Source organism: Coturnix japonica, chromosome 8 (assembly GCF_001577835.2).
Source record: "Coturnix japonica isolate 7356 chromosome 8, Coturnix japonica 2.1, whole genome shotgun sequence".
Lineage (NCBI taxonomy): Eukaryota > Metazoa > Chordata > Aves > Galliformes > Phasianidae > Coturnix > Coturnix japonica.
Genome location: NC_029523.1, coordinates 14,190,258 through 14,243,610, shown reverse-complemented (window position 1 = coordinate 14,243,610; position 53,353 = coordinate 14,190,258). Strand labels below are relative to the sequence as shown.

General features: G+C 44.3%; 1 protein-coding gene across 3 annotated transcripts; it reads right to left on the bottom strand.

The window, feature by feature from the left end:
* Positions 1–451: 451 nt before the first annotated feature.
* Positions 452–50,478, bottom strand: DDAH1 (dimethylarginine dimethylaminohydrolase 1). Of its 3 annotated transcripts, none has more exons than XM_032446352.1 (6): positions 50,186–50,478; positions 16,339–16,438; positions 15,144–15,217; positions 14,427–14,546; positions 5,269–5,412; positions 452–4,833 (listed from the first exon to the last, which is right to left on the bottom strand). In XM_032446352.1, exons 1-6 carry the CDS (start codon positions 50,354–50,356, stop codon positions 4,717–4,719), a joined length of 726 nt encoding a protein of 241 aa, XP_032302243.1. In that variant the 5' UTR covers positions 50,357–50,478; the 3' UTR covers positions 452–4,716. The 3 variants fall into 3 exon arrangements, with proteins under 3 accessions (XP_032302243.1, XP_015725664.1, XP_015725665.1); XM_015870178.2 differs by lacking the exon at positions 50,186–50,478 and adding an exon at positions 49,661–50,044; XM_015870179.1 differs by lacking the exon at positions 50,186–50,478 and adding an exon at positions 29,240–29,263.
* Positions 50,479–53,353: the final 2,875 nt, after the last annotated feature.

Sequence of the window (53,353 nt, the reverse complement as noted above, 5' to 3'; positions counted from 1 at the left end):
TAGCACACAAGAAGAAATACTTGGATATAAAATGTGCAGCCATCAGCCATATTACTGTTACACAACATTAGAAATGCAGTCAACTCTCTTGACATCTTGTGCGGGTGAAAGACACAAGTGCTACACTAAGAATTTAAACATGCCACTCAACTTTTGTCATTTTAACTGTTGTAACTTGCAGCAAATACATGCATGACAGAGAAACAAACCACATTCATTACAACCACTGTATCTAGAACTCTTGGCCAATACCTCTACCTGTATGAAGTGTGAGTCTAAAATGATTTCTTAATAAGAGCCAGGTTTCCTTCTAACCCATGTAAAGTTTTTAATACTCCTGTTTATTACTGGCTTTTTCCTAGGCATGTAGCAAGCTTCCTAATAAAAAGATGGCATGAAACAGTATTAAGTTGTGCTTGCAGTTTCAGAGCAAGAGGCAAAAACTACACGGTTCACAGTACAATCGACACTTTATTCCATTGTGATGGGGGTATATAGTGTTGAAACCGCAGGAGTCAAAAAAGAGAGAAAAAAAGTGCAAATCTCTATTAGAACAAATGATGGAATGTGTTGATGTTTTTGGCACAGAAAGTGGGAAACTATGCACTGCAACAAGATTTTAAGTTTAATGAAATGCAACACTTCTGTGTTTAGTAGTCATATTTGTGCACTGCAGAACAATACAACATAAAACAGTGACTAACAATTCACATGCAGCTCTATACAAGTTACATCATACATCCAGTTAAACCTTCTCTGAAAATACATGAGGTCCAATTATACTTTGTTCACAATCACTTGACAAATACCATTCTTTAAGCGGTCTTATCTTTTCAGTTTCCTTATTGATAAAAACAAAAACAGAGAGTCTTAAATAGTAAATTATTTTCTCCAAATGGTTCCACGTGAAAGTTGGTATTTTCTGTTGAAGTAACTCGGCTCGGTCTTGATTAATATAATGTTCAAGAAGCTGAGTGAAATCAGAAACTGTTTTTTCCCATATTTTATCTCCAATTTACTGTGAACAAACAGTAAAAGCAGATTCGTTGTTCTTCATTTCACAGAATGTTTATTTTAAAAACTCAGCTTGGTGCTACCTGTCACCTCTGCACCTACAGCCTCTGGAATTGACCCAAAAATCAGAGAACAGCTTGATACAGTGGCAGTCATTTAAGACCAAAAAGGAGTGCATTAGTATGGAAACGACAGAAATGGAAGGATGTGAGATTATCGTACAAGTACAGCACACATCCACATTTTCATTGCAGAGAGAGATACTGTATTCACATTTTGAAGAGAGAAACCCACATATCACAGCTCTTCCTGCACTCACAGTAAAGATAATATCGATTACAGACCTTTAATACATATTCTAGCTCTTTCATCTGATCTAAGCTAAACTGCTTGCTCAAAATAAGAAAAACCTCTGATGAGAAAATTCAAACCCCACTGCTGAGCTATTAACTGCAAGATCTTTGCTGACCTGCTACGTCATGCAGCCTGACAGTTATCATGTCATCAAATATTTTCTGTGGGCAGCTCAGTGTCTCATCTCCTCTTTTTTTTTTTTTTTTGGTCTGGGATTTCATTTCATTATTTATATAATCAAGGATGATGACTTACATCTGACATCTGAGAAATGTCCCAGTGACAGGATGCACAGGATACCCATTAAATACGCATGTCTTGCACCAGGAATGTCCTTGCAAATAAATTCTTTGTGCGGACAACAGAAAAAGTAACAAACAGCAAGAAGAAGCATTTGGCATGATTTTAGTTCTTAGTACCATACTGCAAATGCACAAACTGAAGTGCATTAAGTGTTTTTGCTTTATTATAATGACATAATAAAGAACAATGCAAAAAGCAGAGAGGTAAGGGCAATCCCACTAACCAGCTTAGGTAACTTTTGGCATCAGACTAAGATTTAATTTAGAACTTATGTTGTGAGCCTATATGACAGAGACAAAGCACGTGTGATTTAGACCATCCAAATCCTGCCCCTAAAGTCAGAAAATTTATATACAATTTGAAATCATCACCAGAGGGAATTCAAACCCCTCAACCACTCCCCTGCTCTTTCCATATACCAAAATGCAGCCTTGAAGGCAGGGAAATCTAACTGGCAACAGGTGAAAAACCAGTCTCACCTCTCCATGCCACAGGGAAATCAAGGAAATCCACTATCTCCCATTCTGTCGCACTCAGAGACATAAGCTATGAGCAATGTCTGCCGTGTTTTGTCCTAGAGAGGAGTCCTCCTTGTCACTCCCTACATATACTGACACTCATCTTTCCAGCTCAAAGTAAAAGCAGACCCCTCCGTTTCTTCTCCCACCCGGCACCTACACAAGACGGGAACAAATTTAGGACAGTCTGTTATGGAGTGAACAACATGGAGGCAGAAAAAAACAACTGAAGTAGGAGAACTAAGGCAGCTGGAGGAAAGTTTGCTTTGTGGTTGAAAGAAAAAAGCATTCATCATGCCACAAACTAGAAACCATAGTCTGAGGAAGAGAGTCAGGAGAAAAAACACAACAGAAATTTTGAGGCATAAATGGAATGGAGACTCCACGGCCCAGTGGTGGCACAGGACAGCTCCCACTCCCGAGTAAGATGATGAAGGAAGGCAGAGGGATGGGAATGAGGTGTAACCAGGCCCAGGAGTACAGACAGGGCAGGTTGGGGGGGTTGTGCAGGCTTCATATGACAGCACCCACAGATATGAATGTTTATAAGGGTAAAGCTTGCCTTAAATCATCACAGTTAAATATTGCAGTGTTACTTTTTGGCACAAAATCTCTGCTGAATATCAAGTCATTTTAAAATGCAAGATACATTATCAAATACTTAAAAAGCACCAAGGGAAGGAGAGAAAGCTTTCCCACTGCAATGTTTACATCCTTAGAGCTTGAGCATGTGGGTCAGGTTGAAATGACGGTGTGTGGGAATGGAGCAGCCAAAAGGAAAACCTTGGGAGGATCCTCTGGGAAAGCACACAGCTATAGAACCATTTCATTTGCTCGCCCTTGTCCTCTCTCATGATGCCTCTTGTCACTGCAGCATGCAGACAATGCGACAAATATCCTGGTGGCTGCCAGGATGTTTGCTCCACATTACTGCTAAGTGAGGTGAGAGATGCACTGTGGAGTACCTACGGATATACGTACTTGTGTTTCCTCCCTTATGACTGTGTGGAAAAGCACGCAGGTTTCCAAAGAATACTGAAATACGAGCTTGGTTAGTGCTTATTTGCTGTGCTGCAGACTGACTCCCCACTCACTTCCGACTGTACCTTAGCGCCATGCCACAAGTGGTTCAGGAAAGGTGGAGGAGGTGCCTAGGAAGTTGATAACATGTTCTGACTGTTCGTCAGCCTCTGGAGAGTTCCCACTGCTGCCTCTGTTTGGGAATTTCTCCATCCGTAGTTTACAAATGATTTAACAAGAAGCATGTGAATACAATGGGGTATGCTCTGCTTCACTGTGGTGAAAAAAAGTATGACTCAGTGGGTAAACATGTTGTGGAATTTGCTACAAAAAATATATTTGTTTTAACTGAATACCACAGTAAATATTCATGCAATTAAAAATTAAGATGGTCATTGTTCCAAGGGAAACCACCCCAAGGGCAAATTACACATGCCAATCTTTCAGGAAACAATAGCTTCCCTTATTCATGAGCATAATCCAGGAATAACTGTCCTTTATCATCCTTTCCTTTTGAGTTTTGCTAGTAAGTGGCCTTCAAAAGAAGAAACAACAACAGAAAGGAGGGACAAATTTAAAAGAAAAAAAAAAAAAAAGAAAAGAAAAACAAACAAAGAATAATAATTTTTAAAGCCCACAATTTTTAAATTATTTTTTAGAGCTTCAACTTTACTGAAAGCATCTGAGTTATTCATTTTTGTGATCCAAGCATTCCCCAGGACCCGGCCTTTAAAGAAAACTCCTCTTCTCACCAAAGTGTAAGAGACAGCATTAGCAGCAAAACGTGACCTGAACTTGCAAGAGATGTCCTGTGTGGCTGCACTGTGATTTCATGTCATCCAAGTTTCCCAGGCAGATACTGCCTTTAAATGCTCCTGTCAGAGGAGGCTTTTCCCAAAGCCACTACCTTGCATCTGAAACTAACAATGCCCAGCAGCAGCTATGTGATATGGCTGAGACAGAGAGTGTAGACTACTGCCCACTGTTCCAGCTTCCCTACCACAGGAGATACCAAGTTCATGAGTCCCCTGAATTTTTTCCATCCCCACTGACACCTTGCATCACTAAAAGTGAAAAGAAAACAGGGGTGAAGGACTGAAGAAATAAAAAGCGTAGAACAAGAAAGAGAAAGAAAAAAGACAGGAGAAGGAAGCAGTGCAAAGACAACAGAGGTGCTTGAAGTGTTGAGAATTAGTTGGTCTTCTTAAAAATTTCACACAGGTAAGTTAGATTGCTAAAGTTAGGAGTTAGCTATTATAATTGTCTTCTGCCAGCCCACGGGACTAACACACTTCAGAGTTATGTGCCCCTCAATGAGAGAATACATCCACCTGAAATACCATCTGCAAGGACATAATAAAAATACACAAAGCAAAAAATTTGTAAACAAGGGTTAGTAGCACAGTGGTACAGTAGATTGTCAATAAAAACAATAAAAGTGTGGATACAGATTCGTCTACCTTGTGTGTAACATTATTGCCAGTTACAAGGGAGGGACGCTGTAAACTCATAATTCTGAAGTTTTGTTAATAAGCACAGAGCAACAGGTGAGTGCCCCATCTACTTTCTCCAGTTCTGTGTTGGCTATTGGGATCAGCATGTGGTCCTTCAGTTTTTCAAAAACCTGTTTAGGAAAGGAAAAGGCACAGAAATTATTACTGTTGACACCTCCTTCGTTTCCCTTTTCCCTGAGTATCTGGAGTAGGCACGGATTGATCAGTGGGTGCCACATTTCTCACTGTAATTCAGGCTAACTTTTACAGTGTATGTGGCCATTTGGAGATGGCTCTCAGAGGGTTGCAAACATCAACACCGCATCAAGGGAATCATTACTGCTTCCAGTTGGGCAGAAGCAGCACCAAGGGCACAGGAGATAAACAGTATCAGTGGAGACACACACAGAGCCCAGACCTCCCACCTTTTGAAAGCTTTTGCCATCTGATATTTTCCATGGCAGGATTACATTATTTCTGTAAAGCACCGAATTTCAGTTCCCAGCCACCTCCTGCTGAGGCCGGGATGCTGCCAGTCTCCTGGCTGCCCCCAGCACATCCCTCACCTTTGCGCTCTCTGGGTACTCTTCAGGGGCTCGGTGCAGCAGGACGTGCCCTTTGCTGGGTATGTTTAAGTAGATGCAGTTTGCAGCGGCATCATCAGGCACTGTCAGCTTGTCATAGCGGTGGTCGCTCATCTGTTGCATGGTCTGTTGGGAGACACAAAGTGCAACTATTGACCAAACACTGTAGTGGGACAAATAAATGCAAGAGTAGAGCATTCAAAAAAGCACTAAGTATGATTGCCAAGTCGGCCAAGAGCCATTTTGCTACTAAGCAAGTAAGGAGACCTCCTTTTATCTCTGCCTTCAAGGAAGAATCCACTAACCGTACCCAAGAACAGCAGTAGAAAACCTGTCAAATGGTTCCTGCAAGTGGCAGGATTAAGCAGGCTGCCCAATGGACAGTCAGTGGGGTCTTTTACTTAAGTAGTGCACATTGAGTATGTATCACATGAATGGACACTAGAGGTGTTCAGCCACCTTTGAAAAAAGCAGCCATCATTCAGTACTCATCAAATGAGTATGAATTAGCACAAACAGGACAAGAATGGTTCCCAACTTGGATATCAGCCCAATCTTAACTCTTTTCAAGGACCTCATTTTTGCTTTCCAAGTAGTTACTCTTTCACCAAGCACCTGTGCTGGGGAGTGAGATGACATGTCTGAGTTAATCCTCGTTCCCAAGGGGACAACACAATAACCTTGTCAGAACAGCGAAGCTGGTGGTTTTCAGCAGGTTGCTTTATAAATATAGGGCTCATACACAAATTTGGACCCTAGCTGGAATTACAGAGACAGAACAGCACATGAGAAGCCTGAGATCCCAAGTTCTGGATTAGGCTCAACTTTTTAGTAAAGATAGAAAAAGCCTGGAGACAAGAAGCCCAACTCCCCATTATATCATTCCAGGTTTATACCAGCTTCTCTGACAGAGATCTAGAATAAGCAGAAGTGAACAAAGCCCAAAGCTTTGGCTCTGCCCAAAGCCTAAGCTAACTCAACTGTTTTAGTTTCCTTCCTAGCTCTCCTGTGTTCCCACACAGATTGCAAAGATGCAAACAGAAATAAAAGCCTTTTTTTTTTCAGCTTAGAAGTACTCAAATTAACATTGTGTTAAAAATAAAACACTATTCTGTTAACAAAATTCTTCAAGGGAACTTACCCTTCTCAGCAAAACCCCACAGATTTACACCACACAGCAGACTTTGATCTGTGGCACAGTTAAATTTACCTTCAAAGTATCAGTAATTTGTACTACTACTCATTCATAAGAAATACCATATGGAACTTAATTATAACAACTACATCTAAAACATACTGTGAAGTGTTAAAGCAGTACATATATGCATACTGCTACTGTAATTCCTTTCTAGGTCTGGATGCATTGTTCATGTTGAAGTCTGAGTCATCCACATCCCATGGAGAACATGAAACTGGTAATGGAGAATGCCATGCATTCTTGAGGAAGTGTTATCATTTCTTGTTCTTTCTTTTATTATGAAACTATCCTCAGTTCCCAAGGTCGCATCTACCTCCATAAAAGGCTGATGTCCTTTACTGAGGAACAATCCTTGCATCTTTACTTCACCGGATGTGTTTTTATTACTGTACTCCATGTGTTTGACTTCCCTGTTTACGCATTTGCTTCCGTTACGTTGCTGTGATGCATTTGTTCAAGCTCTCCTTGATGCTGCAGGCATTCAGCAGCAGGTGACACGCTGGAAGAGCTGCTGCTGCTCTCCCTGGTAACAGCCTGCAGACTTGTCCCCTGCCCTCAGCCTCCCTCTCCTTCCTGACATAATCTGTTTAAATTTGTATTAAGGATTTGTTTTTATTATACCTGCACTGAAATGTATGCAGCAGCAGAAGAAAAGCCACCGCCTGGATTTTACTCAGCTACCACAAAGTTGTGCTTTCTCTAGTTCTTATTGGTGAAATAAATCCTGTACTGCAGGTTTTCTACAGAAAACAGCTCATTCATTTGAAATGTACTGACTCACTGGGTAACATTTCGATAAGAAATTACAAATGAATTCCCAAATGGAAGGGTATGGACATAAAATGCTTCAGTTAGGAACACTCACAGCAAACAGAAGTGAAGACCAAATGCAAGGCCCTAGCTGTGCTGCAGGAAATACAAACCAGCCTCAGGAAGCTGAGCAGATGATGGCAAGGGTGTGCTGGAAGGATTGCTTTCAAGACTAAAAAGCTAAAAAGTGGTGGCTGAATTAATTTAGAAATAAGCAAAGAGAAAAAATGAGCAAGAAACCAAGACACAGAATCATGGGAGCTTAAGTCCACAGCTGCAGCAGCGGGGATGGGATCTGCTTGCTACAGAATCACAGTAAGAAAGCAGAACTGGCATTCTGACAACAGAAAATTGCTCTCTCTTCCTCACCTTTTATGATGAGAAGAAAATCATACATGCAAGCTTTCATCTCTGTTTTAACAACGTCTGCATGTTGAAAGAACATTTCAAAAATCAATCTGCTGAGAGTGTGCACAGGCTATAAACCCCAGACCTGCGCCACAAAGAGTCCACGAACAAAGCAGAAATGTGCAGAAATGATGCAACCGGGCTATTTTAAAATCTCAGACACTTATATATTTCCGAGGCCAAAAGTCACGGAGCAGATACACCTGGCCAGACAGGACTCCGGGGCAGAGAAAGAGATAAAAGCAAGGCTCTTATTTTTTATCAGACACTCCTGCAAAATAGACATTTTTGGGAAATGAGCAGTTTGCAAAGCCTGTAGCCCTTGCACGGTGCATCTGCGGAAGGCTGGCTTTCTGCCCACATGCGTTGTATGACCAGCTATGTTAACATTCAGGCATTTCCCGCATGCCTAGTTTTCTGGGAATTTTCTTCAGCCTGGAGAGGGTAATTTTCATTGCACATTCTCTCAGCCCTTAGTCATGCTTTCCTTATGTTGAAGTCATTCGCATAGCCTAAAATGCCTTTCCTATAGTTTTTTTTTACAGTGTGTCCTCAGACAACTGAGGTAATGGATAAGCTAAATAATCCTAAATATGAAGCAGCATTATGCATGAAGGAAAAATGTGTATGTATTCAGAGCCTATTATCTCAGTAGAGCTGAGATGACTACATGCACTTCTGAGGCAGGCCAGGCTTCGTCACATGCTCTGCCCCCTCACTGCCATCCAGGGCCTGCTTGGGTGAAGAATGCCCTGCCTCTGCTTCTTCAGTTCCTCAAGTTTGCCTCTTCATGTCTGGAGAAGTCATGGATACCGGAGAAGAAAAATGGCATTGTCAGGCTGAAGAGGGGTGTTATGCCACTCTGCCCATGCACCATGGCTCTATGCAGACTGCATAGCTTCCCAGCACATGGTGACAACAGTGATGGCGAGTGGGCAGAGGGGCAGACCAGAGGGCAGAGCTGGAAGAGACACTGATCTGCTCACATGTCAGACCTGTGAAAGGAACACATCTGCCCTGCTAATTGTGAGCTGCCTGAGACACACAGCCTAACTGGTGGTGAAAATATGTGCTAAAGGGACACTTGCCTCACTTTGTAAAGAAAAACACAAGCAACCTAATACAGCACAGTCTATTCTATAAGTACACTTCTGAGTCTGGAATTTCCAAAAGACTCAATTCTCCAGCCTGTTTGCAAACTGAACAACACTGACACTCAATCATACAGAAGAAATTCATTACAACATCCAACCTTAATTAAAAGAGCCCATAAAGAGTTGCCTTATAAAGCAGCAGGCCATACGGTACCCAGTGAAGACCTGTGTCCTCTGGGACACCCTAAACCCTTCAGTTGTGAAGTAATGGAAAGTCAGAAGGAGCTGAAAGTATGCGGCGTCTCACAGGACCCGATACGGAGTGAGCAACTATGAGCTAAAGGAAAATGTTCAGAATCTTATACATTGACTAATTTTCCTATCTATAAGGCTGGGAGCAGCAAATGACGTCTCTGTTTCTGAATTATATTAAGGAGCAGGTTGTCAGCTGTTCTCTGTATTTCACTTTCTTTGTTGCAGCATTACACAGACGTCCACACTCATCTGCACTTCCTGCTAATTCCCTACCTGAAGTCGTCTTCTTGGGACTATTAACATTAGCAATCATTTCCACAGCAACCTTTTGTGATATCATAAATAGAGGACGATGACTTCATGTAGGGAATAAGCAGAGGTACACATGATGAATTCTTAAGAAATAAGAGACAGTGTGTTTGTGCTAACTTCTGCATTACTAGAAAAGAAAGCCCCTGTACAGACAAATGGTCAGACTTGATAACCTTTATGGTCTTTTCCGACCTGAGCAATTCTATGATTCTATGACAATGGCAAAAGCAGCTTTGGATAAGCCTTTCTGTTCTGCCCAGCGATACAGGATGCGTTGTAAGCACATGGGAAATATGATGTTTTCACCTAGTTGCCCATTCTGGAGACGCTTCTGGAATTCCATAGCTCATATGCAGGTAGCACATCCCTGTTGCAATGCAGGCTAACAGCACTCTGCTTCCTAAAGCTGGCACACTGCAGGGTCTAGGGTTAGCCAAGCCACAGTGAGAACAAAAGGCATTTAATCATTGGGAAGGGTGCAACTCTGCCAACACTCTAACAACTTCTCGCACCCAAGTCTTTAAAAGCCCTGCCGTGATCACAGTTTTGGATACAGACCAAGGACCTAGTTGCCCAAAAGAGACCTCCTTCTCCTTTATGCTTACAATGCAGTTTTGGTAGGCCTCCCTTGGCCTCTGTCAAAACAGAGGAGTTGCATTTGTAATAATGTCCTCTGGGGAATACTTCAGGAGATGAATGAACAGCACTGCCCCCAACAGGAGATACTGAAACAGGGAACATCACAGATTCTCTGATTGCTACTGAGCTACTTGTGAGGGGACAGGATGGTCTGGGCCATAGACAAGTTTCTGAGCTGAAAGTAGTGCCCATCAGCACCATCACAGTCCTCGCTCACCAGGGAAAGCAGAGGGACCTGTGCCCTGTGCCAGCCAACAGGACTATGTGAGGAACACCAACACAGCCTTTCCATTTCACAGCAGATGCTGGGTCACTGTTTTCCATGCAATCCCATAATTTGCCTTTGCTGCTGAACCCCAACCTGACTGGCTGGTTCTCACCAAGCCATGCTGGCAACACCATGCCCACTGCTCGGCCTCTCCAGCACCACAAGACTGGAGCCCAGAGATGACACTTCTGGAAAGCTCATGGCCCCATCGAGGGTACAGAACCCTCCCCAAGGCATTATCTACCCAGCAGCCATGGCAAGCACTCAGCTTCAGAATTACTGACGGGGTTAACTGGAATTAAATGCGTATAGCAGAGGGAAGCTAATGTTTCAGATGTGGAAGCAAGGCAGGCCACGGTACTTTCTGTAGTTAATTTGCCTCTCTCTTTCACCAAGTTTCCTCGAGTGCCGCTTTTCAGCTGCAGCCCAAATAAATATTCTATACTTGCCAGAGCCTGAAGAGAATTTCATGGTTAGAACATCACTTGTGATTTATTGCCTGCTCCTAGCATGTGCTCTATAATCCTAAACTCTGTGCACTCATTTTATAGCTCACTGGCAGGGCTCTCTGTTACACACACGTCACTAAACTCATGATAAACTGCACTCTGCCATACCTGAGCACCAGATGTCACTTATTCTTTTATTTTTAAGGAATTGTATAGATACACGAGTTGCAACTGCAAGAACAATCAAGAAAAACTGCTGCCTTCAGAACAAAATTCCCCTATTTTAAGTATAAATGTTAGTCTAGCCGAGCACAACAGCTCACATGTTGGCCACCAAGATACTGCAAGACAAAACCAACGTAACTACCACAGGTGCTCAAAAGCAGCTCAATTGCCTTTCTTGCTCAGTAGGATTTCCAGTGCAGAATGGCAGCCACCAAGGACAGGCTCTCAACCGCAATCTCCTACCATAGCCACACTGAGGGCCCCAGGTAGGTGACTCAGAGGGAGCCCCAGGACAGCAGGGCCACACAGGCTGGGAGAAGAGGTGGACAGGCACTGCTATCACTCCATTCACCGGCCAAAAGCCAGGCAGCAGCTGTTAATTCTCAGTATCAGCACTTTATAGAGATTGCAGTTTTATTTCCACAAGGTTGCAAGACATTGATCACTCTTTGTAATATTCTTTCATTAGAGGTAAGTGAACAAATACAAAAATCACTTGGGTCAAAAAGCAAGAACTCAACAATTGGAGAAAGCTGTTAATAGGCAGCACTGCCACTGCTAGCATTTCTGAGGGATTACTTACATGTTTTCAAACAGATTCTCTGAGATCTCCAGCTCACAGCATGTGAGCGAATGTGATCCCTAAGCACACGTGAACATGCTGCTCGGTCTCTGATGCACAGAAATACACTGAAAACTGGCATAATTGATATATTTTTTATACAACAGACTGCTAGATTATCTTGTTAGTGAGCACATCCTCTTCAAAATAAATCTGCTTTCCACTGTACCTTGATTAATGGTGGTATCTACTTGACGGCTAGTTATCAGCATCATTTCATCGGTTTATCCTAAGAATATTTTTGGCTACAGCAGCTACATTTATGCACTGCAACACGATTAGCCGAGCTGTGCAAAAAGCCTTAATCAGAATGATGAGTTCTCAGATTAGTGCTGGCTCAGGTTCAAATTGCAGCTCTGAGCAACCAGTATTGTACTTGAATTTTGCTCATGTTTATAAACACTATACAAGAGTAGGGTTGTCTGGATATCTGCAAACTCCATCAGGCTGCTGCTCATGAGGTATTTTGAGCCTGAGCCTGAATATCTGGGATAGTGCATATTTCACAGGGAAAGATGCAGGGCACTTTCCACCCCAGACTAAATCAATCTCACGGAATCAGGAACATCAGACCTTTTCAACCAAAGCCATTTGTCATAAATTCCTCAGGGCAGAGCAGAGGCTGGGAATGTACTCCCAGAGCTTCATGCAGCGATTCCTAATGAGACAGTAACTTCCACAGCACGTTCAAGTGAACAAACAGACTTGCAGCCAATTCAAGCCACGCAGGGATCCACAGGACTGTCCTCCTGTTTGAGTGGAGGCTCCCTATGCTCACATTCATTGCTCATCTGAGCAATCAGGCTGCTATCCTATTCCCTCATTGCTGTCAGGTTGCAAATCTAAGGCAGCCAGGATCACACTTTCCTCTCCTCCATAATTCAAGCAGCATCCAGCAGGGGAGATCCTGAGCAGATTTGAAACGTTGGTTTTATCTCTGCAGGGCACTAAGGCATTTTAAATCTTCAACTGTCACAGGAGAGAGAAGGAAAAACAAACAACAAGTCTCTGCTGGGCTCTGATGGAATAAATGATGCTGTTGGGAAATGTAAAGTCCTAGGATTATGCCCATGAAGAGAATTTATGAAAACTGGTAGGTAAGTTTTCAAGAATAAATCTCTGCACAGCAATAAGAATGAGAAGGTTTTCAGGCTTCCATCTTGCAGACAATTACAGATGTATTAAAGTAGTATGTATCACTAGCTTGCAGAAACCAAGGAGGTATATGTACCACAAATGCAGGATGGGTTCCAAAGCTCTTTAGGATGCAGTGATGTTAATATCAGAGCTACATGTAATTTCCACAGTAAACATTTGTGTGGCACAGATTCAGATCGGTAGCATTGGGCACCAATAGCATTACTGTTCTCTAAAACAAGTTTTTTATAATTAGAGCAACAGACATAAGCCAGGTTGTGTAAGGTGCCTTTCAACTGAGAGGACTACAGGGGGCTTTCTCACTCCAGCTAAGCAGAACTACTTCCACCCCTCCCCATGTACTGCTGACTGTCCATGCATTAGCGATGATCCTGCATCACTGAGGCTTCTGCAAAACTGAAGAACAGTGCATGTATTTTTGTTCTTATTTAGTAGCAGAGTAATCAGTATAATCATAAGCTGAAAATGCGGGACTTGCTGTCATCAACAATAAGTAAATTTTGGTTAAACCTTTAAAGGCAAGTCCTGATTAAAAAATAAAGCTCCAATGCTTTCAGATGCACTCTGACTTTCCTGCCTCACAAAGAGCACAGGATGGCAGGACCCAGTCTGTATCACAAACTCCCTCAAGCTTCATGTCAGGTAAAGCTATGGCTGCACTTTGCTGTTCTGGTACCATAGCATAAGTTTCTGCTGCAAAGCATCAGTGCCTGCAGCTGTGCTATAGGGCAGGAGCCGAGATGCTGATCTCTCAGGTTACCTACACATATAATGAGATTCATGGCCTCAGGCACCTCCGTGCCCACATCTCCAAAACTCTCTAAACATACGCAGTGAACTCAGTACAAACTACAGCAGCAATGGGTACTTCCCATGAAGCATGACATTGGTAGCATAGTGCTGACCTGCTGCACAGTGTGTTACTGGCTAGCAAGTCTGCCAGTAAAGAGACTCAGATACACAACCTCACTTCAAACTGAGTTGTTTGGAGACTCGAGTGAAGGGCAAGGCTCAAGCAGATAACTCTCCCCACCTTCTTCTGGAACCACATTGCTATGACAGCCTGATGGGATCCGACAAGAAAAAGCAAACTGAAAGGACCTTGACTATGCAGCCACCTGGTGGAGGGATGGGGAGCTCTGGCCCCGTACCCCCGTGGCTGCAGTGATGGAATTATTTTATCCCGTGAAAAATGCACACATGGGCCATTTGTACAACAGGGACCAAGCCCCCTCCCTCCTCCTTCCTCCTGCCATAGCTTTTACATCCTCTCTGGCAATTTTAAAAGTCATGTGTTCTCACAGCAACATCTGAAGTAAACACAGAACCACAGAGTGGTTTGAGCTGCAAAAGGACCATGGGCTCCACCTTCCGCTAGAGCAGGTGGCTTCAGTGTCTCCTACTGCTCTGATGACATCTTCTTCCTCCCTCCTATCAACAAATTGTCACTTTCAAATAACAGGAGCATAAATAACAGCCCACATATTCCATTTTATAAAGTAATGTACGTAGCTTGAGCTAAATTAATATCCCTGTTCTCTTACCTGACATAAACATTCTCTCTGGCTTGTACATACAAAGTACAGACCGATTTCCTCTTTCATAGATCCATACATACTTAAAATTCCAGCATCCTTGATCAGAGATTAAAAACTAACCAACCAAATTTTGCCATTTAAAGAAAATTTTTGCATGCTTTTACCTTGAGGGCTTTCTGTGCAGCTTCACTTGACCCAATAGCAATCAGGTTTGGTCCAGCCATGCTGCAAAAACTCTTCAGATGCAAAGAATCATGAACAGGGACTGTGGAGACAGCATAATCCTGTGTGGGAACAGAAAATGGGTGCTATAAATATTTTTAAGCTGTCCTATTTCCTTAATTATATTGAAACATTCCATAATTAATTGTGTTCTCTACAAATTAACAATAGCAACGTATCCCAGAGCACAGTGTCAACTGCTTATACTGCTCGTACAGACATACCCCTCTGGACCAGCTGCCTAATCTTGTGCACTGGAGTAAAGTCCAGAACACATTTCAAACAATACTATTATTGCAGCTGTGAAGCAATACGTTACAATCTGCAATTAAACGGTATGTACATAAAAACTCTCCAGGGATCAGCATTAAGAACAAAGTGCTGACAGATGAGAACATTAAGAACATGTCAATATCCCTTCAGCCTCCCACTACCCAAGTTACTTTTATGCAACAATTCCACATTTCAGATCCAGCTTCAGCATACTATGTCAGACGATGCTTAACCTTCTTCATTTTTTCATTAATTTCTACTTTCTTTAAAAAGAAATAGTAAGAAAAGCATTTACAAGTATGACAAGTGTTTTAGCCGGTACAATTTTTCACTTGGCTCAGCAGACGACAGCTTATACTTCCTGTAGCACAAATCAACCTACAAACCTTAAACGTGTCAGCCAGAATTTCTGCCCCACGTTGATTTGTCCGCTTGGAAAGGCCTACAAAAAATTCTCTGCCTAGAACGAAAAAACAAAGAATGAAACAATTACAGATTTTATTTTTTTTAGCAGCACCAGTCAAACAAACTAATTCCAAAGCCAGGCCAACTTTAGAGACAGTCTGAGGCAACCACTAATGGATAAAATTTCCTATCTTTCTCTTCTTAAGCTGAACAATAAAACTCAGTTCAGGAGTACGCAACCTGCAATCCCAAGCTAACAATGTAAAGCAATTATCTTCTTCCACACAACACATCTTGCTGGAAACACAAATAGCTTCCCCTCCTAATGCCCTGCAGTGCTCACAGAGTCAGGCAGGAAAACAGCTGGGCCAGATTAGTGCAGCTCTGATGGACCGCTCCCCCCTTCCTCCGAGGTCTCCACTGGCCTCCAGGCAGCTCTGCAGGCACTCTCAGACTCCAGGGGAAATGGGCCGGCACAGGACCTGAACCACATTAGTAAGACCTTCCTCCTTGGCCTGCCACTTCTGGGACCCTCCCTGTCCCCCTGTGACCTAAGACAAGCAGCCAGTCTGCTGTGATGCTGATCAGAATGAACAGGCACAGGTGGGAGCAAGTGTACATGCAGCTGAAGTGAGAAAATGCCTAATGGGTTTAATGACACAAAAAACACTGTCAGTATCTTCACCCTTGAAGTCAACCATGCATAAGAGCTGTCTAGTACATGACATCTGGCAGGCAACTCTGCCGCTTTCTCCATAAACTAAAAGGCACTTTTTGTTTTTGATTCACTGAACCGGTGACAACTGCCTGCATCAAGCTTCACAATTCGTGAAAATGAGTCTGTGTGAGCATAGCTGCTTGTAATAAGAAATATGAAACAACTGCAGGCAGCTGACTATTGAAAGCATGTTTCTTATTGGCACTTTACAAGCTAAAATAAAATCTGTATGCACAGTGCTGTTCTTTGTACCGTGTGTACTGCTGCTTCATTTATTCAGGCATTAGACGGGACATTGAGGGCTGCACTGAAAATTAATCTCTCTGCTACCTACGTGACATTTAGCAAACAAGTGATTTAACAAGCCATACGAACAACACTTTATTATGCAGACAACAGATAACACGCTGTCTTCTAGGCAGACAGAATATTTAAACAGCAAATTTACTACACTGTACCTGTAAATAAGACGTCTCCACCATCCAAGGTTGCATTTTCATCTACCATCTCTACCATGTTGAGGTTAAGACTTTCTAGTACTCTCTTCATGGCTTCAACCTATTCAAGAAAAAGTTTAAGAGCATGTTTCGCTTGTATCATTGAAAAACTTACAATAACCTACATGAAATATATATCTTTAATAAAAAACAAAGTTCTTTAACAAACCATGAGCAGAGCCCCTCATCCCTCACCCACCACAGCTCCCAGACCTGGATGGGGTGCCAAGCAGCTGGGGTCAAGCCATCACCTTTGCACAGAAACCACATCCAGTGGAGAGAGAGAATGAGTCCAAAATGTATGTTAACTCCAGTTCTCCTGCATAGCAACACTCTCTCTTGCATATGCCTGTCCCTTAGATCTGAGCAAGAAAGAGCACTGCCAGAGAAGCAATGTTCTCTCCTTCTTCCATACTAAGGCACAAGACACAGCTCTGTCAGCCACAGATGCAGAAACCTCTACCCTAGATCTCCCTCCAGTCAGTGAAAGAACCTGAGGTCAGTAATATTCATTTTCTTTATAGTTTTCCAGCTCTACTGAGTGCCAGTTCTCTCTGCATCCTGGAGCTACCACAACAGAGAACTTTAAGAATTTCCATTTTTAAGGGGTTCGTTGTGTGTATTTCACTTCTGTGTGCTGTCTGTGCAGTTGTTTGCTGCTTTGCAAGCTGCTGTCAGGAGTTAAGAGATGCACCAGGGACATCATCTTATCTCAGATTTAACGTGCTCTCTGGAGCTGCCTCTTTACCCCATTCACACTTCTTAGTTGCTCTAAAGGCAAAGCCCAGGACAGCCCGAGATTGAGCAGGATGAAGGCAGGTCCCTAGGCCACCTAAAGAATGCTGATGAGTTACACTGAAGGCAGAACCACGTGCTCTCTGACACCAGAAAGATTTCTTCTTCTGATAGCAGGAGACCACAAGAGAAAGCTCCCAGCAGCTGCCAAGCCAGAAGCTGCCTCAGCCCCTGCCCACTGCCTGCACGTGCCCTGTGCAGCTTCCCCAACACCTGGAGGATGCAGCAGGCATTTCAGCCTCCTGCCACAGACCACCACTGCGCTCTGACCTGTATAACAAGTGACCACATGCCTTGGCTATTCCTGGTTACCAACACAAACAAAGAGAAAAGACTGCTTCAGTCTCTCTGTAACACACTACTGTAGGTGGTTGAGGAGTACACACAGCCACGTCCATCTGTGCCAGGCCTCCAGTCATGTGTCTGAGGCACCTATAGAGAACAGCACTGCAACAATGTGAAACACTCATACTGCCCTAACAGGTGACCAGGACGCAGCCAGCAGGGCACCTCAGCAGAGGTAAGTGCTTACAGGGGGAAGGAAGCAGTGAGAGAACAGGAAGGTGGGCACAGTCAATAGGGCTGGAGCACATCCCCAGGTGGGTGCTGAACACAAAGGTGCCTGCAGCTCCCTTGGCACACAGCCTTCAGCCGCACGCTGTTAGCAGACCTCTTGGATAACCAATTGAGTAAAGCACCCGGCAGATAAGGATAATGGAAGGTAAATGCTGACTTGAGGTTTGTCATTTCAGCCATACATTTTAATTACCAGATGCCAATTACAATTTAACCACCAGGCTATGTCAGAGAAGCCTAGAATTGTTTCCTTATTTAATTTGCAGAGGTTGATGCAGCTGCAGCACAGACATTAAAGAAAGTTATCACATCTAAAAAGTTGTCCAGAATCACCGAAAATTGGTTTAATTTGCTCTGTGATTGTTCCAGGTTTTGAAGATATACATACATAGGATGCTTAAGATGATTTCTTCCAACAGTTGTGCTCATTTTAACTTCTGAAACAACATTTAAATAAAAAAAATGACTGCCATATAAGTAGTTGGATCTTTTTTCCACCATGGGTGTTAATGGATTCATGTTTATGGCTCCATGTTTTGCAGAGCTTTTAAGCAACCAGTAGAAATGCTGAGACTTAATTGGAAAGTAATGTTCACGCAGCTGGTGACACATGCTAGGAATAAATATCTTTCAATATCTGCAGCTTGAGTGAAATAAAAAAGAAGTCTCAAGTAACTATTTCTTCTCGTTTGTTTATATTTTTAATGTTTTGGGGTTGGTTTTGTTTTGTTTGTTTTTTTCTTTCTACAGGCAACACCAGGATTTTCACTCAGTAGAAGCAGTACTGAAAAAAGAAGCACAAAGAAGACTGGAGGGAAGACCTGACATTATAGAAAAGACTGCTGGGGAAAGAGAATTTGTAAATATAGAATTCTGGAAAAACAAAACCAAAACTGAACAGCCCTTCTGCCTTTGCATGCAGCTGAGTCACCTGCACAGGGAGAGCACAAACTGGCATCATCACTACCATGACATTTTTAGAGCAATACTGCAGCTTTGAGTAGGTTCTCCCATGCAGCATGTTCAAGGTAGATGTTTGCCACCAAAGACACATGACTATCTGGGAGACTGAGCATACCGCATCACTGAGTGACTGGGTTGATGGCTACTAAAGTGCACACAAGCTGCTTGAGTTTGTATCTCGTTACTGCAAAAGGGAACTGAAAGCATCGCTCCATCCTTGAGCCTTTGTGAAAGCATTCCAAAACCAGGAAGGACTGTGTCACTTTCAACACAGCTCCTACCCAAACAAAGCATTAAGATGCCATTTCTAGCTAATGAGGGACAAGTGATTGCTACCCCGCAGTTAAAAATAGGGAAGCAGGGAACAGGTTTGATCTATCCTCCTTGCATTTCATTCTCCCAAAACAAGCAATACTTGTTTTTAAGTTTTTAAGTTTTACCCTTAAGGCATGTGGATTTTATAAGGAAAGAAAGGCAGAGTCACAGAGTTAGCTTTGATTTTGAACAAACAACCACCTCTTACTTTTTTTTTTTTTCCCCCCCAGGAGAAAAGTGAAAAAGGTGGACAGACAAAGTTCTCTGTGAAACCACACTACCCAGGAGACAACAGTAAAATACATTCAGTATTTAGACATGAGCTGACTACAGACATATTAACAATGAGGAAGACTTACCATTTATTTTGTTTTTTCAAAGCAGACAAGAAGAAAAGTCACCTTCCCTTTCTCTATCTCCCTTATTTGAAAAATAAAACCCCAGGTAGTCAGAGTTGTTGCACACAAAGAAAACACTCATCTGTATCGTTTAAGATTTCTGTATCATATTATCTCAGGTCAGCTTAAGGTTTGTAACACAATATTGGGTTTTATTGTAAATGTACCCATTAGTACATCAGTTGAGTGTTAAAGCTTGTATGCTTTGTGTAGTGATATTTTTTCTAATAAGCACATTCCTGGTGTGAGACGGGATGTGTCTAATCCATAACAAAGCTGATGGAGAGACAATGGACTTCAGCCAGCTCAGTTCTGTTTCAAGGAAAGAGGACAATAACTGCATTTGACATTTATAAGAATCTAATTTCCTCGTGCTTTACAAATGGAGCTCATTACTCTCCAGACTGCTGGTTCCACCAATTATTGTAACTGATGTGCCGGGATTTTTCCTTCTCTATATTAGTATTTGATGCACGAATGAAGGCTGTTTCCTTAATTATTTACTGGTATTCTCTGCACTAACCACATTATGAGATTCATGCAACTGACAATAAGAAGGAAACGATCTTTACAAAGGACAGTGGAAATAAGGAAATGACTTTGCAAGAGAGGCCTGAACCCAGCACTGAGCTACAAAGCACGGGCTCATTCCAGCAAAAGCACCCCACCAGTAAAGCTGCCTGGTTAACACCTGGGCTGAGTGCCGGGACATAGACATGACTTTTCCAAGGCTCCAAGATGCCACTGAATGCAGGGGCACAGCTGGATCTGGGCAGAAGCTGTGCATGGTACAAACAAAGTAGTCCTACCCATCTGCCTTTGTCTCTGAACCTCTGAGTTTTCAGTGAAAGGGGGAAGATGTCTACAGATCTGTTTCAAATGAAAAGATGCAGAGAGATTGTGAGAGCTGCAGATCATCCAGTGAATCAGACATTAAATTATGTTTCTAAACCAGCAGAGTTCAGCTTTAAGTGCTAACAGCTTGATTCTCTGGAGACCACAGCCTTCACTAAAAGGCCTCACAGCCCAAGAAACACTACTGCATTGTCTCCTGAATTTTTACATTCACCACCATTTTCTCTGACATGGTAAATCACAATTATTGCATTTCAGTCTCCACTTCATTGTCTTTTAAACTATCATTTATAGCTATGCAAAGCAAATGTCAGACCCAATATATGCAGAAGTTAAATTGTGATATCTCTGAGGTGACTATTTCTGGAGCCATTAGTTCTGGGTTCATGAAGTGCCACTGTCAATATATAATGCATTTTTCAGCAAGTCTCTGAGTGAGGAATATAAATAGAGATGGACAAATCTGGGGCCAGGAAAGGATAGACTTCAGCTCTGCAAAACCAGATACCAGTGTTGGTCACGATCCAGATCTTAGCCTGTCTGCATCTGCTCGGCTGCGAGATGAGGGAAGTCTGTCTCCTGCAGATGATAAGCACTGCCATTCTGGCCTTGCAGAGGCTTCAAAGAAAACAAAGCAGTGCTGTAATAGTTTTGAGGGGTTTTGAAAAGAAAAACTGGTTGTTTTCTTGCTTTAAGTGAGATACACACCCCTGGTGTATACCGATCTCAGAAATCAGTGGGATGTGGATTATGGAAGAGTTTCCATCTCCTGCTTCCAACTTTGGCCCCTTCTCCGCTGACACCAGAAATGGTCCTGGCTCTTGGGATGTTAGCAGGGAAGCAGAGGAACAAGAAGATGCTCCAGTGCTTCTCCTCCAAGCAGTTCAAACCACAAAATCACTACATGCAGGACAAATAACATCAGCTCTGTCCCAACAAGCAGGCCCCAAAACAGACTGGTAAGGACACCCTGTACCTGCTGTTACAGCCTGTGCCAGCTAAAGAACTGCAGTTTGCTATGACAAGTGATTCAGGGATCTCCTAGAAAGTGGAGAGCAACAAAGATGATAATGGGCTTGGAGCAGCTCCCGTATGTGGAAGGGCTGAGAGACCTGGGTTATGTTCAGCCTAGAGAAGGGAAGACTGAGATCTGATCAGTTTATAAATCTCTGAAGTGCTGGAGGCAGTTGGATGAGATCAGACTGCTTTCAGTGGTGTGTAGTGATAGGACATGGAGAAATGGCCAAAAACTGGAATAGATGAAGTTCCCAGAGAGGCTGTGGAGTCTCCTTCTTTGGAGATATTCAGGACCCATCTGGACATCTACCTGTGTGACATGCTATAGGGAAGCTGCTTTAGCAGGGTACTGGACTCTGTGGTCACTAGAGGTTCCTTACAGCCCCTGCAATTCTGTGATTCCCCTTTCCACCCACCCAGGGGTTCTGTGTGGTCCCCTCCTCTTTCAGGAAGGGGGAGGGGGACGGGGCAGAGTGAAGACCTGCAGCAGCCAGCTGCTCAGCAGCATGTTATGGGATGACACAGCGTACCTGCTCCTGAAGCACCCCTATGGATTCCATTCAAATGTCACATCTCTGACAGCTCTTCAGCAGCACAGGAGGAGAGCTCCAGCCTGGCACATCTCAGGAGGTCCTTTGGCCATCTCCTCCCACAGGTGCCCCAAGTGCTGGTGCCACATCTGCTTGCGCATACTCACATGCACCAATGCATCAGGCATTTCTAATCTCATGCCCACTCTGTGGCAAAGAAACTGCAACAGGATGAGTTAAAAGCCAAAACATAAATTATATGGATATCTATCATAAGTGATATTACAGGATTTCAAATCATTATTTAAAAAACCTCAATTGGAACCTGGTTGTCTTAAGCATTTTTTCATGACAGCCATGAAAACAGATTGATATAGATACAAAATGTAAGTGAAATGACCACAAATAATCCAGCAAATTTCTACAGACATCAGATGAAACATGCTGTGGAAGAGCTCTACCCTCAATCACTGTCACTCCATTAATCTGCAGCATGTTCAATGTAGCTACATTTGTACATATAGTAAAAAACACAACTAAACTGGATGTCCTTGATGTTGTGCTTTCACAGCTAAGCAGAACTGAAGTGCATGAGAAAACCTTACATAGCTCACCAGCAGTGAAGTATGTCTGTCTCTGCCCTTTCTCTTAAAACACTTGAAAAGCAGGGGCACCATTTCCCACAAGGCAAGAGTCAGCAAGCTGCTTACTTGCTAAAAAAGGTTGAAATTTCAACCCACAGCAAGTAGAAATAATTTCAATCAGAAGTAAATTGTTAACAGAGAAAGAAGATTGCTTAAAAAGATGGAGATTTAAAGTCACTAGAAAAAAAATAATAAAAAAAGATCTAAGATCTGCTAGGCATAAAATCAGGTTAGTGGAAAAGTTTAAGCAGCATGAATGCATTGTCACTGAAAAACAGTGAAGATTTTGCTGGATAAAGATGATGACATGAAATTTAAGTCGTACACTGGCATGCTGAGAAAGTAACGTTCTAAATACTTTCTGCTTACAATTACAAAATGATCAATTGTTAAAGGTTGCACAGAGAAATATCTTCCACTCTGCCTGGACATGCACAGTGGGCCAAGAATGCACCTGGATAAGCCAAGCATTCATTATCTCCCAGACACTCAATATCCCATAATACCCACAGCGGCTGCCAGCTCCTTGTCCACTGTTGACCACATGCCATGTGCCCCATTTCACAGCTGAAAAGTATTTAAAATTCATGAAGCCTGTTGAAAGCTCGACTGTCACATTCTGCTCATTCCACAGGGTATGGGAAAGCCGAGCAGAAGGGACATTTCAGCTGGGGCTATTATGGCTCTTGAATAACCAATATTCTATTAAATTGCTAATAAACCCACTTGAAGATAAGTTGATCACAATCAAACCATACAGTAGCATTCCTTTCCTTTAACGCCGAGTTGTCAGGTTTCACTCTGTACTGTACTACTGTTTCTGTGCCGTTTGTTCACGACTTGACACCAAGCATTCACGATGCTTACTTTGTCCCAGGCCATCTAAATGCCCTATTCTAAGGAGGCTGAAAGATCTTTGGCAAGGATAATGCTCTGCTTATTTTAAGGTAGGGAGTTCTTTTTAAAGGAAAATCTACCCTAAAGAAGTAAAAAATAATTATACCTCAACCAGGACTTTTTTTTTTTTTTTTTTTTTTTATTTGGTATGTGTGTGTAACCTCTTGAAGAGGTGCTCACAGTTTGAATGCAGCAGTAAATACCACTGGGGCTTTCTGCAGAGAAGCAGCCTCTGGGGCTCCCATGCACCCTGTCAGCTTGGGTCTCGTCTGCATTTTCATTTCAGCAATTCATTTCCTCCCATCTTCACTGAATCTTAATTTTATCAAAGAAAATAAAGGACTTTCTCTTAAGACCCTCAAAGAGTGTTTATTTTGGATTAAATCAGAATTTGCTGAGATTCCTCACAGTTAATTGCCAAGATGCTGGCAAGCCCTCTACTGCCTTCCAGTCTTGCTGTGAACATATTTTTTTGCCAAGAGAACTTCAAATCTTGTAACTTTTAACACTGAAAAGAATATCCATGTCCTTCTAGGAAGAGGATTTAGAAGTTTCCATTTAGATTAAGTAATGCTGCTCTGCTGAGAAGCAGCTCCCACCCAACTCCATCCCAGCAGGGCCCAGTAGCAGTTGTTCTCATCCAGCTCTGAACACTCCTGCAATCCAAGGATTTCTGCTGCACGAATGGTAGAGGACTATCATCAGGAAGATCTGTCCTACCTCATTTGTCAGCTGGGGAGACACAGAGAACACCCAGAGGTTGCTACTAGGTCCATGCTGTCATATGCCGAGGATGGGCAGTGAGGAGAAGCAGAGTCCCAGGAGCCAGCTCAGCTGGAAGAACAGTGACCATCTTCACAGGCAAAGAACATGTTTTTATTCACCTCACATTCTCACAGTAACTGGCCTTTCACTGAGAAATATCCCTTGTTATTTTATAACAAGGCCACAGGCAGAGGTTATACTAACACAGAGCTTTCCCCCTCTCTAATACAATGTTTCATTCATGCTCTTAGAGAAGTTGAAGGCAATCTTATTTTAGCAGTACTAATGTATCTTGCAAACATGACCAGTAGTGTCTGGACAAATGTAACAACTGCAGAAAATGCAAGTTCTGACCATGTTCCTTCTCTCAACTAGTTCCAGGAACATCCTATTGACTATAAATAAAAGCAACATCTGAGTATGAATACAGAAATTGCTGATACTCAAAATGGAATCAAATCCTAGAACATACCAACCAGCCGGAGAAATCAAAATCAATATATCTCAGTACCAATAAGCAAATTGGAAGTCATCCACTGAATGAACTGGTCATCACAGTGCAAGCAGTGACACTTCAACCTGAAAACAACCTCTAGAGGTGTTATACAATACTGACAAGCTTCAACAAACTCTTCAGCTCCAGAGGAAAATCTGCAGCAAGCAAAAATGATTACCCATTTCCGGCTGCTCTTCCTTGAGCTCAGACTGACAGAGGTAGGGCCCCGTATGTGCTGCTCTTACACAGACTGCCCATTGGAGGCTTACAGTGTTTGAGAGGAAATGAGAGTAAAGCAGCAAGTGCTGAAACAAAGAGCATGTAAGAAAACCCAGTAGTCAGTACGTGCCCTCTGTAACAGCACGTTTTATGAGGTAGGAACCCTGCCCCCATGCACGACTTCCCAGGGCTCCCAAAAGCCACTGCCAGCCTCGGCCACCAGCACTCTCATCACCCACTCCCACAATTGAGGGTTAACTATGCATACAGGCAACAAAACATCCAGAATAGCAGATTTATCCATAACAGACCTCTACATACTTGTGAAAGGGAAGTTGCCGTCCAACTTTTACCTACACAGACCTGAACACAGGACCTGAAACCTGGGCAGGCAGTAGGGGATGAAAGCCTGACCCCACCAAGGTCAGAATCTCCCCAAGATGTGCCTTTGAATTTTGTGTAACAACTGAAAAAATGCCGATATCAGTGATCCTGTAAGGAAGTCAACTTCCAGGGCATGAGCAGGCACTCCTTTCCCCCCCAAACAACCTACTTTCTCACATCCTGAGGCCATATTCTTTAATAGTGCTAAATATAAATACCATGTTTAATTGAAAGTGCAAGGAAATCTTTGCTTATTTCCTTTTAATGGATTTTAAACAAAGGGAAACCATCATGCTTGCTTTAAATGTACAGAGACAGTGGCAAAAAATGAAGAAAAGCATGACAAGAGCTATGTAAAGGGTACCTTTTAAAATATTCTATTTAATAAAAGCTTTTTTAGAAATGCTTTCTATGAGACTCCTGGTCCAGTCACCTTCCTAGAGAGAGAGCAAAGCTGTCTTCTTTCACGTACATATTTCTGTTCACTTTGCAAGAGATGCAGCTTCACAGACATCCCACTGCTCAGCTTTGCAAACAGTTACTTTGGGAAAGGAAATATCTTCCTACGAGTTTTTAAATACACATCAGAAATTAGGGTTTAAGCTACAATATTACTCAGCAAGAGCTACTTTAAAAGAGGAGCAGATTCAAAAAGAACAGAGCCAAATGGTACAGGGCTAATCAAATGTGATGACCCACACTTCCTAATCATACCTCCTGTACCTGAGGCAGCAGGTGCCTGAAGCTCACCACATCCACGCTGTCATGCTTCACAGAATGGCTGTGATGCTGCTGATGAGTTGGGTGCTGGCACACCTCAGCTCTGGGGACAGGTCTCCTACTGTGTCATGAGACTGTGTGGAGCCCAGTGCCACAGCATGACTGAGGAGAGGTGGAACAGGAGGCAACAGCCAGGAGGCAACAATGCAGGAGACGGTGTCACTACTTCAGCCAGCCTGCCTGATGGCTTTTCCTTTCCTCCTGCTGCGCTACATAACCTCACCACCATGTAGAAATAAAGGGAAAAACTGAGATGTATAAAATCATAACAAAATGGAAACGATTAGCTCACCAGCTGCTATCAAACCCTCCCGAGGTGTGGCAGTAACCTAACAGCTTGTAACAGCAGTGCTCCCAGACAAAGGCAATGCCAGAGCCCACACATACCTGCAGGACACATGGCAAATAAAAAGCAAGGTTCCTGCTGGAGCAGGGTAATTCATGGAAAAGTTAAATGAAAACTCCACGCCTTTCTGCCACTGAGGAGCTGAAAAGCATGTTTCCTTGGTGGCTGGTTTAGGTTTCAATTGCAGGGCTGGAAGAGTCTGTTGATCCAGGGGCGGATGACGCTGCTGTGTTGGGCAGCTGAGCCCATGAGGACAACCTAACCTGGGTGGAGGGAAATAACGCCTGCACCACAGGGCAAGCAACTGGAGACTACTGGCAGTGGCTGGTGTAAAGATGACTGCACATGCCTGCAGCATTGAGCACCTAGCATGACTGCTGCCTGCCAGCATCCTGGAGATGAAGGAGCCCTTAAGCTTCCTCATTATATACCAAGAAAGTCAAAGAGTTTGAGAGCTCCACACTCACTCTTCATCACCACAGGGTTACTTTCAGGAAAAACCAGGGAGAAGCATACATCACTTAGCAGAGACTTTACTTTCCTCAGTATGAGGGACCTGGATCTGCTGCTGCAACAACTCCCCAACATAGAAGTACGGATCTGCGTGTTAAGCAGTGAAGTGCAAACTTGGAAAAATGACTATGGCTATATTTTTTCTAAATGCTAGAGTATTTTTTAGGACTCATCTCTACCTGTTTGTTGAATGCTTTTGATGCACTACTACTACTAAGTGCTTGAGGGGGAATGGAAGGAAACCTTCTTATCCATTTTGGTTGGCAAAAAAAGCTCTAAGCATAGTTACACAACAGCAAAGAGAAAAGGCTGCAGAAATGTGTGCAGTCTGCAGGGTCAGAGCAGGAAGATTACGATCTTCTCTTCAGCCTGTTTATCTTGCGCTTCAGCAGCTTATCAAGTTAAAAGGAAGGTGAAAGCAGCAAGCAAGGCTGCATCACGCGCCAGATGCTTTCAATACTCACTTTAGCCTAGGGGGAAAAACAGAGCTTCTCTGTCAGTGACCACTCACTGCAGCACCCAGGAAGATGATGCTCCTGGAAAACCTAGTGCACATTTATCAGATACTAATTTATAAATGCATAATATCTTGTTCAGAAGACATAATTCTCTATGCTCTTGCAGTTACACGTAAAGCAATGAAGCAAAAATCCACTAAACAAGTGACAGATTTAATAGACCAGAAAGATGTCCCTAATAAGCAAAATCAGTTACATAATGAAGACACAGAATTAGTAATTTTCACAAGCACTATTTTCTCAAAGCTGAAATCATTATATGCCAGATCATTAAGAGGTGAATTTGCAAGCTAGAAATTAGTGGTGCCCAGGTGCAGTTCCACAAAAATGTCACTGAACGTCCAGAAATGCTGTATTCACATGTCAAAAAGAACACCACAGAGTTACAGAATGGCTTAGGTTGGAAAGGATCTTAAGGATTACCTGGCTCCAAGCCCTGCCCTGGGCAGGGATACCTCCCACTAGCCCAGGTCACCGACAGCCCCATCCAGCCTGACCTTGAGTGACTCCAGGGAGGGGGCATCTGCACTTCCTCTGGGATACATCAGTGCCTCACCATGCTCATAGTGAAGAATTTGGTCCTAACATCTTATCTAAAACTCCCCTCTTTACTTTAAAACCATTGCCCTTTGTCCTATCACTACACTTCCTGAGTAAAGACTTCCTTTCCAGGCTTCTTTTATGAAGCAAATATAATGGATAATTATAGTTAGTGTAGAGAAGAAATTAAAGTTGTATACAAAAGCCAAAATTACTCTACAAAGCACATTTTAGTGCAATATATCAGAAACCAAAGGTAAAAGCAAGAGGAGCTAGTGAAAGTCTCTGGACAACAGAATCAAGATACAGAAGGACATTTTATTCTGCTTGGTTTCTCTGTCTAAGGAACAACATGAACAGCATCAGCGATGCTAACACATTACTAACTGGAAAGGGTGACATTTTCAATTTTCACTACAACAAAGAACAAAAGACATTCTTTTGCTCTGTATTTGGGAAAAAAGCTGCTAAAGTATTCAACTGCATCATGGATAGCAGCTTACATTCCAGCTGTAACACAGAGAATGTTCAGCTGGGTGGGCAGGGAGTACTGCATGGGACTGGGGGAACCCAGCCAGCACTGTGCCTGCTATGCTACTGCTGTGTGCTGAGACTACGCCCCTGTGCATGGAGGGTGGCCAGCCAGTGCCAAGGGCTCACAGAGCAACCACAGACAGGAGGGCATCACTTCCAAAACTTCACTCCGAGCAGGATTCTCAGGGCTCAATCTATTTCACAGACCAGCGGTAGGATAAAAAGAAGGTTTCAATGATGCTTGCAAAGCCCTACACAAGGAAGAGAAATTCAATAAAAAGGTTTGAAAAATGCAGTATCTGTAAGATGAACGAAGAGGAGTGGCAATGGTTGAGGCATGGTTGGTGTTCTCACTTTGAGAAGGAAGGTGATTCAGCATTGAGATAAGTTGCAGCAGGCAGCCCGGCCCACAAGGGATGCTGGCCAGGGGCTGGAGCCAGGAGCCCACTGTGCAGCAGGAGCAGCCAACCCACAGCCAGATGGCTCCACTGCCCATACAGAGAGCAGCAGGGAGAGAGCAGCCGGGTGAGGAATTGAGGTGTTCCTTCATTGATGGCAAATGATGGTGCCAATTATGTGATTTAGAGTCTGAGCATCCCAATTTCTTTTACATCTTTTTAAGTTGCTGCCACATACGTGCAGACATGCTCAGAGAAACTGACGAAGTGCTAAGTTTACTACTGAGGGGATCAATTTTCTCTTTGTGAACAGTAAAAGGGCTCCCTGAGTTTACATGGGCCAGGCAAGGTGCTTATAGACATGCCACACACCACTTACCTGGCACATCTGTTGGCACCCAGGGACACTGCATGGTGAGACCTGGAAGCAGGAGGAACAGCTGAACTCAGAGTTCACTCTGGAGGGGTGGGGGCAAGGCAGCCTGGGAAACACTGACGTATTGTCTTTCCATTACTGAAAATTACACTTTGTGAAATAGCATTAGATCATTTTAAGAGGTTTATGTAAGGACACTGAAAAACAAGCCCTTTTGCAAAACTAGCTTTTTTTAAACATCTCCCTATTTCCACTCAGCATCAAGATGTGAAAATCCAATACACAGCAAACCCTGCACTCTCAGACAGAAGAGGCCAACCTCAGCTCGAGTTAAATCTTCCAGCTGTTCCCAGCTCCTTCTCTTCTCTCCATCAGACAGGCTCGTAGCACTGCCTTAATTACTTGTTTAGGAAGGATGTGACATGTTCCAATTTAATACATTTAGCTCTTCTTAGAGCAAATGTAGAATTAAGCCTCAGTATGCACTTGACAGATCTCTTAGCAACTAGCGTGCAATCGGCCAACAATGGATGATTCACAGTTTTAGCAAGAGTGTGCAGAACTGCCTGCCAAAAATCTGAATAAACGCACATTGCTAGACACTATGGTAAAGTGTACCCTGATCTCTTTTAAACTATTATATCATAGAGGAAAGTTAAACGGCACACATTCCAGCAGCTCATCAGAGTCTGGAAATACAATTGAACTGTAGTATCTTGATTTTATGATAACTGATACTTTTCTGCGGTTATTTTCACTTAATTAGAATAATGGTACCTTTCAAAGAGAGCCGCTAAAGTCCATCTGTTCATGTAAATCGGAACTGCCATTTCCGTTCCCATTGCTCTGAAACAGGAAGAAGTGAGCCTGGAGGACGCCAATTGGGTCATTTATTTCAGGTCCTAATGCAGGGCCGACCATCCTCTCACATCCTTAAACTGCTACACAACCCCTTGGGAGCAGCGCGAGGTGGACAGGGTGTACCGGGGCATGGCTATGTTTGCTTCACTGCCCACAAAAGCATGCTGAGGATCAGGCCCACTTCCTGGTGAGGACTGCTGCTGCTACAAAAGCAAGGTTATTAGCATTTCTACAGCCAGATATCTGCCTTTGCTGTACAGTTTCACTCCATACCTCATACCTTGCTTTGCAAGAGTTTTTTTTTTTTGTGCACTCCATCTGGGCATCATAATACACAAAAAAAGACAGAATGAAAGCCTTTACAAAATCCTATCAAGAACAAACAAAACAGGAGGAGTGCTGTTAGGATTACTTCCATGCCGCAAGAGCATGGAACACATTGCCCCTTTCCCTTTCTGCTCCAGCCACAGTCAGTGAGTGCAGAAGACATTTCTACACCTCCCTTCTTCCTCACCTGCTCCACAGCTCCAGGACAGCTTTTGGCTCGGTCTGGGTGTGACAGTCCCTCCAGACAGACTCTGGCAGCAGCCCAGCAGCCCGCTCACTACCCACCCAGGGTCCTCACGCTGCAGGCAGCTGCCTCCAGCAGACCCCTTCCAGGTAAAGCAGATGTGCTTGGCGAAATAAGTGGCTTTCTTTGGCACAAGAGTGCCCAGGCCAGTTGGAAGAACTCTAGAAGGAGAGCTGTGGTCAGGGGAAGGAATGTGAGCACACTGCTCCATGCTGCCTTAACAGTGGGGTAGTTGCGGGATTCCGCCTGTGAGGCTGACAACCCTGCAGAGCAAAGCTTTCACCTTGCAAAGCATTAGGGAGGTGCATTAAGTGTAGAAGCACCACAGCTTCTGTGAGAATGAAAATAGGGCAGATTGAAGAGAGGAGCAGGTACAAAACAGAAGGTGCTTATAAATTTTTTGCTCTGTATCAAAGTTTCCCACTGCCTCTGAGAGAGACAACACTCTATAGACAAATCAGAGTCCAGGAGGTTTTTCCATCTGCTTCCACAGGACTGGATTGCAGGGCTGAAAAACAATGCAAGCAGTGGGGCTGCAGGAGAGCCAGGCACTATGGCCAGAAGTGGCAGTGTGTGACCTCTGCCTGCACAGCCAGCATCATTGTGCGCTCAACAGTGCACCACTGCACCTGGAAACCAAGCACTGATTTTGCCTAGAAGCAGTTGAACCTCTGCAGGAAGGGAGGCAGAGGGATGTAACTTTTCAAACCAGCAGGGCTGCAGCTGGGGAAGCTGCAATGAAGCATGTCACTGACATGAGACCCCGTACTGTAGGAGGCAGCAGATCAGGACCAGTGCACTCTGCTCTGACCATACAAAGGCAGTGGGTGACGGTACCGTGAACCCACACCTTCCCCCAGATTTTCTACAGCTGTTGGAGAACTGCAAAGCCAGGTCTGAGCTTGCATTCTTGCATGTTGTGATAATCAGCTGGGGTTCGGAAAATCCTTCGAAAAATCTAATGTCCTGGCAACTTTGCAAGGCTTCTGAAAAAATAACAGTTTAACATCTGGAACAAAAACACTCCAAGGAAGTCCAAGAGCAACACAGCGCAGAACATTTTCCCCCCATAGCTATGGCTGTACAGCACTTCCTTGTCCCCAGCTCGCTGAAACTGGAATGTTTGCAGCAAGATGCTGAAACATTTCATTGGAAGCCATGCAGGAAGGTGGAAAGATAAAGAGCTATTCATGTACTTGAACATTTTTTAATTTTCTGAGCTTTGTTTATTTTTCTTCCTGTCCCATGAATTTCCTCAGTCATTTAATGCATCTTAATCTTCATCAATATTTAACTCTGCAGCAGGAATACTGCATACCTTATGTTTTCCCATTTAGCTTAAGAGTATGGGGGGGGGAAAGGGTGCAGAATGGTCTATGAGAAGAAGAAAAACAGCTAGTTCTAAAGGAAACTGCCTTTCCTTTTTCCACAAGGTGTCCTGGAATGGAGTCAGGGAGAAGGATGAAAGAGAAAGGTGGGCAGCAAACACATGGTGCTACTCATAGCTCAGTGGTGTCGTGATTTAGAGCACTCTCCTTCCTGCCTCTGGGGGCCCACATTTCAACCTGGCTACACCAAGACTGGAAATCTTTCTCTGGGATGAACTCAGCCCTCAGCAGAAATTAGTGAGCAAAAGCTGCTCCCTGCAATAATAATAATAATAATAATAATGAAAATGCAGCATTGTTCTCAATGAGCTAGTAGTTTTTATAAATTTTATAAGTAACTTATAAACATTAGTTACATATTAAGCATATATTCATATACATACATACAAAATCCTTTCAACTGAGGATATGCATTGTCAGCAAAACTTTACGACCTAAGGGAAATCCCATCAATACTAGCATTTCCTGCATCAGCAACTTCACACCACCAGCAGCAAGGCAGGTCTGTCTGAAGATGTCCCAAGCAGAGCAGAATTGTGTTAGCAGAGATGCTCTGCAGGATGCAGTACTGCACCCAAGGCACCAGCAGCAGATGAGTGATGGCAATGGGACCCACATGCTCACTGCTGCAGGCTAAAGGTAGCACAAAGTATTGTACATTTGCATCCACCAGCAGTTCCAAGATCCTAAGGCCCCTGAAGAAGTTGTGCATGTCTTCAGCTCAGTCAGAGAAACCAGACAGAACTGCACTATACCTTGGACAACAGGAGTCAAATTAGATCTGAAATATACCTCATTCCAGTGCACTGCTTGGAGGATTTACAGCATGAGTCTCAGTACAATAAGCTTTCCTGCAAAGGGAACTTAGACTTCATAGAGCACATGGGATTATTTCCAAGGAACGCCGCTAACATGACAAGACAGCAGAATCAGGCCTTGTAACACTTCCAGCTGTGAGTGCACTCAGATGCACGCAATGGCACACATCGCCCATGCCACCTTCCATACAGCCCCAGCCACCTTCAGGGCAAAGGCAGAGCCAGACAAACCCACCTAACAGTTCTCATGTACCAGCATACCACATAAGCACAGAAAGGAGAGAGAGGAGCTCTGACAGAGTTGCTGGTGGAGGGTCTCAGATTGCAGGACCAAGATTTAATTACATCCCTCTTCCTGCTCACAGCAGAAATCTAGAGTGGCTTCAACAAATACTGGGCACGTGGACAACTTTCAAGTGCTCTCACAGAAGTTCTCAACTCCTCCTCTCCCCCCACACCCTGTATGACACAGGGCTTCGTTACACACCATGAGCACACAGCTCTGCATTAAGGGAATCTGGTCACATCTGAGAGCCAACACCACGTAGAGTGCATCTCAGCCATAGAAGACCAAATGAGAAACAGCTCACACTGGAGAAGGATCCACACTCACTGCTTCATTGCTCTGCAAACAGAAAACTACCCAATGAAGCAAAAACAGAACAAAACTCAGACCAGAAATAAAGCAATTACTGGCTTTCAGCAGGTTCCTAGCAGCTCCAAGCAGAGATGCTACATTTTCTGATGGTTTATTTGTTCATTTATGATAACCTCTTTCAATCAGAGCAAACATGATAAACAGGCACTTCAGAAAGAGTGCAAAAACACTTTTCAGATTTAGCCTGGAATGCTTTCTAGGCTCATGAGATTTGCCTCAAGACTTTATCTCCTCTCTTCCCAGAAATACAAGCAAAATCCACCAAATCTATTTCCTTGTTTCAAGCAAAAGTAAAAATAATAAAAGAAATATTTTAAAATAAATCAATACATAGCTCTCGATCTCTGTCTTGAAACAGTAGTCAGAGCTACAGCCTGGTCAGTTGGATGCTCCAGTGGCACTGCTATGTGACATGAGGCAATCTTACAGAGATTATCCACCCTTGGGCTGACCACCACCAAGGATCCCAGCACTAACGTTTTTTGGGTGGTCTTTGAAAGTGTTTTCTTTAACATAACTGTGTGTGCGCAAACTGAACCACTTTCTGCAGTGGATGTTCAGCAACAGAATAAGTACATAAGGCACTTTATTTTTTAGCTTATTTCACTGTGACATTACATTCCATAAGAGGTAAGTTCCTTAATGTAATTTAATAGAAATGTCCACACTGAACAACATTCAGCAGCATCCAAACTATATCTGCCTCATTTTAATCCTCCTGGATTTCTGAGAGTTTCCTCCAGCCCTGGACTACTTGGTACCTACTGCCATGGCTTGGTGCCCTCCATCCTTTCACAGAACCTGGACACCCTGTGGTGGATGAGATAAGACCAGCACTACCACCTCAGAGTCAATGTATCGCTTCACGGACCTCACACACAGACACACTTTCCCTGTTCTGGACACCCCAGACACACAGACAGCCCATTCTAGTCCCTTGTTATCCCTCTCATCTTCCCCCAGTATTGAACTGGGTTCTTGCTTACCTCATTTTCATCCCACATCATCCTACCCCATCTGCCATAGCTAATCCCCCTCTTTTGGCAGCTGGCAGCCCAGGGGACACCTCTGCATTTTCACTGTTGGACTATATACAATGTAATGAATCCTTAATTAAATGGGCTTGATGAGTAAAGTCGTCCAAATTAGGCTTCATCAGCAAGACAAAACCCCAGCTGTCTTTCCTAAAGGATATAAGGAAGCACAGTTTAAAATACCTAGAATCTAATTTTAGCACAGCAGAACAAGTTAGCAAAATAAATTCATGAGGTAAGCAGGGAATAGCTGAAAGAGAAAAAAAAAAATCTTTAAGATCTTAAACAACCGGGCAAGTTTTAATCAATACAGGTTTTACAGAGACTCTGTCATATATGAGTTCTTTCAAACAATTCAGCAGGCTCAGTGTAGCCAGTAGCAAGGTTGCAGCTGGTCTCACAGAGGTTATCACTGTACATTCAGTGTATTAAAAGAAAAAGGTGCAAAAGCCTTAGAAAAACACCCCCAGGAAGCTCACTGTAGCTTCATGGAAATTGAATAAATAAAGCACACATCCTCAGCACATCCTCAACATGCTTCTCACCTCTTCTGGATGAGAGTAATACCAGGAGCTTCTCCTGTTTAATCTGCAAGAGAGATTGCACTTGGTGCTGAATGACTCTTCACATTGACTTCAGTGGGAATAAACTACCCCGGATTTCAGGAGGAAAAAAAAAAAAAGCACTAACAGAAAGTTAATGAGGTACAAACCGAGTTATGAATGGACCAAAGAAAAACTCTCCCAAAGCTACTTCCTGCCCTGCTGTGACAGAATACATGCCTTTTAAGGCCTCCTTCTCACCCTCTTCCCTTCTTTCGGCAAGGCATTATTGTACAACAGGACTTTCCCCATTTTTCTAATCAGTTTCCATTATGTCCTTTTGCTTTAAAGTTCCCCACTGTTACAGCTCCATCAGGAGCAATAATGTTGAAAACAGCAGCACAGGCTGGATATGGCTTTTAAAACTGTCTTGAAACAGAGCCAAGGTGGAACAAGTCTGCTGGACAGGGGTTAATGCTCGGCTCCCTGCCTCCAGTGTGGGCATCTCTGCTTTTGTCCAGGCAGCTCTGCACAAGACAAAATGGAAAGTTTTAGAGCAGAGTCTAGCTCAGGTTAAGGAAAAATTCTTAACCGGCAAGTTTAGGAAAGGGTGTTATGAACCAGGGGGCTGGGTTTGGCCTCCTTCAAACCACGGGGAGACCCCAAGGCACAGCAAAGGCGGTCCAGCTCCAGCACAGGGAGCTTCCTCCTTGCCCTCCTTCACTAGAAGAAGGAATACAATGCAAGTTCACTTTGTGTATTCATTCTGTTGCTTTTACGTTCAACCTAAAGAAAGCCACTGCCTTCCCCCATGTACATACACCTTACTGTCTAATTATCATTTTACTCATCTTTAGATATTTCCCTCAGCTGCATCCCCACCTCACCACTTTGAACTAGCAAAAAGCACCAGGCCAGCCTTGGAGTTGGCTGGCAATCTCAAGAGACAGGCTCTCACAAGAATTTCCTGCTTCTGGTTCGGCCAGACATACTGCAACAACAGACACTCTCGTGGTATTTTGGCACTCCCATTCCTCCTTCAGGCCAAGACCCAGGAATGCAAGCAAAGAAAAGTTTTAATTTTTAGAATTTTAAAATAACTCAGCTCTTCTCTCTGCTGCAGTGTCTGTCGAGGTGGCTTCCACTGAGATGAGCTGAGTTGGAAGCTACGGTGGTGTAGGCATCACCAGGAAATTTGCTTCCCAGAAAACACCTTGGTCAGACACCACCACAGTGGGATGTCTGGGCAGTTTAGTCCACAGACAGAACTGTTATGGAAAGAACAAATAACTCTGATTCTCCCAGCACAATGAAATGGGTTTTCATGAGCCCTGTGGTGCATCCAGTAAACACCTCAATCAAGATGAGCTAGTTGGTGAAAACTGTGTAGGTCCACCAAGCAAGACCTAGAGGTCTTTCATGCACATTCCTAAAGTGCAACCCACGAGGGAATAAGGAAGCCAGTTTCCACATTTTTTCAGACTCTCTGAATTACAGTGCAAGACTGCACTGCACTTGGACAAGGCTGTTTCTGTGCAACTAGTGGCTCAGTAAATATTTCAAATACTTGCAGACTGTTACAGCCCACACCTGCACCTCAGGGAGCATCTTTCTAAGCATCACTGCTGGGTCAATACAGTTCCCACCAACTGATCAGTTTCAGAAAAAGCCTTGCTGGAAATGCAGAACTCAGACCACGTAGAGATGCCCTCAGGATCATTTTCTTCTCAGCACCTTTCAGGACAGCTTAAGCACGTGCCCATACTTCTAGCAAGAAAAAAAAAATAGCCATGCTGGACATTGGAGAGGCTGCCTTTGTGAAGGGCACTCTCAGCACGCTGGTGGCTTAAGTTTTAGGGACTGGTTTTGAAACTGCAGCCAAAAATTCTCAATACAAGATCCTAAAGCTGGGTTGGGCCTCTAAATCATGTTCAGAAGCAAAGGGCCCTGCCTCTCTGAGATGCTGTGCCTGGCCTTCCCATTCTGGGCTTTGGCTGGGGTCACAGAATGCTTTCCACGGCATGAACAGATATTCAGGCATGTTAAAACACTTTAAATAAAGACCATGCTGCTGATCTCATCTATGAGTTATCACCTACACTGCTGCCTGTGCGGGGACGAGGGTAATGCATGGCAGCAGGCAGTGTGTGAGATGAGTTCTCCCTCTGAAGAAAAGCTGGGGTTTACAGCAGAAACAACTCCCTCACCTTCAGTGCCTTCAGACTCCAGTGTAGTCCCCCAAAAGCTACATGACTGCATCTGCCCTTTGCTAGGTACAAAGGGACAAGCCTACAGGAAAACTGATTACAAAAGCAGGCAACACACATGGGAGACACATCAGGTGCTTTATACATCAACAACAAAGAGATGGGCTTTTCCATCCCTGGAGAAACATAGAAAGCAAGACAAAAGACTAAATGTTATTTAAAAGTATATGGTACATATGGATTAAGCTTGTCCATAAAACTCATTGCAGGATATATTAAATATTACTACAGAGTATTATGCATGCAAGTTCTATTGCATTACTAACCACACTCACAAGAACTGTGCGCTCCAATTTAAAATCTCCTAGTGAACATCTAAGGCTAAGAAGCAAACCATGTCATTTCAACAAATGCTACATTACATCAGACTTTCCATTACAGAAAAACATGATTATGAGATCAGCTTAGAGACATGGCAAGTAAGCAGACAAAGCAAGAAAGAGTTTAAGCATTTTAAGCTTATGGGAGCTACTACAGGCTCCATCTTAAGCACTGGCACCTTGCAGGAATAAGCCCTCCCTACTTACACACTTATGTGGCAGAACAAGATAAGTCTTAATTTTTTTTAATTTTTTTTAAGCTCCTTGAATGTTAATATCACACAGACAAGAAGTTGGGTTTGTTACCAGCACAGCACCTCACGTGCAATGATGTGGGTGAATTTGCTTTCAGGAATGCAAAACAGGGCACTATTTTTAGACAAGGACTTTGTATTTACACAGTCTCAATGAGACCATACACACTGTTTTATTAACAGCTCTTTGTTTACATTCCATCCCTGAGCAATACAGATCCATTTCTTAAGGTGTTCTGCAAGTACTGATGGCCACTAGAAGGGCTTGCAGACCTTTAAGAGCTCCCATTAAGCTTCTGGTTGGGTGCAGCAATCTTGTAAAGATGGAAAGTGGAATTAGGTTAAAATCAGAGAAGTCTGGTGCAGAATTACAAGTAATGAATTTAGTCCTTAAAAAAAAAAATCAAGCATGGATAGAGCTCTCAAAAAGCTGCTCACAAGCTTTCTGTCATTTCTCACATCTGCTTTCAACTGTGCTGAGTCTCCCTTAAGCATAGAAAAATGAGAAAGATCAAGTAATGTCTAGGAAGTATCAAAGCCATAACAAGAAAGAGCAAGCCCAGAGAGGGAGAGGATATGCTTATCCCAGATGGAAACTGCTCACAGCTAGGGAAGAAGGACAGCCACAGGAGCACTTCCCCCACTGGTACTGGGAACTCAGTCTTAGAGCATGGATAGTATCACTGTTTTTCTGTTTTCCCTGGCATTTACTTTTGCTCCTCATCAGTCATCCTGCATCACTACGAAACGGAGTCATGGCAATCTGGACTGAAGGGAAGCTGCAGCTCTAGCTACTGGGTCAGGCAAGCCCACTGGTAGCATGACTGCAGCCAATACAGTCAACTCCAAAACAGGAGATGCAGCTTGAACCCTCCCTCCCCACCCGGCAGGGTCAGGCTACAAGCCACAAAGCCCAGGGCTCATGCAGCCTGTCTCAGAAGCCTGCCATCAAGGTCATGGGTTCACACCAGGTTTCCACACAAAGGACTCACAACCGGGAGGACTTTTTGGACACACGGTCACAGACAAATACTTACTACCCATTGCCAGCCACATCACTTCTAGTCCTGCTCCTGTTAAAGGCACCTCACAGTTGGCAGTGGAGACACTGCAATGCACAGCAGGCCTGATGGTCTGCTGTCAGAAAGGGCTTTCAGGCTGCTTGTGGCCTTATCTCAGATAACAAGACTGATGCCACTCCTGGCAGTCTGCCACAAATCAGACCCACCTGAAAATGCCTGCTGTGTGCAGATAAAAGATCTGCAGCTCTGTTTCACAGACTTTTAGTGATTTGATTAGCTGTGAAGCAGGGGTGTAGGGGCAGAAAAGAGCAGCACCTCTTCCAAAAGGCTCCTTGTGCTTTGAAAAAAAGAAAAAAAAAACAACCCACAAATAACTGTTTTATACCACCAGTACTGGTATTTTCAGGCTCAGTCTACATCAGGCTATTCAGGAAAGCCTGCCCATAATCTCCACAGTCAATACTGGCAGATTATCAATAGCCATCAGCTTCCCTATGACAATGTCAACCTCAGGGGCTGCGAGAGGCTGCCCTTCCCACAACACCTTTCTGCCAAACCTCCTCAAGGACACACTCTTCCACAGCACTAAGCCTGGCTCTCAATACATCAAACCTCTGTATGCCAAGTATTCATTGCTAGGCCTTTCTAAGAATCATTTTGCAAAGCTTGGATGGCAATATGTTTTCACAGCTGATGTGGAAAAGCTAGAAACAACATTTCCCAATGAGAAATCTGTGTTACAAAGTGTGCTCTGTTTCTTAGGGTTAATCTGACTTGCTAGGGGGAGGAAAAAAAAATCCTTTCGTACTGTTGGCATAAAATATCTCTGCTTTTCTTAATGGTGGAGTCGTCCCATTTTCTAGTTTCTGTGCTAAGATAGATATATGGAACAGAGAAGAAAAAATTAACATCTGACCTCAGAGCATCCATTTGTTGTGCTACAATGGCCCACCTATGCCACCTGACACCCTAATTAAGCCTGAGTGAAGGTTTCTACAGTCCAGCAGAGCAGAAACACTAGCAAGATGTTCACAACAGAGAAGAGACTCCTCAAGTGCAGCTCTTGGACCACTCACGACCTTCAGGATCACAGTGAGTGACTCATTATGAGGCTGCTAAAGAGCTATCAGTATAACAGCTTATTCATAATACATCAGCCGCTTAAGTGGGTCACAGAGACCTGGATATCCAAGTAGCCTGACTCCAGCAGCAGTCAGTGCTGGCAGCTTAAGGAAAGAATAACAAAGAAGGACAAGTATAGAGTGATTTTGTCTTGGTATAATTTTGCCTTGCTTATTGTAAAAGGCAGCATACACATTTCCAAAGCCAGATATTGCATCTGGATCAAAGTGCTGAACAGCTATTGAAGGATCTCTTTTGTAAGCTTGCACCCAGCTGCACTTTTGGACCCCACAACATCCTGGCAATGAAACTGACAACTCAGTTGTGCACTGCATGACAAAATACTTCCTTCTGCTGGAGTCTGCTGCCTGGGTATTTCTCTGGATGTCATCAAGTTCTGTACTAACATTCTCATTTCATTTTCGCTGTACCATTTGCAATACAAAGCTCTTCCATTTCTCCCCTCCTCTTGCCTAAAATAGATTTTCCAGACAAAGGCATTTATTTAATTAGCCTTACCTTCGCACAACCCTGAACTGCATCAAGATCTTCTTGCCCCATATCAGCCATACCTTTTCTGCTTACGCTGTGTTTCCAAGATAGGCAGCTAGAATTTCACACTCTCCAAATCACTTTAATTATCTGGAAAATGATCTTCTGTAGGACTAGTAAATATCTCTCACCTTTACAAACAGGTAAATGTTTAGCAGTAAATTCCAGACTATAAAGTACACTTAAAACAACGAAACAGTTTGCTATTTCTGGACATGCCAAAGCCTGGCTCCATCTATAAGCCATTGACTTTTCCAGTTAACTGATCACATGGGTTTGGATGGAGATGATCACCTCCATAACTTCTGGACTGCAACACAAAGGACACCAACCACACAGCAGTGAAGAGAAGGAGGTATACACAGGACTCCTGGTCAGAGAGATCAGTCTGTGGGGCATGGGAGGAAAAAAAGACAGCTTTCATGTTACACTTCTTTCCAGAGAAGAAAAGACAAATCCAGAAAAATATCACAACGCTGCTATGAACAACCAATTGTGTGGCAGGTCTTGTTTCAGCTCGGTATGGTGGCCAGCTGGGGCTGAGCTGAGAAAGAGGATTTGATCTTGCCAGAGAACTTCAGCTGGCATTCAGAGACAGATGTAAAGAGCCAGCTCCTTTACTATTAACACATGCAACCCTTCCAGAAACAAATTATCACAATTATTTTTTGAAGACAGTTCCAAGCATTGACTTTCTACTGAAGCGAAAATGAATTCTGCAAGTCTCAAACAAGCTATATTTGATGTATGTGTTTGTTTTTGCTGTTGACTCAAGGTAACAAAAGTCAAAGAACAGCTAACTTGTTTGTGAACAGTTACTTTGGATGAACACAAAACCTGAGTTGGGTACATCTCAGCCATAAAACACCACATTTGTTTTATTTGTTCTCTTTAAAGGAAATACTAATACTACTACAAAAGAAGTAGCAAGAAAAGATGTCACCTTGTGCTGTGGTCTCATCCTTACCCCAGAAACAAGGCTGACCAGTGCTTAGTGCTGGCCAGATCACAGAACAACAGAGTGAAGCTTTCTCACAGCACACACCTTGACTAAATAGAGATGTACCTCTGTACTTAAATACAACACTTAACCAATTAATGATCAGAAGTTGCCAGCCATAATAATCACACATAATAGGAGCACACACACTGCAGGCACTAACACATGCAAGCCTTCCAAAAGCAATGACTGCAACACAAATCACTGTGCTCTGGGATAACTTCTGGGCAATGAAGATTCTTGCTTTGTACAGGTGACTCACGTTTTTATTAGACATCTAAAAACCGAGTCTGCATTTCTGATCCAGCACTACTTACCAGGAGACTTATGATAAAGACAACAAATCCTCTGAAAACTGAACAACACAGAAGAACTGACAACATGTCCTTAGACTAATTTGTATCACTAAGCCACTAAACTCACTGGGTACTCCATGAGTGGAATAACAAGTGCAAGCCACATCTGCGGCCAAGATTGTGTACCACACCAATTGTCAAGAATCAGTAAAAAAATAATAAAAAAGCAATAATGGAACAGTAATAATATTTGTAGAATACACACTTGTAGAATACTTCCCTGTGTGTATGTCCTGGCACAGTGCTACTGGGGCAGCCCAGGAAGCTCGGCCAGGGAACTCACTCTATGTAGCACAGCATCTCAGTAGACAGCAGCAGAGCCCCTGTGCAGCAGCTCCCCCACATGCTTCATCACTCTCAGGAGATGCTGGAACATCCTCCCAAGAGTAAGAGAGCACTGCAGCTTCCATATGAATGCCCTCCTTTGCAGGGTGTGTGGGGTGCTGCGGGACTGCAGGGAGAACAGGACTGAAAAACACATCAAGCAGCTTACACTGGGGATAGTATGAACCTGCCTTTAAACCCCCAAAGCAGAACTCCAGTGGTGACTGTGGTTAAACTAGTTTTTATGATGCTTTAAGTGAAGTGGTTGCCAAAGAGAAAGATTTAGCTTCAATTTGACAGTCTGGTCAGAATTCTCTTGGGGAAGCAGCGAGGTAGCTCCAAGCCATCTGTCTAAGTCAGAACAGCAGAAAAGGCTCTTTTCATTCTTCTAAGGAAATGCTTAAGGTTATTCGGAACCTTTAAGCACTTAGCATTTGCACTGAACCATGAGCTCACCAAGGACTATTTATCACAGCCAGAGGAGCAGTGATTAAGAAAGATACAAAAGCTGACATCAGGCTTGCAAAATAATAATAGGTGTCCAGAGGAGATTAAAAACAGGCACTTAAGGGCCAAATTATTTTGAATCTTTTGGTCAGCACTTTAAGTTATTGCTGAGATGTAGCAATTTAATAACGAAGTCTAAATGCTGCCTCTGTTAGAAAAGCATGAAAGTCAAGTTACTCTTAGACCATCCTGTGAGACTGTTTTACAGTTCTATAGATAGAAACCAATTATAATGAATACGGTCCAGTTATATTGATTTGACTAGAAGCTGCTTCCTAATATTTTCATTAAATCTGTGATCACAGTAGCAAAATTGAAAACAAAAGAACAGTTCTTGGCATGGATCATTTGCCCAGTGTCAGCCCTATTAATATAGGTTCAGAGCTACATCAGCAGTGAATTCTGTGACCAAAGCAGAATCTTCCCAAACTATAAAGCAATACTCCAACCACAAAGCAGATGGAAGGGCAGGGCCACAGAAACATTTCAACCTCATTTTGAAGTAGACTGCTAAAAGAGGCTGAAATACTCCTTCCACACATCTACTGAGACATCAATTATATACGCCCCTGATATCAGCCTATCCAATACCATCAAAATGTTTGGCTTTCCCCCCCCCCCCCCCCCAACTTGCTTCAAGTACTATTAAAGAGGAGTTTTTATTATTTAAAATGAAACTTCTCTACTGGTTACTTTTCAATTAAGGTATATGCTAACACCAAGACACTGACACAAAAGCTAATAAAACATACTGAAGAAAGCACTGATATAAATTCTGATGAAGGCCACATGGTTGCTTTCCATGCACCATGATGAGCAGCAGAAAGCTGCACCAACCCCAGCACACTTGTCCAAGTGACATATTCTTTGAGGAAGATCATTACACTTGGTTCTATCAATTATTTACTCCCAACGTTCTCCATACAATATCTCTACAGAAGACAACTAAAACCTAGGTATCCAGCAAAATCATCTAAACCTATATTTGGCTGGGACTTCTCCATTTGTTTTCAGTACACCTAAAAATAGCTGTGACAACCAAAGACAGCATCTCCTACACTTTCACTGTGGTTTTGAAGTTAGAATGAGAATGTGGTAAAAAGAAGAGGCCATATGACCATGTGCAAAATGGGAAAGATATTCAAGTAAAAACAGTCTGAAGAGAAGGGTGCTGAACACCATTTCTAATTTACTTCTAGCATCTTTCACATAAGGTTTCTAATAATGTTTACTCTCCAACTGGCTTAAGCACCAAGCAGTGGCAGAGAGGTACTCCTGAGGCTCCTACCAAACTTTCTAAGCAGAACACCAAAGTTAATCAGTAACATCACAGGTTAGGTACAGTAAAAGCATGTAAAGGGCTCGGAGCAAATGAACAAGAACTCCAGTGTCTGTTATGATAATTCACAGAGCTATGAATTATTTAAATATTTTGTTTACCTCTCGCCTCTCTAGGGATCAGAAAGCACTAATCCTCCATGGAAGTGAGACAGGCCTTTGCCAGTTGCGCAGAGAAATGCTGCTTTAAATGATTAGTCAGCAGATACAGGTTCTCATGCACTAGCGCACCATAAAATAAATCCCCCATAGCCTAATTAAGTTCAGAAGCTAGCAGAGCCTTGAATCTACTTCTCCTGAGCTAAGCTTTGCTATTAACAATTATTCTACAGAGAAGATGTCTATCATTTAGCAACAGCAATGCAATCTCATCTGCCTGAGTGATATATAACTCCTTACCCCTGATAGCTTTTTCTACCTGGCTGCTTCTCTGCAGGCTTCCTGTTTTCTTAGAGGCCTCAGCCACTTGGGCTGAGAACCACTCCTGCCAGCACCAGCATTCAAGCTCGAAGACCAAAGCCCAGCCACTCAGCAAGCTGACGTAGGAAGAACCCAAAGATGCTCAAGAGGCAACCAGGAGGCTTCCTCCAATGCTTGCTGAGATGACAGCACTTGATAAACATATTCAACTGCTACTCATACCCTGTTCTCCCTCCTCCTATGCTACAGCAATGCTGCTTCACAGGTTGTCCCCAGGGAGTCTTCTGGGGGAAAAAGATGCTCTTGGGTGAGTATTTCCCTTCTTGACCACCAATGGAGGAATTGCTCACCACAATCATTTCTGCAGCAGCTACACTTCCTTGCCTATGCAGCAGCTGAAGAGAAGAGTTATTGGGGGCCTATTCTGCTGAGCTTTTGGATTTCCATCTGCCTGCATAAGCACAGAAATGGTGCAAGTGCTGTTTGTGCTACCCCAAGCACATTAAGACAACTTAGACAGTAAATGCAATGTGCTGATCAGGGATCATCTACACATTTAACTTTGGTGCATTCAGAAGGTGACATGAAGAACTTAGACCAGCAGAACAAACAATTGAGAACACACTGCCTGGACAAAAGGTGCTGGAACTTGATCACAATGTTTTCATTAGAGTTACTCAACTCAAACATCAAGCATGCTGGTAACTGCACACAGCTAAACAAAACACTGGCTTATCCACATTAGCCATCCATCTCTGGCTTACTTCAAGAGCTGTTATCTTTTTACTAAATCCTAAACTCCCCAGAAACTATGAATTTTTAAAATAAGTTTAGAAGTTGATAGCACAGAAACATAATGCAGTGAAATAAGCCCCTGCTTCTTGTAAACAAAACATTAAATGCATGACCAACTTTTCTACTTTACTAAAATATATATATACATATACTGGGTTGTTTCCCAGTACGCACTGAACATGACCAAGTTGAATTGAACTCTTTTTTTTTCTACCCTACAATAACTTGGAGCAAGAATAAACAGCCACAGCAGCTGCTTGATTTTTTTCCAAGCAGACAACCAGTAAAGAATCCAGCCGTGCTGGAGGGGTAACCTATAGTATATCTGTAAAGCACAGAAGCTCAGTCAGCGCTATTAAAGATGCTATAGAAATTTTCCTTCTACAGACAACATTACAGTTGATGACAAGCCTTCTTAAAATGGAGTTTAGTCAGTGAACGAACACGCTGCAATGGTTCTTAAATACTGCATTATGGTTTTTGGCAACATGAAATGGGCGAGGATGGAGACAGCACAGCTCAGTTCACACATCTGGCAGGCAGCTTATCAGGAGGCACTATATACCTGAAACAGAACTGCTCCAGCTGCATATTCAGCCAGGCTGCTCTCTTTCGGATGCACTATGAGTGTCCCCACATCCTTCATCATTGCTCTGATCAGGCTACAAAGCCTGACCTACCACATGCCTGGTGACGAGCTGCCTGGACACAAGCCACTGAAACAGTAGGGTAGCCTGCAGCCCATACAGGTAAAAGAAGGGACAAGAGAGCCCTGCCTAGTTGCAGCACCAGCTGGAACAGCTCTCCTGCACTGCGGGAGGTTCAGGGCACAAACACTTACTCAACAGACAAGCTTCATATTAACTGGGTTAAGCCAAGCATGCGTCAGCCACTCTCTTGAAGTATTCATGGGTTATGCTTGTGTTACATAAAAAGAATAAGAAAATGCTCTTTGAGAAACTGGTACTGTACGTGGATTCCAACCATCCTCCTCCCCTCTGACAGCCAGTGACAGTGCAAGTGACAAGGCACTAAAGCGGCCCCATGCACACAAACACACCAGGCTGGCCAAGCCAGATGGGTTAGCAGTAGAGTCCTCCAGAAGCAGCATGAAGAAACCAGTTTCATGAGGTTGTGTCCTTACAATTGTCTGTAAGTGGATCAATCCGACCAGAAGCCAATCTCCTCTCAAAGCAGGACCAGCTATCAGAACAGACCATCCTTCTCTGGGCTTTATCCAGTCAAGTCTTGAAAGCCTTCATAGATGGTGGCAGAGCAGCTTTTCCAGGTCCTCATTTTACTGCTTGGCTGTCCCCACTGCAAAAAAGCCTTCTCGCTATCCCATTAAACCCTCACGCTCCAGTCTACACCCACTGTCCCATTATCCTGCCACACACAATGAAATGCTGTGCCTCTGTTCTTGATAATCCATGTAGATACCAGGGGATTGCCCTTAGGCCTCCTGAGCTACTTTTTCTCCAAGTGGAGCAGGTCCAGTTGCCTCAGGCTGTGCTTCAGCCCCTGAGCAACTTTCCAGTGAGTGTGCTGTTGGTCCATCTCTTTCTTACACTAAGAAGAAAAACCAAATTGGGACACAGCCTATCAATGCTGTTTAACAAGTGCAGAGTAGAACACTTTCCTCAGCCTACTGGTTCTGCTCATTGGTACAGACTGGGATGCTGTAGGCCATCTCTACCGCAGGGGCACATGATGCAGGCTCACATTCAGCCTGCTGCCCACCAGACCCACTGTATTTCTCTGCAGTACAGTCCTCAACATGTGTGTCAGCCAGGCCTTCCCTTAGCAGTAAGGCAGCCCTAGATCTGCATGGCATGCTGCTGCCCGCCATCTTCTCCCCATCTCTCCATAAAGCACTGCTGTAGTTGTGCTGCTCCCTGGAGAGCAAACTGTTATAAATAATTTAGTCACATGTTCAGACAAGCACTACACTGCATTGTTAGTTTTAAGAGGATGCTTGTTCAATTTTTTATTTTATTTTTCCTTTAACTCACAGAAAGCTCATGGGAGTGATCGCACCATCATTCAAGAAAACTAATAAGGTTCAAATTATGCTTCAAAGCTTTTTCTCTTGATTTATGACTGTGTCTGGACAAGTCACCCATGGAAAGAAATAAATCTGCTCTGCTGTATCTAGTATAAATCTACTATGTTCAAGCTTTATTTCATATCACATCTGAAATGCTACTTCATGAAAGTAGTTAGCACTATCAATAAGGAACCTTGTAGCAACCCCAGCAGGCATGGGCCAAGCAAAGAAAAAAACCCACCAAACCCAACAAAACAAACATACAGAGAACAACAAACAAGAACAGAAGCAGAATAGATTTTCTGTTATTCTCAAACTGACAATAAACTGTAATGCAATGATAAACTGTTAACATATGCATCCCCTCCAGCACAATCCTTTTAATTTTTTGTGGATGCTGGAGGAATAACATCTAATTATGATTTAAAAGAATTTAACATATCTAGAATTACATAGTAACAAAAAAGCCATGATCTGATCTTTAAGAAAGGAAAAACAACAACAACAACAAAAAAACACAAATTGTTTTACAACACCAATAACTACATCAGATGAAACTGATGTGTGGCTGAGCATGTTGCTGTCAACCCCAGGAGGCAGCTAATGCTACCAAGCACTCACATTCAATAGTGCTTCACTCAAGGGCCCTGCAGCCTTCTTCTCTCAGGCACCACAATGCTCTCCCCCCCGTTACTCCTGCAGCCTTGAGTTGTCTTTGTCCACTACCTCTGCTGAACCAGAACAGCCAGTGACGTTGAAAGGAGAAGAAAACAACTTGATTCCCTGTATAAAGGTGTAACCTACACCATTTTATTCCTTGTCATATATATTTCCTTAAATCACCTCAAACAACAAACAGCAAAGTTATAGCCACTAGCCCATTCAGTTCTGCTGTCCTATCATGTCCCTTTGTATTCCCTCTGTGTCGGCAGAATGTGAGATCTCTAAGTGGACAAAGAAATGCTGCCTCTTGCATTCTGCTGGTGCTCTGGTTGCACGTGTCCCACCTCCTGCCATCTGTATAACATAACCCAGCACCCCTTTCTGCCCAAAATGCTTATGGGCTGTCAAACACACCCAGGCAGAGCAGAGCCAACACCACTCCACGGAGACACATCTGAGTTAGTACAGGGAGCAATTGATAATAGAGCAGTTCCTCCTGAAGACTCTCACAGTACACATCAGTGACTCACAGCAAATGACCTGCACAAGCCCCCTTGGGCCTTGACAGCTCCTGGAAGCAGCACGTGGCATGCACACTTGGCTCTAGTGCTGCTCCCTTTAAGAGCATCCAGGTGTGTTTGAAGCAGCAGATACACATGTATGCACAGGGAAAAGCATATGTGCAAGAGCTGTACAATACCTCAGACTCACTGTTGGACAAAATTCAGATGAACTTTATTACTAGAATTACTAGGGCATCACATCAGAAAGACTCAGAGCCATACAGACCATTACACACTTCACTGTGGCCCAAAGAAGCCTCCCCTCAGCCCCAGGCATGTCAGTGGGTGGCTGCGTATCACAAGCCCACAGCAGTGGCATCCCAGGAACAAGCGTGGGGACAAAGAGAGTCACCCCAAAACCTGCCAGCAGGGAGGCAAGAAGTCAGCACAACAGTCCTGCAACCTAGATATGGGCGAGCTGCTTGACTCCCTTCTCTGCTCCTCGAGGAAACAGATGGGTGGCACTTCACTGCCCAGCAGACCACCTCCTGGGTGGGCAGAATGCGGAGCCCTGAGCACACCCGAGCCAGGCTGAGCAGCTGCACCCGCTCAGCACGCGGGGCCCACGCAGGGGCTGCAGGCACGCGGTCCAGCGCAGGGAGCAGATCCCCGGGCAGGGGATGGGTGAGGCCCTCGGGCACCTGTAGCACCGCCCGCAGCCCAGCACGCCACGAAGATGGGCTCGGGGCCGAACGGAGCGGCAGCACCGCCACACACTCACACGGCTTCGCGGTGACCCACGCGAAGGGCGCGACTCCGCCGCCGGGAGCCCACGCGGCCGCGAAGGGCCGAGATGAGTCATGGCTCGCACAGGGACAGCGCGGCGCTGACCACGGCCGCGCTCCGGGCACCTGCGGGCCGAAGCCTCCGGGGGGCGGCGGGGCTGGGAGGAGCCCCGCGGTGCCGCCTCAGCGGGGACGGGCGGACCCCGCCGCACCCCGGCACGGCTCGGACACCCGCACCGCCCCGTACCGTACCGCACCGTACTGTACCGTACCGTACCTCCTTCCTGCGGCTGGGCGCGCCCGGGCGGGTGAGCAGCGCCGTCTCCTCGCAGACTACGGCCGCGTCCTCCACGAAGACGCAGTCGGGGAGGCTCTCGTCGGCCGGCAGCTCCAGCACCTGCAGCCCCAGCTTGCCCCGCAGCACGCCCACATACAGCTGATGCTCCCGCTCCGCTCGAGCGAAGTCCACCTCGGGGCCCGCCGTGCTGCGCAGCGCCTGCCGACACAGCGACTCGGGCAGCGCCCGCACCACGGCGTGCGTACAGCGCCCGAAGGCGGCGGGGCCGCCGCCCAGCCCGGCCATGACTGTGCGGGGACGCGGCAGGATCCGAGCGACCCGGCTCCGCGCGGCTGCCGCCACCGCCGGCCCCGGCAGCTGATAAAGCGCCGCCCGCGGCCCGGCCGCGCCCCATTGGCTCCCCACCAGGCATATTTCCATGGGGCCGCAGCCAAGCGCGCTCCCATTGGCTGGCGGAGGCGGCCGGGCAGCTCCATTGGCCGCCCCCCGAGGGGCGCCGCTTACCTGGGCGGTGGGCGGCGGCGCTGGGACCCTCGCGGCATCGAGGGGGCTGAGCCAGGGTTCGGCCAGCGGGTCTCTGGGGTTCGGTCCGACCCGAAGCTCGGTCCCGGGTTGAGCTGCTGGGGCTGCTCCGGTTCCGCAGCGTTGGGGCTTGGGGTGCCACGTGCCCGGCATCACTGAATCGACGGGCGGTCATCGACTTTCGAAGGCTCCGTGTTCCCCGTGACACCGCCTGTGCAGGTGCCTCGCTGGGGCCGGGAGGCGACGGCTGCGGGAGGCAGCGCGATGTTTGCCGTAGGGACCTGGGGCTGCTCTCCCGCTGAAGGAGCCGGCCTCTGAGCTGTAGCCACTGTGTTACGCTCGTCGGCCCATCTGCCGGCACTGTGGGCAGCTCCCGGCATGTGGGAGGTGGTGGGAGAGAGTTCCAGCTGTCCCCGAAGCGGTATGTGGTCATTCTGGTTATCAGCCTGAAGGCCACGATGTTTTTTTCCTTAATGTTCCTGTCAGAGGCAAAGCCCCTGATTCGTATCAAAGTGTTCTAGCACTTGCTTGGGCGTAAGGTCATTTCTGTAACAGTATCTCCCTGCACAATGATCTTCATAACCACGGTAGCACATCCACAAAATTCAGACACCTGCATCTTCCCATGCTTCTTGTAGTAGCCTGGTAGTAGCCCCACAGTGCCCGCCCGCAGCAACCTGCTCCCCTGGGGCCAGTGGTTTGTCCCTAACAGCACATGCAAGATCTCCCACAAAGGAAGGCACTTCTAAATGCAATCTGGAACAAGTGAGCGCAGCCAATTCCAAATGACTCTACAGGACTGTTTGTCAGGAGAGCTTGTCGTGATCTTTCATTCCTTTAAGGCACTGAAATTTCTACCTCTGCAGGGCAGACTAGCTAGTAGGGGCACCAGCATCTTGCTCCACCTCTGCACTGGGGACTGAGACAATAGGGATTTTCTATCTCTCCCCCTACAAGAAACCCTTAAACCTCCCCCCTCACCCCCTGGAGATTTTCCCCATGCCCCTGCCTGATTCATGGCTACCCTGGCCGAGGGGAGCCCTCAGTCGACCCTCCACAACTCTAGCTCCCCACAGAAGCAACTTTGGCTTTCCACCAGACCTCACTCTGCAGGAGATGTCCGCAGCACCAGCTCCAGTGATGACAACAATGCTGCCGCCCTCCCAAGTGCCTCAGTAATCTCTCCTCACCAGAGCAGATGGGAAGAGAGGAATATGGGCATTCCTTCCAGCCATTTTTACTGGCAGGTGTCCCCTGGTCACAGAAGGGAAGCTTGGAGAAGGCTGCCCACACACAGCACTGTGTTCCCCTTCAGTGCTCAGACAAAAGCTGGGCAAGCTGCCTTAGCCATGCTTCTGTGGACACAGGCACGTGTTCAGGGTTTTGGGATATAACTAACAAATAACATGAAGGAAATATCAGAGTGTGCTTCTAAAATGGCAGCTGTCTTGATGTTCATCTGCATTTCTCACACGTTCTCCATACGCCCTGTAACGGCTGCCTTTATGTAGCGTGCTGAGGCGCAGTTGTTTGAATAACGGTGATTCACTGAATAATGTGCAAATATTACTCTCTTTAAACAAATGGGCAGGCAATTGAGCTGCCATCATTTTGGATGCTTGAAATTCTTGAGAAACAACTACAGATGGTATTGTACTCCTTCTGGTATATAGTATTCAGTAGCTTGCAGAGTGTAATGTGCAGTTCTTCCACAGCCATAGAGCCTATTTTTACTCATTACAGATTTGGGATGTGGCCATTGTCAATCTTTGGTTCGGTTTTGTTCTTTTAGCATGACTTTTAGACAGAAGAGAAAGCACTGCTATCTTTGTGCAGTTTGAAAACATGTTAGGGTACCTCCTTGGGATCATTTCTGCACTTCTATGACAGGACAATGTGGTTTGCCCTGGAGGCACTGACACTGACCAGGTCTCAGGTGGCCCATGGGAGCTGGCCAGGTGTCATCTCTAGCATCTTCTGCACACCCTGCCATGGGGGATAGGGCCAGAGGAAGGGGAAATGTTGTATGCACAGAGGCATGCAAGGAACATTATGTATCTTGGAAATACACGATGTTATCTATTTAGAGCAAGGTTGCAGAAATAATTACTACAGTAAGAAACCCTGTGTTGTTTCACAAATTTAGAAAGAGGAGCATTGTACATAAAAATGGAGAACTGTTTGCTGATCATGATTGTTCTGTTATTTCTGTTGAATAGAGAGGCATCATGAGCAACCTAGGAACAGATGCAGCCAGAGGAAAATTGTGCATATTTATAATAAATTTAACAAAATATCAGTTTACTCACAATTAGCATCATGCAATAAAACGTGTTCACACAGTTTTGCAAGAGTTCAAAATTAATCATACGCAATAGTACAAAGTGGCTCAGCTTCAGTCATCTACATAGTATTTATTGTCTACGTTGCTATATATCCAGCAAGCTCCCAGTAACTTTGTCCTGCTGGAGCGACTACTATAACAGAGCAAAGCTGCCTCCCAGCAAGAAGAAAGCTGCATCGTTTATGGAATTCATACAAAATGATGGAAACAGCTCTCATATCAGAAGATATAATGCAGACCACTCAAGCAATATCATAGAAAATGGTATGTGGAAGAACACTTCATACAGGAAATGCAGAAAAGAATGCAAATCTATTTTATTATTATTTTTGACTGACACTACACGGAGTTGTCTGCTGGCAGTGACAGTGACAAGAAAATTGCTTTGCAAAATACATTTGCAGAGGCATATGTGAATAGTGCATTCGCTTTTAGGAGAATGCAACAGACACTGAAAGAGAAGATATGGCTTAAAATGTATGACAGAGAAGTCATCAATAAACAGAGCAAAATTCATCCAGTTGACAAAATCACTGACAGCATATTGATAAGATTTTTTTTCACATCCATGGTTTGAGAGCAGTTTGCAGCTCTGTACAAAGCTGCTGCAAAGACTCAAGGAATAATCTGTCCTCCTTATCCACCACGTTGAAGACAAGCGTGAAACTTAGATTATTGCAATGAAGAGTAAAGAAAACATCCCAACATCAGGGAGCGAAGAAAAGATTGCTGGAAACAACAGGCAGCCCCAGCACCAGGTGTTTTAAGTCATTAAAAAAACTGTCAGGAGCAGAGGGCTGGAGGTG

Bases quoted from the DNA above. Each gene is read 5' to 3' on its own strand.
- DDAH1 (XM_015870178.2), bottom strand. From the start codon at position 49,966: ATGGCCGGGCTGGGCGGCGGCCCCGCCGCCTTCGGGCGCTGTACGCAC. The intron at 14,547-15,143 runs GTTTGTAGGTTG...GTTCCCACACAG, and splicing joins TTCTGGCTGACACGTTTAAG to GATTATGCTGTCTCCACAGT. The intron at 4,834-5,268 runs GTGAGGGATGTG...TTTCCTAAACAG, and splicing joins AGTACCCAGAGAGCGCAAAG to GTTTTTGAAAAACTGAAGGA.